We start from the raw sequence: 72,089 nt of genomic DNA, 5'->3' as shown, positions 1-72,089 counted from the left end.
CCACCGTACTCTTGACTAGTGGATGGTTGTTAGCCGAACAGGTAGGATAGGATGCAACCTTCCATTATAAGTATAATGAAGTACGAAGTAACTAAACACTTTTATAAATTCTCAAATCTTAGTTACTTTAGGAAAAATGTGGAGTTGGTGTTATTCCATGAAATTACAATTTAATTGGCCTCTAAGCAAAGGTGGAAAAGGGTGACTCAATGTTTGTCATAGATCGATGGAGCGTGTGTGGTTAACCGACACATCGATTAGGTGACTGTAACATTGGGGGAACCATGTATATTTGCATGGTTATCCACAACTTGTTTGTGATCCTCGGCATCCCAGTCACAAACAAAGGGCACACTCGAGATTTAAACATGCAATTGAAAAGTTGAATGAATCTTAAAATATCTAGGAGTTTCAATTCATTTAAATTTTACTTTTCAATTTTCGTTTTTCATGGTGGAAATTGGTAAATCGTAATTTACCTACCTTCAAATATTCTGCAATTTGGATTACGACATCCCTCTTCCAAATTGTAGAATATTGTGTTGGGTCCTAGCCTTGATATTTCATTTGGGTTTATATCAAGGATTCCAATCAACTAACTTGAATTTTCTCCCGTTTTGTAGATGTCAAAGTCTAACAAGTATGGTCTTCCTGAATCCATTGAACAAGTTTTCCTCATGAAGATGATATTCCATGATTCGATCGAGGAACTCGAGATCATTCTTCACTCCCCCACCTCCTTCTATTTTTCTCCCTGACCCACATGTTCGAAGACTTGAAAAGTTCAAGGTCACTCAAGCCCTATTGGCGAAAAGACACGAAGATGGAAATTTGGTATGCGCTCATGTCTTGGATATGAAGTTGCATATTGATAAATTGGGAATGTTGGGCATCGATGTCTTGGAGAATTTGGGTGTTGACTTGGTTGTTCACTTACTTCCCGACTCATATGGTAAGTTTGTTAGAGAGTACTATATGATGGAACACGACGTGACCCTCATTGATTTGACTTATTTGCTTGTTGTTGCTGAATCAGAAATGATCTAGCGCACTGGTCGAGAAAATTTGTCTTGTAAATCAATATCCCAACCTTCTATGGGCAATGACAACATTGGAAGTCTAGAAAAGTTTTCTCTACGTAAGAGAAAGGTTGAGTTTGAGATAGTCTCGTGTACCATTCTAGAAGAATCCATATGTTTCTACTGCCAAAAGATGGGGCATTGGTTACGAAGCTGCCCTGACTACCTGAGAGATCTAAGAGATGGGAGAGTCAAGATGTATGACTCTGCTTCAGGTATAAAATCCATTATCTAACTCTATTAAGTTCCTATTTTTAGATTCTTAATACATGATGTGATAAGATTACACTTGGTATTTTGTAGGATCGAAGAAAAGAGAGGAAGCTTAAAGGAAGAAGTGAGCTGAGTCTGATCGCGAAGAAATGGATTTCGATCGCATGATTCGACGACCGGATTTTTGGAGCTGCTACTTAGAGTTATGATAGATTGCTTAGGATTATGTAATAACATAGTTTTCATTTGAATTACATTGTAAGGACAAGTTTTCCGCACCTTTTATAAATAAAATAAATTTTGGTTTTTGTCTTATTTATATTTCCTTGCATTGGCATGAATGAAAATTGATGTTTGTGTATTTCTATTTCTAGCAATGTTGAAATGGATGTGATTCTTAGTTATGTTATTTGTGGTACTGTCGATAATTTACCAAATAAGGAAAGATTCTTGTCGCCCGAGTTTCAATTGGACAGAAACTTGGAATCATACAACTTGTATTGTATGATGAATGAGAGCCTTCATAGTTGGAAAATTAAGACTAATTCCTTAACAAAGAGTCAAGTGAAGGACTAGGAGAACTGGTACACAATGTTGTGCACTAATCAAGTCCACCAAAAAGAACAATAAGATTAGTTGTCATGATTTGCTAAAAGTCTAGTAAATGTGGTTATGCTTATAAGATTAAGTATAATTCAGAATCATTGAAAAGTTTCAATGAACGGCAGAATGAATAAGAAGAATCAAATAGGCAGAATTATAAAAGTTTCTCTAATCTGAAAAGATGGGAGAGTACCATAGTATCATGTTTTATGATCATCTTGTTGATTATGAAACAATATCACAATTGATCCTCTAAATGCATCTTAGTGCACTAGTATGGCTAAGAAGAGGAATCGGAAATTATTGAAATGGTTAAATCAATAAGTAAATGATACTTCATTCCAAAATCAAGTCTTAGAGTCATACTCCAAGATTGTGATTTAAATGACACATCTTAAGAAGTTTTAACACTCTCATAGAATGTAGAGTAGAAAATTGTTTTTCTTACTCTTGCACATTTGAAACTGGTAGGTTGTGATGTCTTGGATAAGACAAAGACCAACTAAGACCAATTGTATGTAGTGGTTTGCCTTGATAAGAATCTGCACTAACTCTTGAATATTTGTTTGTTAGGAAATGTTTCTTGACAAATCAAAAGTTCAATGGGAGTCTAAATGATCTTTAAAAGGTTCAAGAACCAATCAAGAGCAAACTTATTATTAAATACTAGCACACGACTTACGGTTTGCAACCTATCGTGTTGACAAATTTTTATTTCTATGTCATTCTAGTAAAGTTACTTATGCATATGAGTTCTACGAGTTCTCAATTGACTGCATAAGGGAAAGCACCTTGTTTAATGAAAGTATGTTGACTAGTATAGGTGAGCTGCTAAATAACTTGGAAGCAATGGTGGGACCCTTGATGGCAAGAAATTAAGAATGAAAATATTCTGTCCATAGGAGTTTGGATTTGTCGCAAACATTATCTTATGATTATGGTTATGACAAATTCACAAGGATAAGAGCACATACACCATAAAATCTAAGTGTCATAAGGTTTCTCTCCTTCATGAAAATGATTGTGAGGAAAACTTTCACTAGGAAGATTTTAAGGAGACAGCGATTGTGTAAATTGCATTCTCAAATTTGATTATGATTACGGCATCCCTCTTCAAATTTCGAATTGTGAGATTTGGCAATTAGTTTAAACATTTAAGACTTCTTGCTATAAGTGCTGAAATTGTTTAGACACACACATAAGCTATCTAAGGAAAGGTGTATGAGGTTGAGAAGCTTAAATACAGGCTTATCGAAGCATATCGTCTTAGAAATATGAACTTTGGAAGTCAATAAGTATTGCTTTCTAGAAGTCCAAATGTTTTCTAAATACGTGTCAAAGCTAGTGGGGGCATAAATGTTATGTTGGTATGGATATAATTATCATGTTAGTGGGAGCATGATTATTATTGTTTTAAGTGTTGCAAGTTTGCAATATTAATCATAGAAAACAAAAGTTTCACTTTGCAAAGTTGTAGGGGGTTGAAATGGTGGTTTGCTATAATTAAGGGAGAGAATATTATACTTCGTTTCGAAATCTAAAAGCTTGGATCGAGAAATTTTAATTAAATTTAGTCAAAAGACATATATGAATGTTATGAAGGTTTAACATAGGGGCATTCTATATATGGCGGTAGTATAGCAAGGAACTGGTAAAATATCATGTTTTTCATTATGAATCATGTCCCATACGCTTCGGGTATAGGATCGATTGCATATGCTGTAATATTCGACCGTTCTAAAATTTTCCAAATGCCTAGGGCATTAAGAGGGAAAAGGACTAGAACCGGTTTGACTGGAATAATTGAACAACTGTCAATGACAATCTAAGGTTCGCTAAGGATTGGTCGCTTGTGAGCATTTGGAAGTATAGTAACGAATGGACCACACTGACTGTAACATCCGAAAAACACAACCAATTTAAAATTTTCAAAACAACCCGATTTTCATTAAAATGTTTACAAAAAGGTTTTCAATACAAGTCATTTCAGTATTCCCAGAATCACGTTGTTACGAAATCATGAGGAGCGGTACGATCGCGCCTTCGCCTTGCCACAGTCTCCTGAAGAACCTGAAAAACATTAAACCACAACTGTAAGCCCGAAAACTTAGTGAGATACCCCCAAAATACCAACCACGTATACGCCCTTCCAGGCCGCGACCTTCCGGTCAAAACATATAAAACATACATAACATAACAGGACATAGAACAGCCATGCATATCGGGTCTACTGTGTGACTGGTCCGCCGTATCGGGCCTTCAGTCCATCGGATCCATCCTCCGGGTCTAGTCATGTCCTTCGAGTCTACAGTGGGGTTGGTCCGCCCGCATCGGGCCTTCAACCCACCTGGTCCACTCTCTGAGTCTACAGTGTGACTGGTCCGCCCGCATTGGGCCTACAGTCGGCCTGGTCCACTCTCCGAGCCTCGGCATGTCTGGTCCACCCACGTGGGGCCTACAGCCTATCCGGACCGCTCACTGGGCCTTCGGAACAACCGGTCCGCCCTGGGTATCTTGGCCTACAGCACAAAGCAGGACCCGCCTCAACCCATCTCTAGTCCAAACAACCATGTGCACAAAACATACATCCATATAACAGTCATAATCAACAACCCGAGTAAGCAGATCACATAGCATATCATTACCCTAACCGGGCTACCGTCCTAACCGGTCACTAGCATAGCATCACTCTGTATATCGAGAAACTGACCTTAACAAGGTCCCCTAGCATGTACCATCCTAACTACCATGATGCAGACACAACCAACAATAACATGATAGACATAACTGAATCTCAATACAATAAAGGGCCGACCTTGGTGCCTTAGACCCTGTTGATATAGTGAGGATAACTCACCTCGAAACTGACGGCTGAAAGGATAAGATCCCGCTGCTCCGAACTCTGACCCAAACTCCTCCACTGAACATCACACAATAACCCAATAAATACCCTTAATTACCAAAATACCCCTGGAAGACAACTGGTCAACCCTGGACAAGTCAAAGTCAACCCCTGACTGACCCTACTCGCCGAGTCAACCCGATGACTCGCCGAGTCCTTATGCTCAGAACTTCCCTCAATTAGCGACCCAACTCGCCGAGTCACCCCAAGACTCGTCGAGTGCAACAACTCTGAGTCCACTCGCACCCAACTCACCGAGTCATCCCTCGACTCACCGATTCATCGACTCAACCAGAAATATTGGGACTTCCTCGACAAGACTCGCCGAGTCCAAATGGACTCGTCGAGTCCAAGGCCATCTTCAACCTACTCACCGAGTCGTTCTTCCAACTCGTCGAGTTCCAGGCCATCTTCAAGCAAATCGTCGAGTCCACCCATGTGACTCGTCGAGTACCACCGGTCTGAATCCATACAGAAGCATCTCAGGCCATGCAATTGATCCAAAACATAGATCCAACCTCCTACAATCCATCCATCATGTAAAGTGGCAAACTTTACGTGAATCTAACGAGATCTAAGCCAATTTCACCTTAGAACCAAGGTTTGGGACATGGTAGCTTCATTAACAACACAAAGATAGGGGCTTTAATGCTCTTAAGGTCTTCTCCACTCCAGATCTGAGGTAGCAACCTCAGATCCATCCTCCAACATCAAAATGTCACACAACCAAGCACCCCACACAACCCAAAATGATGGAACTAGAAATGCACAGCCTAAGGACGAAGATATTACCTCCAAAAGATGCCTCAATAGCAGCCAAACTCGAGTCCAAGCAAAGCCCTTTGATCCAAACCACTTCTCCTTCAAGATCTCTTCAAACAACACCTCTCCAAGCTCTAATTTGCTCCACCAATGATCTCTCCACGAGTTTAGGGTTTCTGGAACTCAAGGGGGGAATAAGGGAGGCTGTGGGTATTATGCTCTATATATAGGGCTCAACCCCGAAAATTAGGGTTTCCTTCATACAACACCTACTCGCCGAGTCCATCCTAAGGACTCGCCGAGTAGGCCACTTGACACGCGACCATAGCTGCGACCTGACTCGCCGAGTCTACCCATGGACTCGTCGAGTCACCCTCCGAAACTTACACTTTAGCCCTTCAACTCTACTCCTGCGATTCCGGGATGTTACACTGACATTATTATGATTAGATATGATTTTATTAATAATGAGTTGTCGTATGGAAAATATGGAAATGTTTCCATATTGGGAGTTGGACGTTAAGAATTTATGTCTAGATTAAGAACTTTTATGCAAGAAGGATGTTCAAAGGAATGTACTTTGAATGTGAGACTTCATATCTATGGAATTGTCTTGTAACAATCTCCAATAAAGAAATTTGTAATTTCATTGGCAAAGTCTTGGTGACTTTGGCTCTATGACATTACAAAAGGATCATTGCGTAAGATGTTAGAATCTAATATATATTAATAGTGGCAAGAATTTTGTATTCTTACACTAACGATAAGGATTAGGGAATTGTGAAAATAGTATCATTGGAAATGTGTTTAATTGATATATTTCATAAAGTAAGGAACATAGGTAAACATAGTGTGCATGCTTAGAGCATGGGATTGTTGGATTAGTGTCTAAGTCCATAACTATTTTGGTATGTACTTGACCCGATGATGCATGGTCCTTTTGGGTTGCCTTTACCAAAGCAACTTGATAGGATGAATTATGGACAGAGATGATTGATATGTGCATAATTAGTTAATTATTTAGCACATATTCTTAATCATTTTTAATTAATTATGTGAATAATGTGGACAAAAGGTACTTAAAATGTTTTGAATTTTGTTTTCAGTCCAAAAGACATGCTTGGAAGTAAAAGGGAGCAAGGGAAAGCAATTGAAGACCAAAGAATGGAAAGAAGAGACAAAAGACCACTGTCACAACCGTCAAATTTCGATCAAGACAAAGTCAACCGAAGTCAACAAGTCAAACCGTTTGACTCAATTTGCCCATGGGTACTAGAATTTACATTATGAAACTTCTACATAACTCTCTATTCTAATGAGAAATCATAAAGCAAAAAGTGCGAACACCTAGATCTCCTTAACCTAAAAACTATGGTACGTGGCGAGCCAAACCGATAAAACAATGTTGCATACTCATCGGGAGTGTGTAAGATCCTTAAACAAGGCTTAACAGGGTTTACGAACCATGCATTGCGATGCCGGACACTCATAATTGTCACACATGGAACCTTTCTCAATCATTTTCACTCTATCTCTCTCTATGTCAAATCTCTCCTAAATCTCTCCAAGTATGTGAAATCTCTCTCAAATATCTCTCTGTATTAGAAATCTCTCCAAGAATGTCAAATCTCTCCCAAATCCCTCCAAGTATGTGAAATCTCTCTCAAATATCTCTCTGTATGAGAAATCTCTCCAAGAATGTCAAATCTCTCCCAAATCTCTCCAAGTATGTGAAATCTCTCTCAAATATCTCTCTGTATTAGAAATCTCTCCAAGAATGTCAAATCTCTCCCAAATCCCTCTAAGTATGTGAAATCTCTCTCAAATATCTCTCTGTATTAGAAATCTCTCCAAGAATGTCAAATCTCTCCCAAATCTCTCCAAGTATGTGAAATCTCTCTCAAATATCTCTCTGTATGAGAAATCTCTCCAAGAATGTCAAATCTCTCCCAAATCTCTCCAAGTATGTGAAAACTCTCGCAAATATCTCTGTGTATGAGAAATCTCTCCAAGAATGTCAAATCTCTCCCAAATCTCTCCAAGTGTGAGAAATCTCTCCCAAATCTCTCTCAAAAGTTTCCCGTAACTTTTTGGAATCATTTGGGTCATTCCGACCCTTAACCGGGTCAAAAACGGCTTAAAACGGGGTAAAAACGAGAAAACGGGACCTTAGGAACCGAAACCCTTCTTAAGGAGCCGAAGCTCCTTAAGGCCGTGACTAGGAACCGAAAAGGCCCCAGGACCGAACCGAACCCTGTAGCTGAGACCGAGTCTCGGTCTCTGTCGCCTTCTCTCGGTCGCTTCTCACTCTCTGTTCGCTTCTCGCACTCTCTGTCGCTTCTCGTACTCTCTGTTCTCCTTCCCTCCTCTCGGTCTCTGCTCCTTCTCTCCTCTCTGTCCCTTCGCGCCTCTCTGCTCCTTCTCTCCTCTCTGTCCCTTCGCGCCTCTCTGCTCCTTCTCTCCTCTCTGTCTCCTCGCGCCTCTCTGTTCCCTCTTCTCCCCTCTCGGTTCCTACTCTCCCCCTTCTTCCCTCTCGGTTTCTACCCTCCCTCCTCTCGGTTTCAGCATCAGAAGGCCGAACTTCGGCCATAATTCGGAATTTGGTCACTTTTAGCCCATTTTTGATATTTTTAACGTTTTAAGCCCGTTTTTCGTGATTTTAAAGCGTGATTTTCTCCAGAAATTACATTTTAACATAATAAACTCTAAATATTCATAATTTAAACATATTTTGATGAAAATCATTATTTAAATAATAAAAATCAAATGGGTGAATTATTAAAGGTGGAGTGTTGACTTTGCCTTATCCAATGTCACAAGCAACCACCCCACACCCACTCTATGACCAGCCATACCTCCCCACCTTACCTAGGTCACTTCAATGTCCCTTACACTCAATTTACACTCATTCCCACGTTTTTAGAGCTGGAACAAACATTCTCTCTCCTCATTTCTTTCATTTGCCCTCATTTCACTAAGTATCAAACACCACTTTTCTCTCAAACTTTTTCTCCACCAAACTCGAGACCCAAGGCTGATTATCAAGTGTTCTTCCATATTTGGTAAGCATAATCAATTCTCTTTATGATTATCTCACTTATTTCCACTCAAATCATGGATATCTTACACAAACTCCATTATATTTGTGTTAGAGTTTCGAATCTTCAAGTGATTCTTCAAGTGTTCTTGGGTTGAACACTTATCTACTGAAATCACTCAAGGTGAGTTCATACCCCTACATTTTCATGTTTTCTCAAGTTTTCAGGGGGGGAATACAAGTTAAAACACTAAGAACATAACTAAAATTTTCTAACAGCCTTCATCAGAAAAGTTCAACTCCATTCACGGACTGTTTTGGGCATCTTAAACATTTTTGTTTTCAAAACTGTACAAGTTGCAAATAGTTCAAGTTCTTAGCTTTAAAATGGCTACTTGCACATCTCCATACGATTTTTCTACAATTTATGGTGATTTTTACAAAACTGCCTATCATTTCAAACAACAATCCGGACCAGTCTGTGATTTTGGACTTATTCACCCAAGTTGGAGGTCCTTAAAAATCGTGATAAAAATTATGAGTAAACTAGACACATTGTTTTGAACTCTCAGAATTTACGGATCTAGTTTTCGACTTCGTATGAATTTTCTATCATTTTTCCAAAACAGTGCAGAATGGCTAAAGTTAGCCAACAGCATGTAGATATCATAACACTTTGTATTATGTTGAGCAAAGTGTATAATCATAAGTTCTAATTATTGAATGTGTTTCTTTGTTAGTTTATCATCATGAACTGAAACTAAGTCATTCATAATAAATATTATTCATTCATTTTAGAACACGTATATTAAACTATAAAAAGTATTGTTTGATAAATTCATAACACTAATACATTTCCATAAAAGAGTTCATACATATTACATACATTTTAGATAAACTATAATAGGTATAGTTTATGATACATCACTCAACACACTCGTACAGAAAGGGTACATTCATACAGAAAAGATTTATATTCACACACATTTCACGTAAACTTGTTAACCTATATTGTGAGACTCTCTCTCTCTCTCTCTCTCTCCCCGTACGTCCGAGTGCGGGATATAATTCCTGGTAGCTATAATCAGAATCTCCTTGAGGGAGAACGTGATACTTGTATATAGATCTATATTGGGTTTGACACCCCACACCTTGCTGCTAGCTACAGTGGGACCTGCTGTAACATCCCGAAATAGCAAGGGTTGAGTGGAAGGGCTAAAAGTGTAATTTGGGAAAGAGTGACTCGGCGAGTCCATGGATGGACTCGGCGAGTAGAGTCGCGACTTGGTCGCGTGTTAAATAGCCGACTCGGCGAGTCAATGAGATGGACTCGGCGAGTAGGTGCTGAGTGGAGAAAACCCTAATTCTCGGGGTTGAGCCCTATATAAAGAGCATTACGTTTCCTCCCTAGCCTCTTTATCACCCTTTGAGTCCCTGAAACCCTAAAATCGTGGAGAAGCACCATTATTGAGTGGATTGGGGCTTGGAGAAGTATTTCTTGAAGAAAGTTTGGAAGTTTGAAGGTGTGGAGCAAGGGGCTTTGCTTGGATTCGAGTTCCTTGCAGATTGGGGCGTTCTTTTGAGGTAATATCTCGTTCTTAGGCTGTTGTTATCTTGTTTATTCATTTTGGGGTTTGAGGGAAGCTTATCTTGGGTGATATCGGAATCTAGAGGTTAGATCTGAGGTTGCTACCTCAGATCTGGAATGGAGGAGAGTCGGAATGCAGGAAAGTCCCTGTGTTGAGTGTTGGATGAAGCTATCTTGTCCCAAACCTTAGCCCTAATGTGCAAAATGCATAGATCTCTTTGGATTCACGTAAAGATTACCACTTTATGTGATGGATGAGTTGTAGGAGGCTAGATCTATGTTTTGGATCAATTGCATGGTCTGGAACGCTTCTGTTTGGATGCAGACCGGTGGTACTCGGCGAGTTACATGGGTGGACTCGACGAGTTGCTTGAAGATGAGCTGGAACTCGACGAGTTGGATGAACAACTCGGCGAGTAGGTTGAAGATAGCCTGAGACTCGGCGAGTCTGTTCTTGGACTCAGCGAGTCTTGTCGAAGAGTCCAAATATTTTCTAGTTGAGTCGAGAACCGGCGAGTCAAGGGATGACTCGGTGAGTTGTGTGCGAGTGGACTCAGAGTTGTTGGACTCGGCGAGTCTCGGGGCGACTCGGCAAGTTAGGTCGCGGATTGAGTGAAGTTTTGAGTATGGGAACTCGGCGAGTCATAGGGTTGACTCGGCGAGTAGGGTCAGTCAGGGGTTGACTTTGACCTAGTAATTGACCAAGGGTTAACCAGTGGTTTCCAGGGGTATTTTGGTAATTATTGATTATGGTTTTGAGTTCAGTGCATTGGTGGCTGTCCAGTGGTGGAGATCGTATCAGGGATCGGAGCAGCTTGGGTTATCTGTTCAGTCGACAGTTTCGAGGTGAGTTATCCTCACTATATCTATAGGGTTTAAGGCACCAAGGCCGACCCTTTTATCGGATGGAAATCCGGGTAATTGTCTGTTGTATGATATTGCGGGATATGGGCCGGAAGGCGTTACGTTATGGGCCGGAAGGCATTACATGTTGTGGGCCGGAAGGCAATGCGATGTGGACCGGAAGGTCATGGCCTGGAAAGGCGTATGTGCATAGTTATTATGTTGGCTGAGTCGTAGGGTGATGTTATGCTAGTGATCGGCTAGGTTGGTATCTTGGTTAGGGTAATGATATGTTATGTGATTTGTTGATCGACTTGCTAACTGTGAACTGTTGTATGATTACATGTTATGTGTGTAGTTGTCTGGTCTGGAGTGTAACCCGGTATGCATGGTTGTTCTATGTTCTGTCATGATATATATATATATATATATATATATATATATATATATATATATATATATATATATGCTTTTACGTTGCGGGCCGGAAGGCGATATGTTATGGGCCGGAAGGCAATATGTTATGGGCCGGAAGGCAATGTGTTATGGGCCGGAAGGCGATATGTTTTGGACCAGAAGGTTGTGGCCTGGAAGGGTGTATATGTGGTTGGTATTTTGGGGGTATCTCACTAAGCTTTTGGGCTTATAGTTGTGGTTTTATGTTTTCAGGTTCTCAGGAGTCTGTGGCAAGGCAAGGGTGTGATCGTACCGTTCCTCGCGTTGGTGTTTTATGAAATGGACCTGGGAAAATACTCTGTTAAATAATGTATTGAAAACCTTTTTGTAACAACGTTATTAAAATGGGTTGTTTTGAAAAGTTTTAATTGTTTCGAAATTTTGGTCGTTACAAGTTGGTATCAGAGCCAGGTTTGAGTGAATTGGAGGAACACTTGTGTGACTCCAGTCTCAAATCGAGGAAGGTTTTAAAAAAGAAATTAAAATGGTTTTAAAATTAAGTAAAAGGAGGACGCGGAGGTACGATCAGCCGGAGCCAGTAAGTAACCCCGAATTACCATTCATGACATCTGTTTTATTGAGCTTTGATAGAACAGAATGCTAGAGTAGGCTAGGGATCTTCAGGAATTCATGTTAATGTTGCCTGATTGTGATGCATGTAGCCTAGGTTTCCTTATGGGAGATTCTCAGTGTTCCTCTAGTGGTGAGGGTTGAGCGTTGTTATGCATGTTTCTCTAGAGTGTTGTGGTAGTACTTCATACAAATATGGGTAGGTGTAGAAGGTAGTATGGGCCCGTACTACTAAAAGCACAGGACCCATACGCGTATCAGGGAAACCATGATCTCTAGGGTTGGGTTGAGAGTTGGTTCCCGGGATAGTGGGAAGAGTCTGAGGTTTTCTAGTATATTTTCAGTGTGGAGATTTTGAGGCATGCTGGAAGCGGATCCGGGCCAGGATCGGGTGCAGGATGAGGAGTTGCGGACGGGTCAGTACCGCCCGAGGTTATCGGTCAGATGAGTACGCACGAGTTGGATGCGAGGATTCACGAGATCCTGCATGATGAGGTTGCTGCATTGTTCCGGGCTAAGTTGCCGGAGTTGTTTGGGTCGATCAAGACCGCCATGGTTGAGTATTTTGATGAGCGCTATGCGGCTCTCGCGGAGATGGCTGCCGCGGTGGCTACAGTGGCTGTAGCAGCGGTAAGGGGAGGAGCTGATAGGGATTTTCAGTATCGGGACTTCGATAATACGGAGCCTCCCACCTTCGATGGGGTTCAGAACCCGATTGTTGCTATGAGATGGTTATCGGAAGTGGAGGGGTGTTTCTTCATGTGTTCATGCCCTGCTGATCTGAGGGTGAGGTGTGCTCTGAACTTGTTGAGGCTCGGGGCAAGGGATTGGTGGAGATTGATCACGAGGTCATACTCGGATGCGCAGAGGGTTGCAGTTTCATGGGATCAGTTCAGAGAGATGTTCAGTAGTCGTTATGTTCCGCAGGTAGAGAGGGAGAGGTTGGCTCAAGAGTTCCTTGAGCTGAAGTAGGATTCGGAGTCGGTGATTGAGATCACCAGGATGTTCACTGAGAGGGCGATGTTTTGCCCTGAGTTCGCTTCGGAGCAGCCTCAGATGTCCCGATATCTGAGTATGCTAAAGAGAGACATCAGACAGTTTGTGTCCGCACAGAGGTGCGGGACATTGTTGGAGTTGTAGGAGGCCGCCAGGCGGCGTGAGTTAGAGATTGAGTTGCAGTTGCGTGAGCTGAGGCAAGCTCCGGTTCAGTTGGAGCCGACAACGAAACGGTCTAAGACTGTTGATTCCAGGATGGGGGATCTGAGCAGCCACACTTGTGGGAGGAGTCACACCGGAGTTTGCAGGTCCGGTGGTGCATGACGCAAGTGTGGAAAGGAGGGGTACTATGCGAGGGATTGTCGGCGGTCAGCGCCGGTTCGGGATTTGAGGATTTGCTATCACTGTCATCAGGTTGGACATATGAGGGTCAACTGTCCACAGTTTTCCGCGGAACCGGTGCAGGCTCCAGCACCGGCCACTTTGAGGATTTCAGGAGAAGGTCAGGGTGGAGCGGAGCCCCCAAGGGCTCAGGGTCGTGCTTATTAGCTTGCGGCAGAGGAAGTCAGAGCAGTGTCGGATGCAGCTGCGGGTATGTTTCTTTCATGATGTCATGTTACCTTGCGATTATTGTGGTGTATTGTTTGTGCTGGTATCTTTGTGTGGTTTTTGATGCGGTATTTGTCGTTTTGCGGGTTGAGGTTTTGGTTATGGATTTGTGTTTTGGGTTTTCGTCTTGGTATCCGTTGTTCGTTGAGGGTTTGGCATGGTTATGGATTTGTGTTTCGGGTTTTCATCTTGGTATCCGTTGATCCTAGAGGGTTTGGCATGGTTATGGATTTGTGTTTCGGGTTTTTCGTCTTGGTAACCGTTGTTCCCTGAGGGTTTGGTATGGTTATAGTTTGGTGTTTTGTGCTTTCGTTGGTTATCATTCGTGAGGGTTATTAGTGGAGATGCGACATTGGGTTGAAGGTCGGGTAGCATCGGCTTTCCGAGGAGTGGTTAGATACAATTTGAGTTTCTTTCGAATGGGCTAATCAGTGTTGATGTGAAATCTCGTTAAGGTTGTTTATGCTTGTGGGAAGCAGTCCGCGTGTAAGTGTTTTCTTTGTGCAGGGTTGTTCTGGAAGGTCGCTGATGGTGACCGGTGGTTGTTAATCAGTGCTATAAGTGGGGGAGAATTGGAGAACTCTCTGGGAGATCGATGAGTATTTTAGAGTGCTTAGCTGTTGGGATTCAACAGTGTTCTGTCAGCCCAGAGTATAGGCTGATAGGAGCGAGTGTTGGGTATGCGGGGCGGGATACAGACCTAGGGCATTTGATTGTGGAAGCCGGGGAGCAGGCCGGGATCGAGTATGTATGATGGAATTAGAGTTCGGAACCCCCCTAGAGGGCTAGAACGGTATGCATGGGAGGATTTCCGGGGGTGATAGCCCGGAATGATGAATGCTAGTTGAGCGGTCCAGAATGGGCTGAAAGGCCTGGTAAGACGGTCCAGTCATGTTGAAGACTCTGCAGGTGTTGGATCTGTTTAAGGATATGGATTGTGTAGGTTGCAGTGTGATTACATTGGGAGGTCTGACCCCGGGTAGTGATCTTGTTTAGTTGAGGTAGTGCATGGGCTTAAGAGTCCCTGCGAGGAGAGTCAGAGTGAGTGTGTTGGATGGATAGCGGACATGCTAAAGGGTGGTGTAGCGTGGGCGAGCACCGTGGCACTTTTCGGAGTGACAATGTGGTCGAGTGGTTTCCTTGGTAAAGGAAGAGAGAGTGAGGTGTAACTCCGAGAGGGAGTGCAAGTTCACGGAAGTGAAAGCGGTAGAGCAGAGTTATGATTAGAGTGATTCGAGTATGGTTTTTGAGCCGCATGTTTGCGGCAGTGGAATAGGAGCTCATACGGTTTGGGATGCCTGCTGAGGTTACGAATGGAATTCCGCAGGTGTAGAGCCATGAGGCTCGGAAAGGATGCAGGGAGAGAGTCTTGAACTCTTAGTGTGATTTTGATCAGGGTATGGGGTATGTTTTAGTGGCTTATCCTGGGGAGTGTTTGAGGACATTACCAGTGTATCAGGTTTTCCCAACCTGAGGGTGTTAGAGCTAGTCCAACATGTGTATGCGATTGCAAGGGGAGAACTCGTGAGAGTTGCTCTGAGATTGAGAATGGGTCTCTCAGTCGTCCCGGAATGGATAGAGTGGGATTCGGATCGGGGATCCGATGGTCCATGGTTTTCTAACCCTTATGGGTCGAGTGATTATTGAGATTTGGGGCAGTAATGCATCCTGGGTAATTCTCGGTTATTGAGTGTGATTATTTGAGGGTACAGCCGGTGCCCGGTTAGAGACGGTGGTCAGGACACCGTAAGGGAATGGAAAGTGTGTTCGAGTTTCGACGGGTATGCCTTGTGGGACCTGGTCCGGTTAAGGCCAGATGGCGCGTTGTGGGAACATCTTTGGAGTTGTATTGTTGTAGGCTTCGGGGGCAAAGCCTAATTTAAGTGGGGGAGAATTGTAACATCCCGAAATAGCAAGGGTTGAGTGGAAGGGCTAAAAGTGTAATTTGGGAAAGAGTGACTCGGCGATTCCATGGATGGACTCGGCGAGTAGAGTCGCGACTTGGTCGCGTGTTAAATAGCCGACTCGGCGAGTCAATGAGATGGACTCGGCGAGTAGGTGCTGAGTGGAGAAAACCCTAATTCTCGGGGTTGAGCCCTATATAAAGAGCATTACGTTTCCTCCCCAGCCTCTTTATCACCCTTTGAGTCCCTGAAACCCTAAAATCGTGGAGAAGCACCATTATTGAGTGGATTGGGGCTTGGAGAAGTATTTCTTGAAGAAAGTTTGGAAGTTTGAAGGTGTGGAGCAAGGGGCTTTGCTTGGATTCGAGTTCCTTGCAGATTGGGGCGTTCTTTTGAGGTAATATCTCGTTCTTAGGCTGTTGTTATCTTGTTTATTCATTTTGGGGTTTGAGGGAAGCTTATCTTGGGTGATATCGGAATCTAGAGGTTAGATCTGAGGTTGCTACCTCAGATCTGGAATGGAGGAGAGTCGGAATGCAGGAAAGTCCCTGTGTTGAGTGTTGGATGAAGCTATCTTGTCCCAAACCTTAGCCCTAATGTGCAAAATGCATAGATCTCTTTGGATTCACGTAAAGATTGCCACTTTATGTGATGGATGAGTTGTAGGAGGCTAGATCTATGTTTTGGATCAATTGCATGGTCTGGAACGCTTCTGTTTGGATGCAGACCGGTGGTACTCGGCGAGTTACATGGGTGGACTCGACGAGTTGCTTGAAGATGAGCTGGAACTCGACGAGTTGGATAAACAACTCAGCGAGTAGGTTGAAGATAGCCTGAGACTCGGCGAGTCTGTTCTTGGACTCAGCGAGTCTTGTCGAAGAGTCCAAATATTTTCTAGTTGAGTCGAGAACCGGCGAGTCAAGGGATGACTCGGTGAGTTGTGTGCGAGTGGACTCAGAGTTGTTGGACTCGGCGAGTCTCGGGGCGACTCGGCAAGTTAGGTCGCGGATTGAGTGAAGTTTTGAGTATGGGAACTCGGCGAGTCATAGGGTTGACTCGGCGAGTAGGGTCAGTCAGGGGTTGACTTTGACCTAGTAATTGACCAAGGGTTAACCAGTGGTTTCCAGGGGTATTTTGGTAATTATTGATTATGGTTTTGAGTTCAGTGCATTGGTGGCTGTCCAGTGGTGGAGATCGTATCAGGGATCGGAGCAGCTTGGGTTATCTGTTCAGTCGACAGTTTCGAGGTGAGTTATCCTCACTATATCTATAGGGTTTAAGGCACCAAGGCCGACCCTTTTATCGGATGGAAATTCGGGTAATTGTCTGTTGTATGATATTGCGGGATATGGGCCGGAAGGCATTACATGTTGTGGGCCGGAAGGCAATGCGATGTGGACCGGAAGGTCATGGCCTGGAAAGGCGTATGTGCATAGTTATTATGTTGGCTGAGTCGTAGGGTGATGTTATGCTAGTGATTGGCTAGGTTGGTATCTTGGTTAGGGTAATGATATGTTATGTGATCTGTTGATCGAATTGCTAACTGTGAACTGTTGTATGATTACATGTTATGTGTGTAGTTGTCTGGTCTGGAGTGTAACCTGGTATGCATGGTTGTTCTATGTTCTGTCATGATATATATATATATATATATATATATATATATATATATATATATATATGCTTTTACGTTGTGGGCCGGAAGGCGATATGTTATGGGCCGGAAGGCAATATGTTATGGGCCGGAAGGCAATGTGTTATGGGTCGGAAGGCGATATGTTTTGGACCAGAAGGTTGTGGCCTGGAAGGGTGTATATGTGGTTGGTATTTTGGGGGTATCTCACTAAGCTTTTGGGCTTATAGTTGTGGTTTTATGTTTTCAGGTTCTCAGGAGTCTGTGGCAAGGCAAGGGTGTGATCGTACCGTTCCTTGCGTTGGTGTTTTATGAAATGGACCTGGGAAAATACTCTGTTAAATAATGTATTGAAAACCTTTTTGTAACAACGTTATTAAAATGGGTTGTTTTGAAAAGTTTTAATTGTTTCGAAATTTTGGTCGTTACACCTGCAGGTCTACGGGTGACAAATGTCATTTCAGTTTTCGCGACGCCTGAGAACGTCGTGGCAGGTTCACATAGTCATAGTATGATTATAGCGACTCACATAGGGATATAACAATCCATAAGTTACGGGATTTTATTTTTAAAACCTAAATGAGTTTTATGTCGATTTAAAATCACTTTTTACCTCTATGAGTACAGATATTACTGTACACTTTTGGTTTTGGTAGTTACGACTACACATCATTTGAAACCACATTCATACCTTTAAGTATGGTCAATACTTGTTATTACTCGGTCCTCTAATTTAAGACTACATATATATAAAGTATTAACAAACATGAGAACATACAGAAATTTCATTTAACTCAAACGCGTCCATGTGCATTTAAGTACATAACATTTTCTATTAATAAGAAAGGTTACTTATACATTTTGGTCTTCAGTCATAAGACTACACTACACAGATTTTAAAGAAAATATCGGATTTTCTGGATACATATTTTAACGCTTTTACAAGGAAAACGATTTACTTTTCTAACGAAATCTCTTATGAACTCACCAACCTTTGTGTTGACACTTTTCAAAACTACTTGTATTCTCAGGAATTCAGTGAAAACAGGAAATCAACAACGTTTTGAGGATGGGACGATAATTCGTCAAACAGTTCATTTTGTATCATAATGTAATTGATGTGAATCATGTAAACATGTGCTTTGATGTAACGTTTTCAATTATATTTGTTTTGGTTGTATTTACTTTGAGCACTATTATACTCATTGTTGTGATACTCTACATGAAGTCCTCCACCCCCGGACGTTTCCGCCATCCTTGGTTTGGGGGTGTGACAACCACTTACTCGGCGAGTAGACGACTCTACTCGGCGAGTACACGAGGATGTTCCAGAAGATAGCTACGATTCCTGATTCAAGACGGATAACTATGCACCTACTCGGCGAGTTGGTCCTGCTACTCGCCGAGTACACCCTGTTTTGAGATATCTATAAAAAACGAATCTTTATCCAATGGGACAACACCCCTGGCGATTTTTAAAGCTCAAGCTGCGACTAAGAGCCCTAGAAGATGCTGAGGAACCCTAAGCTTCAATCTTTTGAAGAATTCAAGCAACTAGGTTAATCCTACCACTTAGATTTAGGAATTGAATATGTTTGATCTAGTAAAACTTGTTTGTATGTTTGTTTCTACTGCAACTATGAACTAAATTCGTTTTTGTTTCTGCTTGGGGAATACCAAGGAACTCCTATGGTTTAATTATTAGTTTTTGTTTGATTGTTTATTGGTGATTATTTAAATTAAGTTTGTTAAAGAACCTTATGCATTAATCACTACTATTTTCTGTTAATTGGAAGACAATTAGGCTGCATGAACATCTCTTAGTTGTTAACCTCATATGTCTATGTGAACACTAAACCATATGCTTAGAAGTAATGATTATGAAACTAAGATTAATAAGACAATAGGAAGATTAATGTGTGAGCTTGTTTGAGAAACCATCAAACAAGAGGTTAATTGAATTAATAACTTAATTGACCATTACAAATCTTATTTAATCCAAATCATTAATCTTGGGAATTAATTAGTTTAAACACTTGATCACTGCTTAAATTAGTTAATTGTCTAAGGGTTAGGAGTAATGAACATGAACCTAACCATTATAATTGGTAACCAATAGCATTTAATCTATCATAAATACAAATAACCATAGGAGTGAATTGGTTGAACCTAAATAGAAACATCTTTATCAAATTTGGTGAATAGTTGTTGCTTTAGTTATTTAGTTAATTTAGTGTGCCTAAGTTTCTAGTCTTGCAAAACTAGAAGAAACCCCTTTTACTTTTATTAGTTGTTTTAGTTAAAATTAGTTATTAGTTTAATTTTTCGTTCCCTGAGTTCGACACCTTACTTACTAATCTATACCACTAAAAGACAGGTTCACTGCCTTTGTGTGTTAAATTTATTAATTAAAAGTAGGGATAAAACAAGTGCATTTTACACACATCAATGATTAATTATGATTTATTAATATATTATGAGAATAATATATTAAAGGAGAAATCATATTGTTTAATTAATATTAGTCAATAGTTAATTAAGAATTAATTTTGTAGCTAAAAGATATTATTTAAATAAAGGGGACTGAAACTGTCAATTGTGTGATAGTTGAATATTGGGCTAATGGACTCAATATTAGAGGAGTGGACGAATTCTATGGGGAAACCCATTAGAAATCGTCCAAGGCCTCTAAGGAGGGAGTCCATGGGCTACTTAGGGCCTAAGCAGTCAAATTAGGGTTTCCTTGTTGAAAACCCTAATAGCCTACCTATATAAGGAACCCCTAAGGCCCCAAAAACGTGGTGAAGTAATCCCTAAGGGTTCTTGGCGTTTTTAGTGCTCCTCCTCATCCTCCTAGGTCATCTTGTTGCTCATGGTGTTTGCGACTCGATTAGAGGTGCAACATTTGAGGCACTAAGCTTTCAAAGGTCAATATCAAGAGGAATTGAGATTGTTATTGCTACATAACAATCAATGTAAGATCTAAACCCTAATTCACATTTTAATTCGATTATTGTATATTTGTATGCTAGATCTATGGTTTATGAGCTTTGGATGATTATTGCATGTATATTAGATAAACTAGATCCAAAGCTTTATGGTTTGCATGTACACCATAAGTCTGATGTAGTGCTCAAAACCCATCAAATATAATATAGTAAAAGTACACACCTCTCCAAATATTATCAAAAAGTTCTCATAAACACCATTACACCAATATACAAAAACATGCAGAGAGTTAGAATGGTAATTCAAACTTTATTGATATAGATAAGTATAACATTACAATATATGTGAATCCGATATAAAATATAAACAAATTCAAATGTTTCTTCTATAAATCATGATATCCAAAATGTAATCAATCCATTTATAGTATAATGATAAAAAAAACAGATCAAAACTTTGCCAAAAGAGGTTGAATCCCTTTTCAATTTCTTGAAGTCAGGAAACTTATATGAAGATTTCATGATATAAAATATCCAATTCAAAAATCCTACCTTGAAAATATTTGTTAATAAAAAGGTTATAAGAGTACCTGAGCTGATAAAGCAGATATTGTGACGCTTGAGAAGTGTTGTAATACCCGAAATTGTGAGCATCTAACGTTGGAGTAAAAAGAGATGGTAGAATTTACATGATATAAGAAATGAAAACTTTCAAGAAATTTTATCTTAAATTAAGTTCCGTGAACTCATAGAGGGGAAGAGCTTACTTACAAATGATTCAACCATTTTGTGGGCAACCGCTAACATTGGTGACTGGACTTGGATTTGTGAATTTAGTTACCCCATTTTAAATAACCGATTCTATTGGACTTTGGTCAATCATGTAACCTGGTTCATGTTAGCCTATTTTTCCATCACCACCTACACTAATTTCTTCTAATCCTTTTGAATCTATTGTTCGTGAAATAGATTCCTCTTGCTTCTTGATCAATTTCTCAATACACATCCATTAGATATTTATGCCTGGAGATAACAACAGAGAAGGTCCAAGGCATCCATGACCAAAACCCTAAATCAATGATTAAGAAAGAGATAAAATCAGAGAAATTTAAGGATTAAACTTTAAGGTTCAGAAGGGAGAGTACTGGGAGAAGGGAACAGGTGGTGGTTGTTCGATGGTGGTGGTCATCGTGACCAGTGTTAGTGGCTTCGGCCCTCAAGGTCAAATGATAAGAGAACATGAGCATGTCATTGGCTGTTGGAGAAAGATGGAGGTGGTGAAAATCTGACTGAGGAAGAAAATCTGTTTCATAGATAGAGAATCAGGGAATAGAGAAGGAGAAGATAGCCTAGTATAAGGGGATGGCTTGCTAGAAATTGAAAGATTTTTTGCCAAGATCTCGTGCTTCAAGAAAACTTCTTCAAAGATTAAAGGACTAAGTCAAAGCCTTCTCGAGAGATAATGAGATTTAATTGATGTTTGACCATATAAAATTTAATGCATAAAGTCATTGTACATGATGCTTTAAGGATTATACCTTATAAAATTTAGCATTTGAAGCTAAATGCTTATTAAGGTGTGTGTGTGTGTGTGTGTGTGTGTATATATATATATATATATATATATATATATATGTGTGTGTGTGTGGAGACGTTCAATCGAAAGCATTTCTTACTGCGAGAATATTTGAGAACAAATTTGGACCACATAATTTTTTTTAAATTAAAATCATCAAATAATATTAATATAAATAAAAAATAAGTACAAATTAAAAAAACCCACTAACCAACACTACTCACCACTCAAACAACACCCACCACCCGTCACAACCACCCACCTCCACCACCACCCCAACCCACCACCTACGAAAACTAGCAACCACCATCATCACCAACACATGCGACCGCCAACCACGACTACCATCCACCACCATCACCCATCACCATCGACCACCACCACCAACCCACCACCCGCAACTACCACCACCCATCACCACTACCGCCACCATCACTAATCACCACCACTTGCCTCCACCAACCATCACCACCACCCGCCATCACCACCCCACCCATCACCCGCTAAAACCACCATACACCACCACCACCACCCGTCACCACTACCCTCACCACCCACCACCATTACCCGTCTCCACCACCCATCACCACCACCCACTACCCCACATGTCACCCCCATCATCACCACCACCTACCACCACCAAACATCACCACACACCACTACTACCCGCCATTACTATCCCATCAACACCACCATCACCTACTAACCCACCTATCATCCTCACCACCACTACTACCCACCACCCACAACTAACACAAACCAACTATCACACATAACCACCATCACCCACCACCACCTACCAACGATAACCATCACCACCCGTAACCACCACCCACCACCCTTCCCCACCTTCACCATCATGACCACCTATCACCACCCCACATGCCACCTACCACTACCACAACCCATCACCACCACCCTACCACCCTCCACCACCTCCAAACAACATCACAAGCCACACATCACCTCCACTCGCTACCACCTACCCATCACCACCCCTCGCCTCAACCACCACCCATCACCATTACTCATCATCATCACCCCACTCACCACCTACCATCATCTCTACCACTAACCAACAACCACCACCACCACCACCAACATCATCCCCGCATACCACAATCACCAACGACCACCACCACCACCATCCACCACCACCACCCGCCATCACATAATTACATGCGGTTATATGTTTTAATCACCACACACCACCACTACCCGCCATTACTAACCCATCAACACCACCACCACCTACTAACCCACCTATCATCCTCACCACCACTACTACCTACCACCACAACTAACACAAACCAACTATCACACATAACCACCATCACCCACCACAACCCATCACCACCACCAAACATCACCACATACCATCACTACCTACCATTACTAACCCATAAACAGCACCACCACCTACTAACCCACCTATCATCCTCACCACCACTACTACCCACCACCCACAACTAACACAAACCAACTATCACCCATAACCACCATCACCCACCACCACCTACCAACCATAACCATCACCACCCGTAACCACCACCCACCACCCTTCCCCACCTTCACCATCATGACCACCTATCACCACCCCACCTGCCACCTACCACTACCACAACCCATCACCACCACCCTACCACCATCCACCACCTCCAAACAACATCACAAGCCACACATCACCTCCACTCGTTACCACCTACCCATCACCACCACTCGCCTCAACCATCACCCATCACCATTACTCATCATCATCACCCCACTCACCACCTACCACCATCTCTACCACTAACCAACAGCCACCACCACCACCACCAACATCATCCCCGCATACCACAATCATCAACGACCACCATCACCACCAAACATCACCACCACCCGCCATCACATAATTACATGCGGTTATATGTTTTAATCACACATGATTTATGTGGACAAAATATTTGCTTATGTAATTTTGATTCAATGGTTATTTTCTTGTATATAATCACATATGAGTATATGTATCTAATCACTTATAATCTATATAGATAAGATTCTTTTTTTTCTATATAAATCATATGTGATTAAATACATATAATCACATGTGATTAGATGCATTTAATCACATATGATTAAAGTTGACAAAGAACAATTATTGAATCGACAACATGTGATTAATGTACTTGATCACATATGATTAAAGTGGATAAAGAAATCATATATGATTAGACACGTATAATCACATGTGATTATATATATATATATATATATATATATATATATATATATATATATATATATATATATACAATCACATATGATTTATGTGAGCAATATTGATTTTTTTCTTTTTCGATTTAGTAGTTGGTGTCATGTTTTTAATAACATGTCATTATATATATATATATATATATATATATATATATATATATATATATATATATATATATATGATGTATGTAGAAAGTTTTCACGGTCTTGATTCAATAGTTGTCCTCATATATTTAATAATATACGATTAAATACGTATAATCACATGTGATTAAATACATGATAAAAGTTATTGAATCACATATGATTTATGTGGACATGATTTATTTCCGTGTTTCCGATTCTTCCCAAAATATATGGTTGTCCTTATTCGATTTAGATTGGTTTAATAATTAACTATATTGTATCTATTAAATATTCTAACATTGTTAGCCATATTACAACTTATCATTCATTTCCTAAATTAACATCTAGTAAAATTAAATGTAATCTCACTTCTATAGAAACCACCCTAGACATTTTGTTTAAAACAATGTTAATAACTAAATATTTGATTGTTTGAATTCCCATAATATATCTATTCAATTATAAGTATCTATAAATCAAGGGAATATTCGTAATAATCTGTCATTTTTCAACTTTTAATAAATGTAAAGCCCCTTCACAACGTAATACTTCAAATAATGATGGAACTCTCATAAAGATTATTAAAGCCAACAAACACAAAAGTTTGTAGATGCTATTGTCCAAGAACCCTAACTTTAAACTAGCTATAAAACCTAACAACTACCACTAAGAACTAACATTCTAAAAAAGAACTATTTCTTATCTTACTTTTAGAAAATAACACAAATTTAACATATCTTAACAAAAGAACATCAAAATAACACTAAGCTTATGGCATCTACCATTGAAGCAAATAAGTCAATCTAACACGTAAAACAGTTGAATATAAGAACATGTATACACTTAACGAAATGAATTATTAACAATATGTCTGTTGCAAGATAAACATATTAAATGGCCTATAATCATTCACCTTGGCATACTTAAATGTATTAGACGTTAACATGTATAATGGTTGTTTTAAAATCAAAAATCAAAATACAAGTGTAATGGTCCAATTGGTAGTAAATAAGAAAATCTAGAATGTGAAATGCACATTAACCTAGCAATGAAGAGTTCATATGTGGATTTTGATGTGAACGAGGACACCCAATAGGATGCCACTTGTAATTCACCATTAAAATAAAATTATTATCTCAATAGGTTAGTAGAAGAACATAAAATTAACAAGAAAATAACCTTAACCAACATACCATAGCCAATATTCATGGAACATGGCATCGAACCAGTTAGAGGAGCAGAATCAGGCATTACAGTTGGTACATGGGGCTCACCTCCTTTTCCCCTTCTTCCCATCCGTAGCCATTTTATAATTAACTTGGTATCTAATCGATGTTCTTCATTGGATAAATGATTGAATTCATGGCACATTCTCTTGATTTATACATAAAAAATGAAAACGGATTTTATTTCCTAGACTGTATATCAAACCCTAATGCCCTTCTTCAATCTCTCCATACGATGAAAACTGAATCAACAATCTCTCCGATGAATGTTCAAAAGGAACATCGTACCATCTATATCCTTACAAGTTACACATCATAACCTTTTAATTTTCAGGAAGCCAAGAGTGGCCACTAAGCATGACATATGAGAACCATAGAAGTTGTGTCGATCGACCGCTGTTGTTGTTGGTGGCTGTGAGCGGCGACCTGCTGGCAAATTCCGCGATCTTCGCAAAGCCTTTCCTAGTTCATGCACTCCTTTCTTTTACTCTTCGCTTAAACAAAGGGAGGCGGAAGGAGATGGTGATAAGGTGAAGATGCATATGAGGTGGTTAAGGCAGCAACATTGGCAAATCCGATGGTGGTGGCGATGGCCGATGAAACCAAATTTAGCAGTTGGGAAGCTAGACTGGGAAGAAGACAGATAAAAGGAGGTGTTTTCGACGGTATGAGAAGTAGATGCGGAAGGAAGAGGCAATGGTGCGGTGGTTCCGGTGACAACAATACAGTGGTTCAATGGTCTCTATGGTGTAACTCCAAATGACATGAGTATTGGTAGAGTTGGGGGGGGGGGGGTAGGTGACTAGTTGACTAGGTGGGAAGTGATTTTCAATTATATTTTTATTTATGATTTAAATTGAAAAAAATCAAGTGGTCCAAATTTGTTCTCATTTGTTCTCGATTTAAGAATTATTTTCATTTGAATATATATATATATATATATATATATATATATATATATATATATATATATGAGTTTTTGACACTGTAGCATAATAAAGTTTGATGCATTTATACATTTAATCACTCAAGTTTTTTTTTGTGCACAAAAGACCATTAAAGTTAAGTTTTACCTATTAAATACATCATTATATAATCTGATAAAGAAGAAGCCGGTTACTTTTATGACGTGACATTTTAAATTATATTTTTTATATCTTTTTTATGATGTGACATTTCTTTATACCAGTTTTGTTATAGTACACATCAATTGCGAAACATTCACTATTCACACTCTCATCTTCTTCACCATCTATTACATCCTTATCCTTGTTGTTCATGTCCACATCTTCTTCACCTCCTCCATATAAATCAGGTTCTAATCGATGTTTAAAACCAAGAAATTTATACTATAATCATTTTATTCTACTAGTAATTTACCATCAAAAACTCCCCAATCCGCCTACTGGAGGTGTTCATGATTCTTAGATCCCTTAGAAGAAAAATATCCCACCGACAAGTACATTGAGAAAAAATCATCTATCAAAGCCAAGAAACACACCTTTAACAAATCTGGAAAACACACCATCGTTCATGTTTGGTTATGTTCTTCACCCTATCGTACCTGTCACTATCGTTGACCTTCAAAATTGGACCTTTAACAACTAACTGGAATCAATTTCAAAAATTGATGCCTCTTATCCTCCCTCAAACTAGTTCAGAATATGAACAAGGTGTGTTTATGTGTTTCAAGAAAAACCGAAATTGATTTCTTCCAAAAATCGAGCCTGGTTTGTAGATTTCTTCCAAATTGATTTCATATACTAGAAAACAGCCATGGAAGCCACAACAGTCACCTGAAATTGATCGATTTAATTTAGGGTATTCCATGGATTTGAAGTATTTCTCACTAAAACCATAACAACCGTCTTGATGGAAATAGTAGCAATGGTCTTCGTGAAGATCGAGTGTGATGGAGGGGGACTATCGTTGAATTTTTTTCAGAGAGATACAAGAGTGAGCAGTCATAAATATGAAACTGGAGATGAATAAGGTTATGGTCTTGATTGGTTGCTCGTGTTTTTGTGTTTTGATTCCTCTTTCTTCAATCGATTGTAGGTTTAAATCAATGGGTCTAAAAAGAACTCAAACCCTTCCTTGTTATGATTCATGCATTGTTAGAGCCCTAGAAGTTTGAGAGGAAAATACGTACAAGGGGAGAGATTATTTTGAAGGGTGAAGATGACCAGGAGAAATGACGAAAATGAATACCGGAAAAGATAATGCTGATGGATCCCTGAGAGAGAGAGCTCAAACATAAAACATGAAATGGAAAAATAAAAGCTAGGTGGATGAAGTTTTGATTTCTAATTTTTATAAAAAACAACCACGTGTACTATGTTTTACTGGTGAAACCAGAATTATATTGGATGGTTACTCTATTTAACAGGTAAAACTTAACTTTAATGGTCTATTGTGCACAAAGAAAATTGAGTAACTAAATGTGTAAATGCATCAAACTTTGTTGTGCTACATTGCCAAAAACCCTATATATATATATATATATATATATATATATATATATATATATATATATATATATATATATATATATATATATATTCAAATATTCTAACTAATTATTGTGCGGATATCGTATGCTATTAGAATTACTAAGAGAATAAGTTGTTTAGCAATGCGAATACGTTCATGAAGCATCCCAAAAACACAGTCTGAAAATTTCGTTTTAATTTAATAATAAAAACCATAGTCGATAAACCTCATATACAAATCATAAGCAATGTATCTCAAAATATCATAACAACTGTCAAGTATATCAGAGTACAAACATCCCAGGCTGAACAAATGGTGTGTGCACTGCAATCTTCCCGAGCTCCTCTTTTGAAAATTGAGTACCTGAAACCAAAACTGAAACTGTAATCACGAAACTTAGTGAGCTCCCCCAAACTACCACATACCATACAATCACATAAAAACACATACTGGGCCCTGCCCACTGCATCAGACCGAAGTCCGGAAATTGCATCGGACCGAAGTCCGGAACTAACCAGGGCCTTGCCCTCTGCATCAGACCGAAGTCCGGAAACTGGCTGGGACCTTGTCCCCTGCATCGGACCGAAGTCCGGAACTAACTGCATCAGACCGAAATCTGGAATCAGACTGAGCATAACATAGCATAAACACACATCAACTAGTATGAACACATATACTGCATACTGCATCGGATTGAAGTCCGGAACATATAACACATAAGCATGCTTGAATCACAGAGACATCAAGCACCCTAATTACTGCATCGGACCGAGGTCCAGAACTATTTGAACATAGCATAACATAATCATAGCATATAACATGAACACATATACTGACCATAATCCGAAACCCATAACTCATACCATGCTTGTATCACAAAGACTCCAAACATACCGAACTACTGCCTCGGACTGAAGTCCGAAACTACTGCTAACTAAACGGGCTGCCATTGTGGCCTTAGACCCGTTCCTACTGGAAGGAAACTCACCTGGTACTGCTGAACTTGCTGATAACCCCCTGACTGCTAACCGACAACCTTCTGAGTCGCTACTCCTCTAACTCTCTGAGCTACCAATATCAAAATGATACTTAGTCTAACAGTCCTTCAAAAGTCAACTAAGTCAACTCTGGTCAAAATTCAAAGTCCTGGTCACAGTCAACCTTCCAGGTTGACCCTACTCGCCGAGTCAGCCTACTGACTCGCCAAGTTCATAAGCTCTGAAATCCCTTTCATTTGCGACCCGACTTGCCGAGTCAGACCATTGACTCACCGAGTCTACTGATTTCCTAGTCCTGACCTATCCACTCACTGGGTCCCCACTCAACTCACTGATCCGAGTCTTAACTTGAAGGGTTTGGGGTTTCGCGACCTGACTCACCGAGTCCAAGAACAGACTCTCCGAGTCCAAGGCAATCTTCAACAGACTCGCTGAGTTGTTCATCCAACTCGTCGAGTTCATCCCATCTTCATACAACTCGTCGAGTCCACTCGAAGGACTCGTCGAGTCTATTTAGTCCTTCACATAATAAGAGGCTTTTAAGTCATGCATGGACTCCAAACTGTAGATCCACTCTTCTAAAGCCTATTCCTTATGTAAAGTGGCAAACTTTACGTGTGGCTAAGGAGATCTAGGCTCAAAACATTATAAACAAGGGTTTAAGACAAAGGGGATTAACAATCAACCCATAGACTGATGCTTTATGATTCTCTAGACCAAGATACACTTAGATGCGAAGTAGCAATTTCAGATCTGGGCTTCTAACTCGAAATGGTTTGCAAACTTGCCCTAAAATCCCCAAATCTCATGATAAAGGTTGATCTATATGCAAAGGAGTGAAGGTAGTGACTCATTACCTTCAAATGCTCTGGAAATTCCCACAAACTCTGAATCTACTGCCAATCCTTGAATCCCCAATGGTTGCCTTCTTCCTTCTTCCTTCAAATCACCCACAATGGCAAGAAAGCTTGAATGAGCAACAATGGAGGCTTAGGGTTTCGGGTTCTGGACTATAGGGGCCGTAAATGAGCCCTAGGGAAGAGAATAAGATGCTTAAAAAGGGTACCAAGTACCAGAATTAGGGTTTCCCAACCTAGACCAGACTCGTCAAGTCCACTTTCTGACTCGCCTAATCGGTCAGTTACTTTACACCCGGATCCCGCTCCGACTCGCCAAGTTCATCCCTGGACTCGAAGAGTCACCCCTCTTTAACTTAGGGTTTTTCCTTTCATTTCTTGACCTTTTCTGATTTCGGGTGCTACAACTCTCCTCCACTTAAACTAAACTTCGTCCTCGAAGTTCTCTATGGTCAACTGGCCTGCAACCCGCCTCAACACCCTGACTGGTGACTTTAACCCCTTTTGTCCATCACTCCAGCCACTCACAATGCTGGTCACTACTGTCGGTGCATACTGAATTCTTTTTTTTCCATAATTTCCTTAATGTTACTTCCTCCGACTGAAAATTCTGTTGCCCCTCATCCGCCTACCGGATGCACTGAAACCACCCTGGTCCAACTAATCTGCCAATATCTTAGTTATCAGACTCCCATCGGTCACTACACCCCATCGAAACCTACTAGTTGCTTCCAGCGACTTCTAAAGATACTTCAATTATCTATAACTGTTCTATCCACTCTGCCACTCATACTGAATCGATGCAGCCGGAACCAACCTGCTTATCTCTCATCTGACTACTCAACTTCCAATAACTTGAGCCTTCCATCTAGAAGGAAAGGCTACCTGCCTAATTATCCTTGTAGATCACTTATACTTGGCAGAAAACTCAACTGATCCAGCTGAGAGGGACTTGCCATTTCAAATTGACTAATTATATCGTCAGCACTTGCATTCCACCACAAATACTAATACTGGCCATCACCCTGAAACTATCCAAAACATTGAACTGCATGCAATACTGAACTGCCTGAAGCACTGGACTGGCTAAAACACTTAACCGGCTGAAACACTGAACTGACTAAAACACTGAACTGGCTGAAGCACTGAACTGGCTGAAACACTTAACTAATTAAAACACTGAACTGGTTGAAGCACTGAACTGGATGAAACACTGAACTGACTAAAACACTGAACTGGCTGAAGCACTGAACTGGCTGAAACACTGAACTGATTAAAACACTGAACTGGCTGAAGCACTGAATTGGCTGAAACACTGAACTGACTAAAACACTGAACTGACTGAAGCACTGAACTGGTTATATGGCTGCTTCCCACAACATCTCAAGACCTTCCTGGTTTCCAATCATTCATCAGTTATCTGCAACACTGAGTTCCAACTCAACTGTGGAGCCCAAGGACTCCTTACTTAGTCGCCCCCACAACTTCTGAACGAAATCCTTCTCTGGAACTAGTTTCCACTAGTCTTCCTGACACTGCGACTCTAACAACCTCCCGATCCAACCGACCGGGTCCATACGTTGAATCCTAACATCATCAAATCCAAGGCTAAAAATGGTGGCTCCCAGACTAACGGTAGCCCTTAACATACACGAACCCAAGCGGTCCACTGCTTCCCTGATCTCATAACTGAGGTGATGATCTATTGCCAATCGCCGACTTAACCATAACTGAAACATTTAGGAAATTCGAAATCTAACCCGTGGATTCCCATATCCTCACTGCTGCACCCGAACTGGTGGGTACTACTGCTTTCCACGCGTCCAAACAATACGCTCATGCTGCCTACCAACCTGGTAAATGCTACAGCTACACCCGCAGACTTACAACTCTCTAATAATATCTTGCTGCTACTGAATGCTACGGCTACCCTCGCAGACTTACAATACTCTACTACTATCTGACTGCTAGGGAATGCTACGGCTACCCCCACAGACTTACAACACTCTACTACTATCTGACTGCTAGTAAATGCTACGGCTACCCCCGCATACTTACAACACTACTACTATCTGACTGCTAGTGAATGCTACGGCTACCCCCGCAGACTTACAACACTCTACTATCCCGAGGACATCCTGACTATCCCTAGATCTGCTAGTGATTCCTCATCCTGATTTCTCGAAACCAGCCCTCATTCATCGAATGCTGCATCAACCTCGACATCTTATATCCTTGATACACTTAGCGGTCCTTCGAGGAATTCTTCGGCTTGGTTCCCAAACCAACCGTCTACTAATCCGGATACATGAAACTATCGTTGAGAAGTTTCTAAAACCCCCCAACTCCTGAATCCACACAACCCTGCATGTCGTCTCTGCCACTAACTACTAACACGAAAGCCTCTCTCGCTAACCGTTCTCAAGATCCTTATTCCGACTCACTAGAGTCCTACAGGTGGTCCTCCAACCCTGAATTCCCAACCAGCTACTAATCATCTCGATCACATGAACTCATCGTTGGGAAGTTCCTCAAACTCCCAACTCTAAACTCCTCAATCCCACAATCGTTGCACTACTATCTTCTCTTCTCGGAGGTCGCATACTCGTTCTGGAACTACGTGCTCTTACCCTTGTATACTCGGAGGGTTCTCCCCCACTTGTATCCGGCTGACTCCTTACTATTCACTGGTCGAAAGGATTCCCCAACCTTCCTTCCATTAAAAGGGGCATCTGGTGTCCGCCAACGTTTACCTCTGTCGGCGCTGCAACTAACTTTTACCAGATCTGAACCATTATTGCTATCTAACTGAGCACTATTCAATCCTTAACTATATTTGCTTTAGGGACTGCATCCTGAGAACCTGTGTTTGGGGTGCACATCCCCAACCCACTTTCGTACTGTCCGCTGGCTACCTCACTAGAAGCTCTATATTGTCACTACTAAGGATTTAACTGATCTATTCCAAATGATACCTTTCGAAAGTAGTGAGGCATTACTGATTCTTACACATACATGCTACAGTCACCGCATCTGAAGTAACCTGATCCAGAGGGGATGACCTCCAATTTACCATTCTAATTCCAAGGTATGCAGATGACATAAAACTCGATCACAAGCAGGTAATATAATAGCCCAACACTTATGCTTATTGACAACAATGCAACAACATAACAATAATATCATGAACAATAATTGACAGGAAGGTAAAAGATACATACCCAAATCATTCAGTGCTGCTCGAATCCTGGTTGAAATCAACTGGAAAACTCAGCTCCAAGCCGTGGGCGCCCTTGCCCGACCCTGATGTCTGCTGGTGGTTCTCGAAGTCCCAGGGGCAGGAGCTGGCACCTGCCCTGCTGTTTACAAACTCGGACAGTGGGCCTTCTTGCCCTCTGACTACAACGAAAACATATCAGATCAAGCCCCTGAGCGATGGAAACAATACAATCTCTGCTAAAATGGCCAATCCGGCCGCACTTGAAATATCCAACATCACCACCACTTCTACGCCTGCACGCACCCTCGTGTGTCCTACCACACTTCCCACATCGACTGCGGCTCTGATAGTCCCTCGATTTCGAATCTGACCCCTTAGGCCTCTTGCCCGAACCTGCAGCTACCTGAGTCTCATCCGTTTTCCTCTTCCTTTCCGACTCCCTGCCCGACTCTCGCTCATGTGTTACCTTGTCGACCCCATCCATCGACTGAACAACTGTTGTCTGATCCTGGAGCTTTGCGGTCAACCTACCAGTGACCCATCCAACAATGTTGGGCAGCTCCTCGCGAATGGCTCGCACAACCTCCTTGACTATCCAATCATGCAGAGGTCTCTCCTGGAGACAGGGTGCCCCGCTGACTCCCGTCCCCTGATGGCAAGAGCTAAAATTGGGATCTCCCTCCCTGATGGATCCCTGAACTCCATAAGAATCGGGCTCTAGAAGAGCCCCAAACTGCCCTGAGACTATCCCGGCCCTAAAGGCCTCAAGACGTCTATCCAAAAGCTCCATAATGGCCTCCCTAACTGAACCAAATATCACGAGATTCTGATCGATGATGTTGTGCATAATCTCTGCAGAAATAACATCTCTCATCTGATCATCAAACTGTCCGGCTCTAGAGCCTGAGACAGATTCTTCCCCGGCACCTGAATTGCCAACTGATATCTCACGCAACATCACCATGCTGGAAACATATCATAAATCTGATCAATATACATACCGCTGCTGAGGGATCTTTCACACACTTTACTAGTTCCTTGGTTTTGCCTCGGCCCCTCTTGAATCGAGTACGGATCCTCTGCTTTCAGTAGTACGGGCCCATACTACCTTCCACATCTATCCGTACTTTCCTCAAAAGTTACCTCAACTCCACGAAGTCCCTTTTCTCTACTGTAATCTTTGCTACTCTCATCCTAGGCTTGCCCTAGGGAACCTCTGACTCCACCCAAACCAGTCCTCAGCTGGTGAAGGCCTCCTTGCAACGCCAATTAGCCACCACTTGAATACTATCACATGCAATGAGGCTCGGATAATCCTTCGAGTACAAGACTCATCCCTATAATGGTTAGACTCAAACGAGGGCTGCGCAATAGGGTCAAATCCGGTACTCTGAGTTTATCCAATCTTGACCACATGTGACATGATGTATTCACCTAATGGCTAACTCCCATCACTCAGAGTCCCACTAAGCACAAAGCAAGCAACATTCGGATAAAGGAAACATACTCATGCAAACTATTCTCAAGAAACTGTACTAGCATACAATGTTGAACTCTTACTATCAGGCATAACCTAAACATTCTATCCTATTGCTATCTACTCAATACTAGTATGCAATTCTCATAAGGCTGAAACACATAAGCAGGCACATAAGGCATCCTCCTAGATCCTTAGTCCTATACTAGCATGTTGTTCTACTGAAACTGATAATCATAAACTTGTATGGGTAATTTGGGAGTACTTACTTGAGCTCGGTTGATTGCATGCACCACACCATTTTCTCTCTTTCAAAACTCTGTTCGTTTTTTCTCAAACTCTTTTCTTTATACTTTTTCTAAAATTGTTTTCTTTTCTCAAAAATTCTTTTGTAATCATGGTTTTTCTCTTGAAAACTTTATACAACTTCCTTAGTTTGAGTTCAGACACACTCGGGAGTGCGCCTGAAACATCCCAAACCGAAGCTCCGATACCAACTTGAAACATCCCAAAAACACATTTCGTTTTAATTTAATAATAAAAAGCATAGTCGATAAACCTCATATAAAAATCATAAGCAATGTATCTCAAAATATCATAACTGTCAAGTATATCAGAGTATAAACATCCCACGCTGAACAAATGGTGTGTGCACTGCAATCTTCCCGAGCTCCTCTTTTGAAAACTGAGTACCTGAAACCAAAACTGAAACTATAAGCACGAAGCTTAGTGAGCTCCCCCAAACTACCACATACCATACAATCACATAAAAACACATACTGGGCCCTGCCCACTGCATCAGACCGAAGTTCGAAAACTGCATCGGACTGAAGTCCGGAACTAACCAGGGCCTTGCCCTCTGCATCAGACCGCAGTCCGGAAACTGCATCGGACCGAAGTCCGGAATTGGCTGGGACCTTGTCCCCTGCATCGGACCGAAGTCCGGAACTAACTGCATCAGACCGAAATCCGGAATCAGACTGCGCATAACATAGCATAAACACACATCAACTAGTATGAACACATATACTGCATACTGCATTGGATTGAAGTCTGGAACATATAACACATAAGCATGCTTGAATCACAAAGACATCAAGCAACCTAATTACTGCATCGGACCGAGGTCCGGAACTATCTGAACATAGCATAACATAATCATAGCATATAACATGAACACATATACTGCATACTGCATCGGACCATAATCTGAAACACATAACTCATACCATGCCGGTATCACAAAGACTCCAAACATACCGAACTACTGCCTCGGACTGAAGTCCGAAACTACTACTAACTAAACGGGCCGACATTGTGGCCTTAGACCCGTTCCTACTTGAAGAAAACTCACCTGGTACTGCTGAACTTGCTGATAACCCCCCTGGCTGCTAACCGACAACCTTCTGAGCCCCTGCTCCTCTAACTCTCTGAGCTACCAATATCAAAACGATACGTAGTCTGACAGTCCTTCAAAAGTCAACTAAGTCAACTCTGGTCAAAAGTCAAAGTCATGGACACAGTAAACCTTCCACGTTGACCCGACTCGCCGAGTCAGCCTACAGACTCACCGAGTTCATAAGCACTGAAATCCCTTTCATTCGCTACTCGACTCACCGAGTCAGACTATGACTCGCCGAGTATACTGATTTTCGAGTCCATACCTATCCACTCACTGGGTCCCCACTCAACTCACTGATCCGAGTCTTAACTCGAAGGGTTTGGGGTTTCGCGACCTGACTCGCCGATTCCAAGAACAGACTCTCCGAGTCCAAGGCAATCTTCAACAGACTCGCCGAGTTGTTCATCCAACTCGTCGAGTTCATCTCCATCTTCATACAACTCGTCGAGTCCACTCGAAGGACTCACCGAGTCTATTCAGTCCTTCACATAATAAGAGGCTTTTAAGTCATGCATGGACACCAAACTGTAGATCCACTATTCCAAAGCCTATTCCTTATGTAAAGTGGCAAACTTTACGTGTGGCTAAGGAGATCTAGGCTCAAAACACTATAAACTAGGGTTTAAGACAAAGGGGCTTATCAATCAACCCATAGACTGATGCTTTATGATTTTCTAGACCAAGATACACTTAGATCTGAAGTAGCAATTTCAGATCTGGACTTCTAACTCGAAATGGTTTGCAAACTTACCCTAAAAGCCGCAAATCTCATGATAAAGGTTGATCTATATGCAAAGGAGTGAAGGTAGCGACTCATTACCTTCAAATTCTCTAGAAATTCCCACAAACTCTGAATCTACTGCCAATCCTTGAATCCCCAATGGTTGCCTTCTTCCTTCTTCCTTCAAATCACCCACAATGGCAAGAAAGCTTGAATGAGCAACAATGGAGGCTTAGGGTTTCGGGTTCTGGACTATAGGGGCCGTAAATGAGCCCTAGGGAAGAGAATAAGATGCTTAAAAAGGGTACCAAGTACCGGAATTAGGGTTTCCCAACCTAGACCAGACTCGTCGAGTCCACTTTCCGACTCGCCTAATCGGTCAGTTACTTTACACCCGGATCCCGCTCCGACTCGCCGAGTTCATCCTTGGACTCGACGAGTCACCCCTCTTTAACTTAGGGTTTTTCCTTTCCTTCCTTGACCTTTCTGATTTCGGGTGTTACAGTTCAACCTTACAAAAATATCATCATTTTCATATATTGTCGCTAATTATTCTTTATTTTTGTTCCCACACATCATTTTTCACTCATTTTCATTCTGACACAATACGACCTAACAAACACTCTGACAAAGATGTTGACAAAAATGAAAATAATAATAATAAGTGTATAATAACCTTATAGACGATTTAATTAGTGAGAATGTGTGTTAATGACAATAATTATGTAAGATTAAACGTATTCACATTGGTAAACAACTTATTCTTTTAGTAATTCGCATAACATACGATATACACACAATAATTAGTTAGAATAGAATAACCTAAGCCTATATATATATATATATATATATATATATATATATATATATATATATATATATATATATATATATATATATATATATATATATATAATTCTAAAAAATATATTTATATTTCTAGAAACATTAAAATTCATATGTATACTTCAAACAAAGGTATTTATGTGATGCTTAGTCAAACTTTTTTTCATGTATAAATATATTTTTCTGCGTAGATACATATAATATAAAAAAAACATACTTATAATAAAAACATAAAAGATTTGTAAACTTAAAGTAGTTTTTTTACAAATTTGTTTTCATGATAACTTGAAATCCTATTATACAGAATAACAATGACAAAGATGAAAAAAAAAAAAAAACACTTAGCAAATTTTAGATATAAACTAACAAGAAATCATCACATAAATAAAACCAACAAAGTTTGTCAAATTTAAAGACTTTCATATCCAAAACCCTAATAAAAAAACGAAAAAGAAAATAAAAATACATGAACATGTTCATTTGAGACCATTCTAATTTTGTGAGACCGTGAGACCAAATCTAAAAATAATTTTAAAATGCAAAATAAATGGAAAAATCCAAAAGTTATTTTTTTAAATATTATTTTCGGAACTTGAATTAACTAAAAAAAATAAAAAAATAAAAAATAAATAAAAATAAATCCCGTTTTTTTTTTTTTTTTTTTTTTTTTTTTGAAAAATACGGAAAATATTCTAATAGAATATTATACTAACATATTCTAAAAAATAATTTTAAAATGCAAAATAAATGGAAAAATCTAAAAATTCTTTTTTTTTAAATATTATTTTCGGAACTTGAATTAACTAAAAAAAATTCCATTTTTTTTTTAAAAATACGTGAAATATTCTAATAGAACAGACACATTTTTTTATATTTTATATATATATTTTTTATTTTTTTAGTTAATTCAAGTTCCGAAAAAATATTTAAAAAAAGAATTTTTGGATTTTTACATTTATTTTTCATTTTAAAATTATTTTTTAGAATGTGTACAGTGTAATATTCTATTAGAATATTTCACGTATTTTAAATAAAACGGATTTTTAAAATTTTTTTTTTATTTTTTTAGTTAATTCAAGTTCCGAAAATAATATTTAATTAACAAAAGAATTTTTAGATTTTTCCATTTATTTTGCAATTTAAAATTATTTTTTAGAATATATTAGTGTAATATTCTATTAGAATATTTCACGTATTTAAAAAAAACGAGATTTTTTAAAATTTTTTTAGTTAATTCAAATTCCGAAAATAATATTTAATTTTTTTTGGATTTTTCCATTTATTTTGCATTTTAAAAGTATTTTTAGATTTGGTATTACGGTCTCACAAAATTAGAATGGTTTCAAATGAACCTGAACATATATATATATATATATATATATATATATATATATATATATATATATATATATATATATATATATATATATATATATAGGGTTAGGTTAATGTGAGACGGTCTAATTTTGTGAGACCGTGAGACGCATTTTTTTATTTTTTATTTTATTTTATTTTTTATTTTTTTTAGTTAATTCAAGTTCCGAAAATAATATTTAAGAAAAGAATTTTTTGATTTTTCCATTTATTTTGCATTTTAAAATTATTTTTAGAATATGTACAATGTAATATTCTATTTAGAATATTTCACGTATTTTTAAAAAAAAATAGGATTTTTTTAAAAATTTTTTTAGTTAATTCAAGTTCCGAAAATAATATTTAAAAAAAGAATTTTTAGATTTTTCCATTTATTTTGCATTTTAAAATTATTTGTTAGAATATGTCACTGTAATATTCTATTTAGAATATTTCACGCATTTAAAAAAAAACGGGATTTTTTTTATTTTTTTTAGTTAATTCAAATTCCGAAAATAATATTGAATTTTTTTTTTGGATTTTTTCATTTATTTTGCATTTTAAAATTATTTTTAGATTTGGTCTCACGGTCTCACAAAATTAGAATGGTCTCAAATGAACCTAAACCTATATATCTTATAATACAAATCCGACTATTTTTAAAAATAGATTGAATAAAATAATAATATTTTTTTAAAACGTCGAAATCATTAAGCTAATTGTACAAGTAATCACTAATAAAATAATATTAAAATTTAAACAAACTCTTATAAATTTGCTCTTCCAAGGTTTTGACCAGATCTTTTTTCATCAATATAAATACTCAACACTCTATAATTTGATCATATCATGAATTTTCTTTATTTTTAATATGATATGTTTCCTAAAACAAACTAATGATTGAATTCTCCATCGAAAAGAAATTAATTGTCGAAACAAACTATTTGTCGTCCGCCGCTTTGCGCGGGTAAACGGCTAGTGTATATATATATATATATATATATATATATATATATATATATATATATATATATATATATATATATATATATATATATAGTTAGGTTCATGTGAGACGACCTAATTTTTTGAGACCGTGAGACACATTTTTTTATTTTTTTATTTTTTTTAGTTAATTCAAGTTCCGAAAATAATATTTAAAAAAATAATTTTTTGATTTTCCATTTATTTTGTATTTTAAAATTATTTTTAGAATATGTATAGTGTAATATTTTATTTAGAATATTTCACATATTTTTAAAAAAAATCTTAGTTAATTCAAGTTCCGAAAATAATATTTAAAAAAAGAATTTTTAGATTTTTCTATTTATTTTGCATTTTAAAACTATTTTTTAGAGTATATCAGTGTAATATTATATTTAGAATATTTCACGTATTTAAAAAAAATGGATTTTTTTTTATTTTTTTTAGTTAATTCAAGTTCCGAAAATAATACTTAAAAAAAGTATTTTTGGATTTTTTTTCATTTATTTTGCATTTTAAAATTATTTTTAGATTTGATCTTACGGTCTCACAAAATTAAAATGATTTTTAAATGAACCTGAACATATATATATATATATATATATATATATATATATATATATATATATATATATATATATATATATATATATATATATATATATATATATATATATATATACTAGCCGTAGACCCGCGCAAAGCGACGGCGAAAAATAGTTTCTCATTCAGCAATAAGTTCTATACGGAAACATGTTAGACTTCAAGTAACACAAAACATATGCATATTGTTATCGATCGGTTTTACGGCAACAAATAAATGTAACCCTCGCAATACAAAAGAAACAAAATATTTTGGTGTGTAGTGTACGTTTATAGTCCTTCATTTTAGAAATCAGGACACATCCATACGAAGTGACTTGCTTATACCTTTATTAGTATTGATAAAGTTAATAAAAGGGAGAATCAAAGTTAATCTTAATAACCCGGTTTGCTTGATACAGATTAGTCTAAACGGATATATCCTATTATCCACTTTAATATCTAAAGTTTTAAACCGAAAAATAATAAACTTAATACAACCATATTTCATGGAACATGAATAACAAATGGAATACTAATTTTCTATTAGTTATAAATCATACATAGATATTTTTTCTTAATATTAAACAAAGTATTTGATTTTACAACTAATTGGTCAATTTCGATTAGAGGGCATAAACAATAAATAAAGCTTAAAAAAATTACAAATAAAATGGCCTATATAATGGATTATTTGTTTTATTTTAATTGGATAAGAGATCGGGTCAAATTTTTGGAAGAGATAAGATTTGAAAGGTAATCAGATTAAAATTTAATATTATTTTATTCATGATTAGTTGTACTTTATGTTTAGAGAGTTGAACGTCTTAAAAAAATAATATTATTTTATTGCATCTATTTATAGAAATAGTAGGATTTCTTTTATAAATTAGTAAAGATATATATATATATATATATATATATATATATATATATATATATATATATATATATATATATATATATATATATATATATATATAACATTTATTTTAAGTTTTCAACGACATAATTGAAAAATAATGTATACAGCCGCTTTAATGTATTTACATGCCTATTATTACTCTCAATTACTTCTCTCCAAAGAAAATCTTGAATATCATAAGACAGTGGTGTGACGCCCACCTTTCAAGAAGTCCAAGAACACAAATTAAGAGGGGATTTATACTTGTCTGAGATCGCACGCTGTTTGCTTCTTCTTTCTTCTTTCAAAAAACGAAGATCAAATCCCAGCTCTAACTCTTCTCCATGGGTAAGCTGTTCATTTGATGTAGAATACTATCTCTAATTTTGAATTCTAATGATTTTCTTCTTCAGTTTTCAAGTCAGAACCCTAGTATTTAGTATTCAAATGATTGATTCAATCGATGCAGTTAAATCGCTTCTTAGTGATACTATTTTAGTCCTGTAACGCTTGAAATTTCAAATCCTTTGTGATTGTGCTTCAATTTTGATGTTAGTTAGTGGTTCGGTGCTATTGATTGCTATTGTTTTGAATTCGGTTTGACTCAAATTTGATTATTAACTTAAGCTTGTAGTGTTCTCTGACAGAAGCATAACCATGTCGGATCTTTCATCGACTTAATTGATTTCGCTTATCTCTTTTTTCATTATCATGCAAAACACGAGAGTTTGCAAATCAGTCATTGACTAAAAACCGTGTTCATGATTGGATCTGGAAAAATTATCGATGAAACAAGGTGAAGTGAACCTAAATCAATAACCTGCCTAGCTAATTTAAGCTTTCCCTCCTTGAAAACATAGATAAGAATGAGCAATACCTGCCATTAGCAATAGTAACCAGTAACAATTAGGTTATGAATACTCAAGGGTTTGTAATAAAACTATCTTCTTCTTACTATCAATCAAAATCTTAAACTTTAGATCATGTGAACTTATGCTTCTGAATTGAAACTAGTTTGAAAGTTCATAAGTTTATATAAAGTTCCCAACTCATTTGTAACCATGGAAGTGATCTGTTTTTCAGATAGAGAAGCTGAATGTTGCTCCACACACCTGATAGATGGGGATGGTACTTTCAATGCAGCTGGACTTGATAATTTTATCAAACAAGTCAAACTGGCAGAATGTGGACTTTCTTATGCTGTTGTAGCTATCATGGGCCCACAGAGCAGCGGTATGAATTCAAAGACTAGGTCTTTTTTTTTTTTTTTTTTTTATTGAAAATTATTAGCAGTTTTGTAGGGGTATTCAACTTTTTACTAATATATCCATTGACATTGTTGTATATATGCAATTTGACAGGGAAGAGCACACTTCTAAATAATCTTTTTTATACCAACTTCAGGGAAATGGATGCTTATAGGGGAAGGCATGTTTTCTTTTTCTTTCTTTTTATTTTATTTTCTTGGCATACAATTTGCTGATTTCTCTTTTAACAGGTCTCAGACCACTAAAGGTATTTGGATAGCAAGATGTCCTGCTATTGAACCTTGCACCATTGTAATGGATCTTGAGGGCACTGATGGAAGAGAGAGAGGAGAGGTGATTGTGAACTTTTATTTTCTTTCTTATTTCTATTTTCTTGCTTTATTTTATTAACATTATTCTGCTTCTTCAGGATGATACTGCATTTGAAAAACAGAGTGCACTTTTTGCACTTGCTGTTTCAGATATAGTGCTTATAAACATGTAAGTTTACTGCTTGCTTATATAAATTGGAAAAATCATAACTTTTTGTGGATATAAATTATTAATTTTTTGATCAATTTGTGTTATATAGGTGGTGTCATGATATTGGGCGTGAGCAGGCTGCAAATAAACCTCTTCTGAAAACTGTTTTCCAGGTATGTTTTTTGCACCTATATATTTATAGTTATACTATTACTTATATACATATTTTATGAACTGTTTATTGATCAGGTTATGTTGAGGTTGTTTAGTCCACGTAAAACAACTTTAATGTTTGTTATTCGCGATAAAACAAGGGTAAGTTTTTTTTTTTTTTTGTCTCTTTTATCTTACTGCTGTATACATATATTTTATATAATCTGATGCAAGTATTCTTTTTTATTTCTCTACAGACACCTCTTGAAAACCTAGAGCCTGTCTTGAGGGAAGATATCCAGAAGGTATCTTTTTTTGTCTTTTTCGTATATATTTTATTATTTCATAAACGTATAACTTTTAATGATATGTTATTTTTCTGTAGATATGGGATTCTGTTCCTAAGCCAGAAGCCCACAAACACACCCCACTGAGTGAATTTTTCAATGTAAGATGCCAAAATATAACATTTCAAATTTTCGATCTTTTTTTTTTTTTTTTTTTGTATATTTACTCTTTCCTTATATAAATAATTTCATATCTACCAGGTTCAAGTTGTTGCACTGTCTAGTTATGAAGAGAAGGAAGAACAATTTAAAGAGCAGGTATGTCCCTTTTCAAATATTTACAATCATACCCTTTTGAGATATTTATATTTATATTACTTATTTACTTTCCTGTCTTTGAAGGTGGCTGATTTGAGGCAAAAGTTTTTCCATTCCATTGCCCCTGGTGGTTTAGCAGGTGATAGGCGAGGGGTAGTTCCTGCTTCAGGTTTTTCCTTCAGTGCACAACAAATTTGGAAAGTCATCAAGGAGAACAAAGACCTTGATCTTCCAGCTCACAAGGTAATAATAATTTTACACTTTTTTTTTAATAAAATTTGACATATTGTAAAAAGATATTAAATTTTTTTGTCAAATTTTCAGGTGATGGTGGCAACTGTACGATGTGAAGAAATTGCTAATGAGAAATATGCTTCGTTTGTTACAAACGAGGTACATATTTAATATTTTGGTAACAAATTATTTTAAAATGTTAATTTTTTTAAAATACTTGAATTAAATAAATTTTGCAGAATTGGCTTGAATTAGAAGAGGCTGTACAATCTAGTTATGTGTCAGGCTTCGGAAAGAAGCTTAGTTCATTACTTAACAAATCTTTATCCAGGTAATAATAATAAAAAATTCCCTTTTTAACCTCGTTTGAAAGCATTAATATGGAAGTTTTATTTATTTATTTATAAATATTTCGTTTCAGTTATGATGAAGAGGCAACTTACTTTGAAGATAGTGTTAGATCTGCAAAGAGAAAGCAATTGGAAGAGAAATTGTTGCAAGTAATGTTTTTTCTTATTGGTTGTTGATATGATTCTTGTTCATTTTTATTTATTTATATTATTATTTTTTTAAAATTATATTCAGCTTGTTCAACCAGCCTACCAATTAATGTTGGAACATATAAGATCCGGGACATTGGAAAACTTCAAAAAAGCTCTTATTGATGCATTGAATGGTGGACAAGGGTTTGCAGTTGCTGTACGTGACAACACTGCAAAATTCTCAAGACTATTTGAAGAACAATGTGAAGGTATATTTCCAAATTTACCCTTTTATGTATATTAGATATTTGACTAATGTTCATTCAAACGCAGATGCAATTATCAAACAAGCGAAGTGGGATTCGTCTAAAATAAGAGATAAATTTTCACGTGATTTAGATTCACATATTCTTGAAGTTAGAACAGCTAAACTATCTGAACTTAATGCACTATATGAGGTAAATAATATTAATTTGTAAATTATACAAGTGTTATAAAATCTTGTTGGTGAATTTATGCATTTTTTTTTGTAGACGAAATTGAAAGAGGGATTATATGGTCCAGTTGAAGCTCTTCTAGAAGGTGGTAGTGATGATACATGGGCTGCAATAAGGAAACTTCTTCATCAAGTAACTGAAAAAGCTGTTTCCGAATTCTCTTTTGCACTTTCTGGTTTTGAAATGGATGAAGAAGAAAAAGAGGATATGATTTTGAAATTGAAAAATTACGCAAGAGGGGTAGTTGAAGGGAAGACAAAAGAAGAATCTGCTAAAGTTTTGTATCGTATGAAAGAAAGGTACTGTATGCATGTTTTATTCAGCGGAATTGGAATTCGGGATTCCATTCCATTCTGTTGGAATCCTTCAAATTCCATGTTTGATGGATTTCACCATACCTTTGTGATTCCTTTATATTCCAATTCCTTTAACAAATTCCTTTCCTTCCAAAAACATTCTACAGATTTACATCGATTTTCAACCATGATAATGATTCAATGCCACGAGTCTGGACTGGAAAGGAAGATATTCGAGCAATAACTAAAATGGCTCGCTCTTCTGTAAGAATCATTTCATTAAACTAAATTTCATGTTAAATCTATTATTATTTTTTTGTTAATTTATTTATATTTATGTTTCATTCAGTCTTTAAAGTTGCTCTCTGTGTTGGCTGCAATTCGTTTGGATGAAGAAAATGATACAATTGGGGACACTTTAGTCCTTGCATTAGTGGATCCTAAAAAAGCCACTAATAATAAGACTACCCTTTCAGACCCATTGGCCTCAAGCACATGGGAAGAGGTACAATTTCATTAGTTTCTTTATTATATATTCTTTCATTTTTAATTTTCCTATTATAATAATAATATTCTACTTATATAAATCTACCCATAAGAAAAAAATTTTGCTTACTATTTTCTTTTGCGCATTTTATTTATATTCGCTTGCTTGTGTCCAGGTTCCAGCTACAAAAACACTCATAACTCCTGTTCAATGCAAATCCTTGTGGAGCCAATTTCAAAAAGAAACCGAATATACAATCACTCAAGCTATAGCTTCCCAGGTAATTTTTTTTTTTTTTTAAAAATCTTTGATATTTATTTAGATTGAATTGTGAGGGTAGATTCGTAATTTTATCTGCAATTGTTTCTTCAGGAAGCTAATAAACGCAATAACAACTGGTTACCACCTCCATGGGCTATCGCTGCCATGGTGGTGCTTGGATTCAACGAGTTCATGACTCTTTTGAGGTTATTTTCGTCTTTTTACATTAAATAAAACCAGTCTTCTATTCTCACTTCCACTGATATTAAATTCCTTTTTTTTTTTTTTTTTTGGGTTAGGAATCCTTTATGGCTGCTTGTTATATTCGTAAGCTACCTTCTTGCAAAAGCTTTATGGGTCCAACTAGACATATCTGGTGAATTCCGAAACGGCGCTGTGAGTTTTCATTTCAACTTTCAAAAAACAAAAACTCACACCATTTAAATTATATAAAAATCGTATTTCCTAAAATACCCTTTTGGTTTGGTTACAGCTTCCAGGGATTTTGTCACTATCAACAAAATTCATTCCAACAGTGACGAATCTTCTTAGAAAATTAGCAGAACAAGGGGAAAGGCCTGTGAACCCAACACCACAAAGTATTCAAGGGAGTACAAGTGGTTTTTCATCAACTGCTTCATCTGAGGTGACTAATGAAATTGAAATGGAGTACAGTAGCCCTACATCAAGATCACACAACAAAGATTTATGAATAACATCGTTTTCTCACCCAAACCCAATAACCCGCTCTCTGTATCTATGAAAAACTTGTTTATTTTGGCGGATAAAAAAACGTGTCATGGGCTTTTTTTTCAAAAGATACGACATGTGAGAAGGTAATAGAGTTTTAATAGGATATGCGTATATTTTTGTATTTGCGTGTTCTTTTTGTCATCATAGATTTGGCCGATTTTGGTTGTATCAAGGGGGGGAAAAACTTGTGATTTTGGATTTGTAAGTGACTTGTATACGTTGGGTATAATGTGGCTGTGTTCTTCTAGTTTGTGTTGGATTTGGTCGTTTAATATATGGTTTGGAATCGTTTATTTTTATTTATTTATTTATTTTTTAAATTGCTTTGTTAGTTTTTTCAAACTTGAACAACTTGGTGTTTTTTGTTGGTATTATTCTAATAAAAATTTGAAGTTAATGATTTAGGATGGCTTGTGTTTTGATTTTGCTAATGATTTTTTATTGTTCTGGTTTTGATTCGGACATAACATTAGGGGATGTTTTACAAAACTAGCTTTAAGCTTAAAGCTGTAAGCTGTTTAATTTTTATTTATGTAGTGTTCGGTGAAAGTATTTGTAAATTTTTACGGATGTAAAATGATGTGCAATATAAAGTAAAAAGACTAAACTGCAAAATTGGTCCCTGTGGTTAGCGAAAAAGTGTGGATGGAGTTCAAAAAGTTTTCAACTTGCACCATTAGTCCAAAATAAAATAATTCTTGTGGTTTTGGTCTCTGAAAAAGTTGAAAAGATTATTTTACTCTTTTAATTCTTTTTCGTATTTTTGATATTTATTTTAATATCTTTTTAATATAAAAAAAGTAAAAAGAAAATAACTCATATCTTATCCCATCCCCTACCAACCGTTACCTCTCTCTCTCTCTCTCTCTCTCTCTCTCTCTCTCTCTCTCTCTCTCTCTAATCCCCCACCATGTTTTTCCTTCGATCTCAAACCACTATTGCAGTAGTACAGATCCTCCACCACCAACACCGACCCACACCTTCCATCATCGATAAACAAAAAAAAAAAATCAAGAACCTACAACATCTATTTGATCTATTCTTTTCTTCATGTAAACACTCACCCACACACAAACTCTCACATACGCTCTCCCTCTAATAACCTCTTTTTGTCTTCTCACCTTGAGCTACCCATAAATACTTTTAACTAGATGAAATTGCCACGTTGTAGTAGCAGTTCCGGATCAATAATAAATGAAGATGGAGGGTTATACATATGCATACACCAGATAATGGAGGAGGGGGGTTCCAGATCTGCATCATTTGCTACCACTCTTGCTTTTATTCTTAAAAACATTCTCAATGGCAGTGAGAATAATTTCTCAGCTCTTCTAGAAATCTCACCATTTTCACATAAAACATATCAAAATAATAAATAAATATACAATTAGGTTTGATTTTCTTACTTCTTTCTTGGTTTTAATATCGATTTCACAACTATGTCTTGTTTGAAAGCTTAGGTTCTTGAGCATCAGAAAAAATCGAGAGGTACAATGACCCTCTAAGAGATAGATATGGATTGAAATTAAGAGGAATGATAATTGGACGCAGGCTAGTAGATTAGACACCTCATTCTTTCTCTTTGACTTTCTTTCTATCTCCCTTCTTCTCCTGTTGAGCAACACCAAATCATTATCTCACTATCCAGTCCCATCCACTAAATAATCCATGCAATTGGGGAATTTTAGGCAAACGAGTCTAACTCGTTTGATTTGGGAGAAATATTTGGATATGGGTCTTCTTCGAAATCATCGCCATCATCTTTAAAATTTGGAGATGACAGGTAATAGCAAGAGTTTTGAGCAGACTAGAAAGAATTTGGTGGGTGGGTTTGATTATGAAAGAAGATGAAGGATTTAGTTATTGGTGTGTGAGTGTAAGTGTGTGTGAGAAAGAGCTAGTAGAGAGGGGGGATACCGGTGGAATGATTGGGTGAGTGGAGTAGAATTTTATTTTATTTTATTTCTAAATATTTAAATTAATAAAGAAAATTGAAAATACAAATGGAAAAGGTAAAAGAGTCATTTCAAGTTGTTCAAGGATCAAATCCATAAAAAGTTTATGATTTTGGATCAGTGGTGCAAGTTGGAAAATTTTTGGACTCCATCCATACTCTTTTGCTAACCACAGGGACCAAAATTGCAGTTTAGTTAAGTAAAAACGTCAATTTTTTTTTTACTGATGTAAAATGATGTGAAATAAAATTAAAATGCTTGAAGTAGTTTTTGAATTACTTTTTTTTTGTTTAAAATAATAGCTTTAAGTTTATATTTTGTAATTTTTTTTTAAAAATTTGATTTAAAAGAAAAAAAAAAGTACATGTTGAAGCAATATGTCGGTGGCATTAATGTCAACTGTAGTAGTTAGATCATTGAAAGCAACAAACGTGATCTTTGACCCGACAAAAAGAGATCGGAAAGAGTACTAAATTACTTTACCAGAAAGGTTGCATCTATTTTCGGATCGACTACCCAAAAAAGTTTTACATTTGTATTCACATATAAGTGATAAATTTTACTCTTTTTGAATAAATAAATCAAAAAAATGTCTAAAAAAGAATGTGATGGTATGATTGTTTGGGGTTTGACATTTGAAAACCTGGTTTGATTTTAGGGTTATTGATGAGAAAGATGAAGACATAAGAGCAAATGTATAATAGTCATTTTTATAAATTTAACAGTTTGATCCAAAAACAAAAAGGGTCCTACAACATATGGATATAAAAGTGTACAAAAACTGTTGTTAAAATAATAGCGCAATGACTAATAACAAAACAATATGACAAAACTTGGTACATTTTTTGGTTAATTGTTCTTGACCTTTTTAACTAATTTTTTTACACTATCCAAATCAAACCTGTTAACAATAAAACATCGCTCAAATTGAGTTATTTTAATTATAAGGTTGAAGTTGAGCTGATAAAATAGAGGAAGGTATTTGGATGTACTTATGCAACTAATTATTAGAATATTAGAATAATACTTGCTGTAATAAGTTTATAATTTTTGAATAAATTGAATATCTTTTTGATAATTTATCTAACTGGTTAAATAATCAACATTTATCAAATACTTAAACAACTTATCACCAATCCAAACAGAATGTTTACAGTAGGTTTTATTACATTTAATTATCTGATTCTGATTCTGATTATTCTATATATCTCCAAAATCCACATCCAAACATCCCTGAATCAAACCTATATCTTTGAATCTTTACAAATTAGAAGAAAACCCATGATCACGTTCATGTTCATGTTCATGTTCACTCATGCTTCCTCTAGACAAACCTCTTAATCGTCTCCAGAACTTCTTCTTCCTCTCCATTTTCAAAGGAGCAGAATTAAACTGACGTCTAAATGATTCAGACTCCAACCCCTCCACATTCTGAATCCTCCCACCCCTCAAATCCATACCCTGAAATCCAATCTCCATATCATATTCATACCCACCACTTGTCATCTCTCTTCCAGTCTCTTCTGAATAATCCATCATTTCAAAATCACCCTCTTCACCATGGCTCCTACTTCTTGGAGTCATTTCTCTTATTTCATCAAACTCATTGCATACAAGTTTCAAGGCTTGAACCACTTCACCCATGAACGGGCGGTGAGATACTTCTGGTTGAACACACATTGAAGCTATGGCTGCTACTTTGAGTATACTATCGAATGGGGTGTTTGAGTTTATGATGTCATGGTCAATGATTGACTCAAGCGACTCCTTATTTGTGAGAAGTGGTCGAGCCCATGCGACTAGGTTTTCTTGACCGGGTGGCTGCAATAGGTCCACTGGCTTTCGCCCTGTTAGAAGCTCGAGAAGGACTACTCCATAGCTGTAAACATCACTCTTTACAAGAAGATGGCCCGTCATTGCGTATTCCGGTGCCAAGTAGCTGTATAAAGTTAGCAGTTAAAAAGAGAGGTGAGGCTCCAACATATATATAAAAAGACCCAAGCTCTCATACCATATTAGATATGTAGAGCAAAACGAGAGAGGTGAGACTCCAATATATATATATATATATATATATATATATATATATATATATATATATATATATATATATATATATATATATATATATATAAAGAGATGGAAAACACTTGCTCTGATACCATGTTAGATATGGGAAGGAGGGGAGACTGCAACATATATAAAAGCCAGATGAGATGGGATAGCCGAGAGGTGACGTACCCAAAAGTTCCCATGACATGTGTTGATATGTGCTTATGTCCGTCCAATGCTGTTCTAGCCAAACCGAAATCCGAAACTTTAGGGGTGAAATCGTTTTCGAGCAAAATGTTGCTTGATTTGAAGTCTCGATGAATGACACGTGGACTTGAATCTTCGTGTAAGTATGCTAAACCACGAGCTGCTCCTAGGGCAATCTTCATTCTAGCACACCAATTTAGCGGGGGGATCTTGTCCGCACCTAAGGAAACATTTTAAAAAAAAAAAAAAAAATTATGGTCATTTTCTTTCAACAAATCTGAGCAACGCAGGACTGAATCTCAGTGGATCGTATTGGTTACTCTGTCACTCACCATGTAAATGAGATTCTACACTTCCATTTGGAACAAGCTCGTAAACGAGACACCGAAAATGGTCGTCTGTACAAATACCCAACAGTTTAACCAAGTTTCTATGGTGAAGACGACTCAGCATCTCCACTTCGGCTAAAAATTCACGACTTCCTTGCCTGTCATCTCTCTTAAGAACCTTCACTGCAACTTTCCGCCCATCTTCAAGAACACCGCTATAAACAATTCCAAAACCACCTTCTCCAAGTATTCTACTCGAATCAAAGGTATCAGTAGCCCTCTCCATCTCGCTCAAACTATAAATCTTCGCTGTTCCTGTGTATGCTGCTAAACTTGAGCTAAATGACATTGATGTCGAGCTTTTCCTGCTTCCAACTATCAACGATTCTCCTGTACCTAATCAAGTGTCAATTGCTTCGTATAGCTAGTGTTTGATGGAATGAAATCACTAAAGAATGGAACATAGGGTTACCTGATGGTTTCGTATGTCCACGAGGGTCTTTCTCTGTTCGGGGATTGGAAGAACAGCATCCGCATTTCAACAAGACAAGCCACAAGGCTCCGATGAGAACAACAAAAGCTGTAACAGACGATAAAATCACCACCGCGATGATGCTTCCATTTGGCTTGCTCTTATCCTCCTTCCCGTTTCTGGGTATGTCAACTCCGATAGGCTTCAACGGTCTTCCTCTATCACTGTTTACAGAATCTGATTGACCGATTGTCACATCGGAATTGGAAGGCAACGACGGCGGCGAAGGTGGAAGCCCTATTTTCAGATCAAAATAATACAAAATCAAGTTTCTGAAGCTCTTCATTTAGACGATGAGATAGTAAGTGCGTAAAACCTGGATAGCTAATGGATACGACTTCATAAACTCCAAATCGAGCTCTGTTTATCGAAACTTGTTTCTTCCAGAACTTTTGGTAGATCGAAAACGCGGTGTCGGGATCGAAATTTTGATTCAGAGGTACCAAATTGACGAGAACGATGGTTCTGTCAAGCTGCTCTCCGGCGACATTGGCTCCCATGATTCGGGCTTGACTTACATTGAGTGAAAGACTGGTGGAGATTTCTTTAGCGAGTTCTGCAACTAATGGAAAGAATGTATATGGAGAAATAAGGAGGCGTAGTCGAACTTCTATCGGCCACACACAAGCACACGGCGACCCCGCCGGCGTGTATGTCAGCGGCTGCACGCAGGTCACTGTTGTACAATCTACACGTAAAATTTAACCGTGTTCATAATTTTGACCTTTAAGAAGATGAACATAAATAACAAAATGATAAATGTATGTGAGACGTAGTTGATTATTCATATATGTTTTTAATCTAATTTTTTATTCCAACAAAAAAAGGGGTTAATATCGAGTAATGAATTATGTAAGATATTGAAAAATACTACTAGTTTTCAAAAAAATACAAAGCAAGTAAACGTTTTGTTAAATTCCTTTATTTTAGGGTATTTTGTGAACAAAACTTTCTGGTGGTTTACCTTCATTGGGAGGTGGTGGAGGTAGCGTGAAAACCGGAGTTGGGGGAGGAGCTGTATTCTTAGTCAACGAGTAGCTTGATGGAGATATCATTGGCCCTTTGAACATAATAATAATACCAACGTAACAACATTAATTTATTGCTCATTATGATGGAAACGAATTACAAATGAAAGGAATGAACACAACATTGTAATGGTAGACTACTAGACTTGAAGGAAAAATTGAAATGACACATTCAAAAAGTTTTGTTATGTACAAATAGAAACCAAAACGAAATTAAATTGTAAGTTGTTTTTATAAGAATAAACATTTGTTGACATGATAAAAAGATTAAAGCTATATAAATTTACCAAATCGGTTAGTTGGATCAACGGGTGATGGTGAAGGAGCAAATGGAACTGTTCAAGATGATCATAAAGTCAATGAGAAATCTTAACATAATGACTAGTTTTCGGGATATTCTGTAATGACAAAACTAACCTTGTGGGGCGTAAGTTGGTGGTTGAAGTTGGTACAAGGGTGTAGGGGCAATATGGTTAATTTTCGATCTTTCATGATGATATCTCTGGAAAGATGTGCTAGAAAAAGGCCTAAAACCTCGTTTCATCCATTTCGTTGCATGAATTTTAGTGGGGCTTGATGCAGGTGGAACACCATGATCTGCACACCGAATGTTTAGGTTTTGACTTTTCAAATCAAATGAGATATTTTTAGGTTTTGAAATTGATATGAATGTATTTCAAATAAGCGAAAGTATATGTAATATGTGGAAAATGTAAATTAATCATATTAAATAACAATAAGATAGAAATAAATAATTAGAAACCATGGCAAATTTCAAATTAGAGTTATGAATGTTTTGACCAAAACGTCAAATTAGTGATGCATCTCTAATCATGTGATATTGACTTCACGGAGCACTACAATACCTAACTCAGCACCACCGTCCCAAAAAAGAAAAAGTACAGTTTTCGATTTTAATAATTGAAAACTAAAATTTTCCGATAAAATTTGCAAGAAAGATTATAATTTTTTCACAAAACAAGCCCCATTATTGTCAAATTTTGTGGTCAAAATAACTCATTACTCGATTAAAAAAGTCAAAATTGTATTTTGTACGATTATACTATATCACTACAAGACTAGAAAACATTAAATACCAATCAAAAGGTTACGATCTGTGTATCTTTATGGAGGTACTATAAAATTAAAATGTAGACTAGAATGCATTGAATAGATGGAATAATAATAATGTAAAGCAGAAAGTAATATGTAAATAAGGGGATCATTTTTCCTCGAATCAAGAATAAGAATATCAAGAACTTTGGTTAAATGAACAGCATGAATTTCAGTATAAATTTCACCAAAGAAGATGAAAATCTATAAGAATTTTAGCATTCTCCATCAAATTTGACCCTAAAATCACAATTTCAAGAAAACCCATGTGAGGAAAATCAAGAACATAGAATTATGATCATGGATCCCCATGGCTAACATATAAAACAGTTAAAGAATCAAAATATTTTCAAGAAATTTGAAGTTACCTGCAGATCTAAGAGCCAAAGAATTACCACCGACAAATAAAATCAAGAATGTGATCAACCGGAGAATCACTTGAAACCCCATTAACAAGCAAAACGAACATGACATTCATAACAAGGGCTTCAAACTTGGATCATCCCCACAATCAAGAATTGGAATAAACACTTTTAATCTACCACCCATAGCTTCTTCTTGCAAGATGTAGGGGTGGAAAGACCAGATTTGTTTACTGGAAGAAGAAAAGCTCCAAATTTGCCAAGTTTATAATTAGTTTTTGCTATTAATGGAATGGTGATGTCTTTGGACATCTATAATCAAAAGGGTGTTTGCTCTGATAAACAGGGGAAATCAATAACATTCTCACCCTCATTCCCGAAAAGCAATAATGGATTCATGAGTTTAGTAGTGGAATAGGACTCGTACCATGAGTGATGAATTGATGAGAAAGAAAGTAAGAGAGAGAGAAAGTGGGGGCATTCGATGTTGATTTTCTTTTTTATCATTATTTGAATGCTCTCAATAAAGGATCAGTCTTGTTCCTAGTGAGATGTTAGTTGAAGTCTAGCAAGAAAAATTGGATTTTTAAATTTGATTAGTCTGTTATTTGGTTTAATTTGACTTTTGTTGTCTAATATTCCATTTAAGTAGTTATCTATTTGAAGATTCACATCATCCAATCTTTGAAAAAAGCAAGTTTCTTTAGCTTTTTTCTCTTTATTTCCTTTTTCTTTATATATATATATATATATATATATATATATATATATATATATATATATATATATATATATATGGAAAGGTTATTTGGAAAACAAAAAAACCCTAAAAATCATAAAAAATGCATAAAAAAAATACTGAGATCACAAAACTTTTTTTTGACATTTTTTAAGAAAAAATCGTTGAAAAAAATTTGAAAAAAAAAACTTTTTTTTTTTACAATATATATATATATATATATATATATATATATATATATATATATATATATATATATATATATATATATATTTTTTTCAGCGAATTTTTATAAAAAGCTGCGATTTTTATAAAAAAATTCAAAAAAAAGTTTTGTGATCTCTAAGTATTTTTTTTTTATGCATTTTTAGGGGTTTTTTGTTTTCCATAGAACCTAAACCTACACACACATATACAAAACTGCAAAATGGTCCATGTTGTATGTATTTTTCCAAGAAAAAGTCCAAACCCCACTGTGATGATATTCCCCAACTTCACTCTTCTTCGCCTTATTACTTTAGATCTTACATACGAAATGGTGGTTTGTTTTTGTGGAAAGCTTGTAATGGTGAATTATATGGACGTCATTGAATCCTAGCAGACAATTTTATGTTTGCCTTATGAAGGAATTTGTTTGTGGGTTATCGGGTGGGTTACCTACCCATGTATGCTAAAGCCATCATACCTGGACTATTAAGAAGTATGACTACATTCGAGGCACGATGCAATGGACCGGTAAGAAGTATCAACATGCTGGAGGCACGGTGCAAGGGGTGCAATAGACTAGTAAAAAGTATCAATGTTAGAGGCACAATGCTATTCATTGAAGGATGAAGCTTTCAAGATGAAAATCTATCTATTTGCAAGTTGGTTCATGTTCATGATTGTTTTATATGGTCTACGTAGAGGTTATAATTAGAAATGGTTTTATTATTATTATTATTATTATTATTATTATTATTATTATTATTATTATTATTATTATTATTATTATTATAACACATGTATTGGCTGAAAAATGAAGGGTTTTGTTGTAAGTTGGGTATTACTAGAAAATGGGGGTTTTGTTGTAAGTTCAGATGACATGAGTAATGAACTTATGTTGTTAATGAAGTCTAAATTACTTTGGCATCCATTATGTCTTGTAATTGTTACTGAAGTACAAAATATGAATGTATGGTATCAAAATATAATAAACATAGTTAACAAAGACTATGTGTAACCATAAAAGTGACATTGTACCATACATTAACCACATTCGTAGAACCATAAAACATCACAAAAATGACCAAACGAAACCATACCTGATGGTTTCTGGACTTATGTGTGTTACTTGTAGAGTTTGTCTTAGCCTCATTATGTTGCGGATTTATAGTATCAAATATACTATCTAAAGGTAGCAGAAAAACCAAAAATTGATATACCTAAGTGTACATACATCCTAGAAACTATGTTTTACTATTATAGCTACATACTTTAAAAAACAACAAAAGTAAAGATTAACTGGCTCTAGGGCTTACCAATAATTTATTTATAGGTAGACTTGGCAAACGTGTCGTGTCAAAACAGTAAACAGGTTGAGACAACTTGAGCCTAACCCGACCCTTTTAATTAACATGTTGTGTCATGTCAACCCGTTTATTTTCGCATCGAGTCTGTGTCGGGTTTCGGGTTAGGGGTATACCTTAAAATGTGTCGTGGCATGTGAGGGTGAAATATTAAACATGTTGAAAGAATATGATTTGGATAGGTGAATAGAGGGATCATGAGGAGGAGGGAATGGTTGAGGGGACTGTGTAATTTGGGTGATAACAAAAAAACTGAAAATGAAATTCTTGACTAAGATGGCTAAGTGTATTCCACATTACAAAACGAGTCAACCAAAAGGTTTTCTTTTACGTATTGTTTTGGTTTTTGGTCTTTCGAGTTTGTTTAAAATATTTAGGAAACTTACATATAAACATGTTATTTTCAAGTCATATTCGAGTTGAAATTCTCAACCATAACCTTACCTATTTATTTTTCGTGTCATCTCGTGTCAACCCGTTTAATTAAACGGGTTGAAATATCTTACCTAAACTCGTTTATTTCGTGTCGTGTCAGTTTTTGCCACCTCTAATCATAGGTAGTTGTTAGAATCTCATATTATGGATACAAACTCTAGGGTTTATCCTTATCTGATTCAAACCGACCATACCCATATCCAACATGAAAACCATCCACCCTATGCTCTTCGGAGGCTTCTAGAATATTCCAATGAATCCTTATGACTAAGTAATATTCAAGACTTTTAATTAATTTAATCACTTTTAATTAATTACCAAAATAATTTATAATTTATTTATTAATTCCATAATAAATTAACACATTATTAATCTTTGTTTTTTTAATTAAAAATACTCTATTTTTAGTGACAAAATTGACGTAATTAACAACGAAAGCTTTTTATAATTGAATGAATTAAAATCATGTTAACCCACCAATGAGCATTTTTCAAGACTTAGAAATATTAAAACATAACCAAAGGAAAGATGAAGTTTACAAGCTTTAAAGACTTTGGTTCCTTTTGGTAATTAGGAAGTTGATGAAGATGATATCATAACTCTAAGAAGAAGTCATCTATAATGTATTCACTCAAGCAGGAAAATACCACCAAAGATGTTAGTATTCACTTGTATATATGTTGCTCTTAAGCCTTAAGGTTCATACCAAATAAACCTCAAAGAGAAGAGCAACTCATAAAGCCTTTAATCTTGCATCAAATTACAAGAAGAATGAAGGGAAGGAGCAAGCCAAAAGCTATGGTTTTGGCAGCTCTAACTAAGGGAAGAAAGCAAGGAAAAAACTAAGTTAATTCACTAGAAAGTCCTCTTTATATATCATCCAATGTATACAAAGTCAAGACCATAAAGTGAAGGAGTAAGGCTTTTCTTACAAGTATGGCGTAAAGTATTGAACAAATCAAAAGCAATCCCACACCATGCCTATGGATTTTCGGCCATAATGCAAGGGAGACAAAAATTGAAGTTTCTTTTACTTTACCAACAACTAGCTAGCCGAAAACAAACCAAGTATTTACTCAAAGTGTCCAAAAGGTTTGTCCACAACATTAAAATCATGCCATATGATATTTCACTAGTTTTGTTCTCTTTAATATTATTTCATAGAAACAATAATTCTCAATATGTTAGAAAATATTATTTTCATAAAATAATATTTTTCCAGTTAAATACAAGTGTTGATAATGTTTATTAATAATCAAATCATACTAATAAATATAGAATTAGTAGTAACATGCTATAAGGTGTGACCCTATAGGATCATATGTCACTAGCACTATCATTTTATAATGACTCTTGGCATACAAGATTTTTCATAATATCCCTTTCTTTATGCTATTTGGGTCATAAGGCCAACCCCAAAGGACCCAACTATTATTAGAAATATTACCAAAACCGTTAATAACCTTGGACATTATGTCCATCAGTCTCCTACTTGTAAAGGTCGTCAACTTTTTGCAATCAAAATATTTCGCTAATGATTAACAAAGAGTAGTCATCTATGCTTCTGCCAAACTCTGATTAGAATTCGGTCCTTAGACAAGTGATCAATTTATTCATTTGTTCTAGATATCTTTATGAACATGAGTCATGTATATGAGTCAATCTCATTGCTCAACATTCTATTTCCCGATTAACTTCTCTAAAATTACATTTGACAACTAAATCAAAAACATCAATTTAGTAAGGGATCGACTAAACACATCAGATGTCAAAACTAAATCATCGAGGGGCCCATAGGTATTGCTTCCCAGTAATTAGAAGGAACAAATAAACTTCAACTAAGTTTTTTTTGCACTCATAAAATCATGCATGGAAACACCCTTTATGATTACCAGCTACCGATAGCATTGGAACACACCATTGCACAACAAATTTTGTAAACAAAATCTATATGTTTATAGGTTTGAAAAATAAAATATATTGTCATCTTAGAAATTACTCATGACTTGATCCATGAAGTAATATCTAAGTGCGCATTGTTCCAATACTTAAAATCTCAATTTTTAAGTACTCATGTAGTATTACCGCAATCTCAATTGCAATGCCCAAAAGAACTATCGTAAATCAACCAATACTCGTGACAATATTTAATTACAACATTCACTACCAAGAATGCGACCAATTATGGGCTTTTTAACATAATTAAATATTCAGGAAGTTGGTTCAAAACATGTAAAAGTGAAACACATTATTTGAATTAACAAGAATTTTATAGAAAACTAAAAAACTTTTCTATGATGTACGACTTCCTTTCTAATGAATGTATAAGATTCAACACAAGATACCAAATCAACTTTATTAACAACTAAAATCTTTATAGTTATATTTTACATGTTAAAACATAATTTTGAAACATTTGTTGAAGTTTTCAAATATAAAGTTGAGATACAAACTAGTAGAAGTGTTAAAGCCTTTATGATAATAAAGGATGATCTAAACATTACTAGATATGGTTTACTTTCTAACCGGTGGATTAAGATTTTGAATACAAACACCAACTAATAAGTAGATAAAACATTTTATAAGATTTTGTACGGAATGGCTCGATCCTTATCTTACTTAATGTTTTGTGGATTTGAAGCCTATGTTGGCCCAAAGCTTCTAAACCTAAAATCTATTGATTACATATTTCTAGAATACTCTAAAAGGCTGCTTAGATTATTTATACAAACCCACCAAGAATAAGTTTCTCTTATTCCTATGAAAGCTAAGTTATTAGAAATCAAGCTTTTAATGTCAAAGAAAGTGAGAGGAACATGGAACTTGAAGCAAATTAAGAACATAGCCTGATGTAGCAATAGTTTGCACTAGTTTCAACAAGGAGTTGTTAAACATGAATAAAATCTATTAATAATGACAAACTATTCACATATCTGGAGAAAATGATCGATAACATGAGAAATGTGGAATCTCTCATTGATGGTTTCTGAAAAATCCATCAACAACTAAAATGCTATGTCAAATCTTGAATTTGATAAATAACCTTGATTCATGAACACTAAGATGTAATCCATGTATTATAATCAAGTATGATCTTGATTAATCTTCCTCCCTATAGTAAGGCTAGAAAGAGTAAGTAATTCTTTTCAAAAGAATACATACATGAATACCTATACACATTTAGCAAAGACTTGTTATAAAAGGATTTTCTCATACTCAAGTCCTTGGCTATGGTATTTATGATACTCATGTCATTGACCGTGATCAAATATTTTCATAAGTGGATGTGATTAGATCACCAAGGATATTATTTACCATAACTACATATTATTATTATGAGATATGACAAATAGATTTCAAGAAAAAACACTTTTCTTAATAGACATATACTTGAAGATATCTATATAGTTTAGATTGGAGGTTTTCTTAGTCCATGTCATCATAACAAAATGTGTAGGACTTAAGATCCTTTTTATGGATATATAAATCAAACATCTCAAGGTTGGAATTGTCATTTTAATATGAAACAAAAGGTATGCTTTTATATCAAAATGAAGATAACATTTGTGTTTACTAAGAACTTGTGGGAGCTATAATGATATTCCTGATATTGTATAAATGAGGCATACATAATCATGGGAAACTATATTCTCAAGATAAAAGATTCATTTGGAGGAATCTTGGTATTGCCACATGGTACCATTTTGAGCCTACCTCAAAATAACCTAGCCCACATGTTTGAGCTACATAAAATGATTTACATTCTATTTGCTTGGAAAATGAATCCATCATTTATTCCATATTATGCATAAGACAAGGTATATGATCGTGCTATGAACATATCATTAGATACCAATAAGATACATGGGTAAGTCACCAGATTACTATAAGGACATTCTAAGAATACTTAATAGGAACTAATAGAATGTACATGTGATAATAAATTCAGAAGAAGATCTTCATGTAAGAAGCTACATAAGATGTTAACTTCAAAACACACACACACACATACATACATACACACACACACACACATATATATATATATCATTTACCTATACTGCAAAATTACACTGTCTACGTAGCAGCTTCCTACCGACCACTCCTCACGCCTCCATCATATTGTTGTAAGTTGGATTATTGTTTGCTCTGTCATCTGGAAGTAAGATACTTGCTTGGATGCTTAAAATCCCATTAACTCTACATACGCTTGACGTGACACTAGGTTTTCAAAATGGCGCTGTTTGGCTTCCGATGAAAGTTGGCTACCTGCTTGCTTCTGGTCAGCCTGACCGAGGCAGAAGATTTGGCGGTGGGTTTTCCTTATTGGTGGTGGCGTTTCCCCCAAAGTTGTTTGCCACTCTTGGAGTCCAATTTACCGCCACATCCCCTTAATTGTGGTTGAGTTACCCTCTTAACTTCCTTTTCACGCCGACTCCATCTTTATTATGTATTTAAGGTCCTTTATAATTTCATATCTTTGTTGTTAATTTATATTTCTAGGATTTTAGTCAGCAGGTAGATTTTGATTAACTTTATGCAATTTTTTCTCTGTTCTTTAAATTACGACCACTTCCCCTTGACTTCTCACACTCTCAACATCTTTGTTTATTTTATTAGTTTATCGTTATGCCTATTAGCTTCAATTTAATCGTTTCCTTACTTCTTAAGGATTTATTCTTTCTTCATGGGGTGAAAGCAAAAGGGGAGATATTGCCTCGTATGTTCCTAAAAGGTAAATTTAAACTACAAGTTACAACTCTATTATTTGCTGTTTATCTACATGCTAATATGGAATCGATCCAACTTGAACCCTATTTTTTTTAATTTATAAATTTGACGTTGTCGCTGTTAGTTAATCTATTCTATCCAGCAGACGATCTGGGTTATGATAATTAGCACTACATTATTTATGTTTTTCACTTTCAGTTCTATTGGTTATGTCTATTTTAATTTAAAATATTAATTTTATTGTTTTATGTTGGAAAGTGGTTTTGACGAGTCACCTAGATTGAGATAAGCAGGTCATAATTAGGTTCAATGAGAAGGTTGACTTGGCTGATAAAAAATATGTGTGTTGCCTTCACTCTTAGCTCACTTTGTTATTTTCTACTTTTCTCGTTATTTAATTGCTTAAACATGTAATATTCAACATCCCAAAATTCATAGCTAAAAATTCCATTTTAGTTCAATAAGATATAAAAACAGTAGTTTGAAAACATCATCAGTGTCATTCAAATCATAATCAAACCCAAGTGTCAAAAATCAGACAATAACATGTCATAATAAAACAACATCAAAGTACAATTCCGAAAGATCTCATGTGTGGAAAAACATAGTGTGATGCGCTGCGATCATGCCGACTCCTTTCCTTTTGAAGAAGAAGTACCTAAAACCAAAATTGAAAACCATAAGCATGAAGCTTAGGGATTTCCCCTATTATACCACATAATCTCATACTGCCAGGCATATCTGGGTGCCCGGCCTACCCTGTCAGGCATATCTGGGTGCCCGACCTACCCTGTCGATCATATTTGGGTGCTCGACCTACCCTGCCAGGCATATCTGGGTGCCCGACCTACCCTACAGTTTATTTCAACCAGTTACGAGGACTATTTCATGCCTACCACTACCACATAATAACATATCATAATCCTATTGTCAGGCATATCTGGGTGCCCGACCTACCTTACCAAGTATATCTAGGTGCTCGACCTACCCTGTCATGCATATTTGGGTGCTCTACCTACCCTCCAGTTTATTTCAACTAGTTACAGAGACTATTTCACCCCTACCATTACCATATAATACATAGCATAAACATACTGCCAGGCATATCTGGGTGCCCGACCAACCCTATCGGGCCTTACAATCGATAACGGGGTCTATCTCACCCTTCCTACCACTATCACATAATCTCATAGCATACTAACACATAGCACATAATAGATAGTGGCATACCCAACAATTATCACAAAGACAATCATCTCAACTATAATCAACTACTAGTGGGCCGACCTTGGTGCCTTCGACCCACTTCTACTGAAAGGTAACTCACCTCAAATGCTAAAGCCCACTGTGAAAATCCTTAGCTGCTGCCCTGATAACTCCCTAAGATATCAATATCCAAAATATCACCCATTTAACAATCGGGTCTCAACCATGGTCCTTAATCCTTACTTAGGGTGAAATGATCGTTTTACCCCCGACCCATCAAGGTCCATATTATAAAATTCATGAAAACCCATCAATGGCCCAATTTTCCAGTTTGGGCTCAAACCATTACGTGGGACTACCTTTTAGGACCTATTCTGCACTTCATAACTCTCCAAGGGTCAACTTTGGTCAAAGTCAAATTCAAAGTCAACATTCAACATTCTGGGTTGACTCAACTCGCCGAGTTCCATAAATCATAAAACTCTGAAATCTCGATCCAAATCGTCGAGTTCTTTCACGAACTCGTCGAGTTCCTCCTATCAACTGAATCGATAGTTTCCCAGTCGACTTGTTAAGTCACCCTTGAACTCGCTGAGTTCTTCCTTTTACAGAATTGATACTTTTTAAAAAAACTCATCGTGTCTATCCTTGAACTCGTCGAATCCATTCAGTCTTCAGAAACTTGAGAAAACCCCAGCCAACTCGCCGAGTCATCTCTACAACTCGCCGGGTTTTCTCCGTGATCAGAAAGGTAGGGGGACCACGACTCAACTCATAGAGTTGAACAAGCAACTCGTCGAGTTTTCCTAGTCTCAACTCATTCAGTCCCTTCCAAGCAAGTGTAATGCCTCCAAACCATAGATTTGGACTCTAGGGACGAAAACATCACATAAAGCTTCAAGCTTTATCCACATGCATGGCCATTCGGAACTAGAACGACCTGTTGGATTAATGTCTAAGTCCATAACTATAATTGGTAAGACTTGACCCGACCCGGCATGGTCCATTTGGGTTGCATACCATCATGCACTTGGATAGACTAAATGAGAGAAATAAGACACTTATGGTTATTAATATATTATAAGTTCTAGTATATTAATAATAAGAATAATGAGATTATTTAATTAGTATTGATCAAGAATTAATCTAGCATTAATTGAGTGATCAAAAGAAGACTAATTAAATATATGGGTTGATTGTGTAAATCATCCATACTTGTATAGTGGGCTAATGCTCCATGGATTATCTAGTTGGGCCAAAACCCATATGATGCTCCATGGATGCTCCATGGTGTATTTGAACCCATGGATCCAAGGAAATGGAAAGTCATGACAATTAGGGTTTACCCTAATTGTATAATTATATAAGCATCTTATTCTTGAGGAAAAATCGGCCACTAGTGAGAGTAAGAAAGGGCTAGCTGATTTTCATGAAGTGTAGAACTCTCTCAAGTTATTCTAAGTGTTTTGATGATTGTGAACCATTTGAGGTGTCACACTTGGGGCACTAGGCACTCAAGCTTCATGAAGACATTCTACATCAAAGAGGTATGTATTCTATCTTGTTATATTGATAGTTTTGTATGCTAGATTAGGATAATACCTTGGATGTTCATATTTGCATGTATAATAGAGAAAAACATAGATCCAAGGTATTTAGGGTTGCATGTACACTTAGGAGTGTTAGAATGCTCATAACCCAATAGTGGTATCAGAGCCTAGGCTTGTTTTCTTGTTATACCTGCAATAGAAGCTGAAAAATCAAAATTGGTGCTGTCAGCCCAGCAGACTCGCCGAGTCCATGAAGGGACTCGACGAGTCCAAGGCAAAATGCATCCAACTCGCCGAGTTGTGTTCATGCACTCGACGAGTTGGACCCCAGACAACATATTTTCGAGTTTTTTTGGCTAGAAATGGACTAGGAACATTACCCTAAGTTGTTTTTGAACTTATAAACTTGTTTTTGTTGTGGTAATGTTCTTGCTAATCCAATTTCAAAGATACTTGTCAATAGATTCATGTTTTGTATTAGTTTAAAGGTTAGGCTAATTACATGAAAAAGTTTGATTTGAATTATCTTGTTCTTATGAGTTTCTTAGATTAATAGAAAAGTTGAATGAAATAGTTGTTTTCAATCCATTTTAATCTAAGAGTTGAGTATAAAATGTGTTTGTGTAACTTGTCCTCAAGTTACATGAAGAGTCACATTAAAGACTCATAAAACTCATAAAATTGGCAAAGGTTACAAAAAAATGAAGAGTCTAGTTCTAATTAATTGGAGTTATGACTCCATAATTTGTCCTCAAGTTATGGAGGACCAAGAGTCTCTTCATTAAATAAATATAAAAAAAAATAATGTAACCTTAATTAATTCCATAAGTTATAAAATAAAGAAAAAGTTAATTCTTTATTAGTTTAAAGTCTTCCATAATTTGTCCTCAAGTTATGGAACTTGAAGAGTTTTTGGATTAAAACTACTTTAAATACATAAGTTATGGAATTAATTAGTTTTGAATAGTTTCAAAACTTTCCCTCAAGTTTTGGAATTTGTAAAGTTTTCTCTTATGAATACTTTAATTCCAAGTTAGCCCTTAGAATTTTAAAAGTTAAAATTCAACCCTTATACTTTATAATATTATAAGTTAATAATATATACATGTATAAGAGTAAAGTCGGTCTTACCGCTAGTACGCCTCATTCACGAAGCCAGTCTATAAGGTGGGTATAAGGTTGTTGCCTATAAAATGGCAACTTAATGGGTGTCCACTCTCACCCACCGCTTGCTTGACTGGTGGAGGGTCGTTAGCCGAACGGGTTTGATAGGACTATAATTCTCCCTTCATTAAAAGTATTAATGATAAATACTAAGTAACTAAACTCTTATAAATACCCAATCTTAGTTACTTAGGAAAATGTGAAGAAGGTGCTAATCCATGAAATTACACTTTGCACTTTGTTTAAGTCGGTTAGTGGAGCGTGTGTGGTTAACCGGCACACTAACTCGTATTTAACAAGGTAGGCAAAGGGTAACTTAATGTTTATCATAGTATCGATGGAGCGTGTGTGGTTAACCGGCACATCGATTGAGGGATAAACACTTAAGGGTACCATGTAATTTGCATGGTTACTTCACACCTTGTTTTGTGATCCTCGGCATCCCAGTCACAAAACCTGAAGGGCACACTCGAGATTGAAACATGCCATTGAACAGTTCAATGAATCTCAAAAGATCTAGGAATTTCAAATCCAATTAAAACCTAATAATACATTTCGTTTATCTTGGTGGAAATTGGTGAATCGTCATTCACCTACCTTCAAATTGTTTTATAGCTTGGATTACAACATACCTCTTCTAAGTTATAAAATAGTTTGTTGGGTCCTAGCCTTAATATTTCATATTGGGGACTTTAAGATCAACTATCTTGAATATCTCCCAAAACATGTCTGTTTTAGACATTTATGATCTTCCCAAATCTCTTGAAACAAGCTTTCCTAAATGAAGATGATGTCCCATGGAAATCATACTTCTGTCACCTCCTCCAATTATTCTCCCTACCCCACAAGGTCTTTAAAAGTTTAAAGTCACTCGAGCCCTATTGGCAAGTAAAGGTCTTGGTGTGGTCACATCTTGGAGATGTAGTCACATATTAACAAGCCGGGAGAGTTGGGTGTCAAAGTCTTGAGAAAGTTGGTGGTTCAATCACTTTCTAAGTCACATAGTGAGTTCCTTTGGGACACCTATGAAATATACTATGACAAGACCCTTAATGATCTTATCTATTGTTAAGATCAACTTCCTGAAACTTTATGGACATTGACAATGGTGACACTGGAAATACAGAAAAATCATTCTCTTCCCAATGGAAAGGGATCGGCCATAGTCAACTCGGTTGAACAAATGGTAAAGAGAAAAGCTAAGTCTGTGATAGTCCCGTGTACCATTATCAAAGGGTCCATATGTTTATATTGCCAAAGAAAGGGTCATTATTTGCGAAGCTGCCAAATTTACCTAAGGATGTTAAAGTCAATAAGGTTGACTCTACTTCAGGTAAAGTCCACTACTCTAACTCTGTTAAGTTTCTATTATGAGATTCCTGATACATGATGTGACTAGGTCACATGGTGATGTTTTAAGAATCAAAGAAAAGTGAAGAAACTTAAAGAAAGAATATGTTGAATCAGATCGCGTAGATGGATTTCTATCGCATAGTTTGAAGATTTGATTCTTGAGCTACTTCTTAGGAGTTATGAGATCTTGCTTAGGAATAGATAACAACAAGTTTTCATATGGATTGTAAGGATAAGTTTTTCCGCATAGTTTTAAAATAAAAGAAAAATTTTGGTTTTATTTATTTTAAAATATCCTTACAATGGCATTTGAGGAAAAAATGTTGCTTATATGATTCCATTAATAGCAAGAGTGGAAATATGAAATTGATTCCTTCATTTGTGGTAATGTCTAAATTTACCAAATAAGGAAAGACTCTCATCATCCAAAGTCTCAATTGGACCAGGACTTGGAATCATGCAGGTTCTATAGCATGATGAATGAGAACTTTCAAGTATTGGAAAATTAAGACTGATTACTTGTTCACGTGAAAGTAATGGACTAAGGGATCGAGTACATAGTCTTGTGCACTGATTAAGTCCACCACAAAAGATATAAGGCTATTCGTCATAGTTTACTAAAGCTTAGTAAATATGATTATACTTACAAGCGTAAGTGTAACTCTGAGACATTGGAAAAGGTTCCAATGCATAGCAGAGCGAATAAGAAGAATCAAATTAGGCAGAAGGATAAAAGTTTCTCAAATCTGAAAAGATGGGAGAGTACTTTAGTATCAGTTTTGTGATCATCTTAATGATTAACAAACCATATCAAAATTAGTTCTCTAAGGAAGTCTTAGTGCATTCTTATGACTAAGAAGAAGGGATCTTGAATTGTTGAAATGGTTAAATCAAGAAGATGAGTCATACTTCGTTCCAATACAAGTCTTAGAGTCATACTCCAAGATTATAATTTGAGTGACACGTCTTTAAGAAGGTTTAAAAACACTTATCAAATGTAAGAGTAAAAGTTTTCTACTCTTGTACATTTGAAATTGGTAAGTTGTGATGTTTTGGATAAAACAAAGACCAACTAAGGCCAATTGTGTGAAGTGTTTGTCTTGATTAGAATCCACACGATCTCTTGGATGTTTGACAAGGGAGTCTTATAGGTCAAGAGGACAGTGGGAGTCTTAAAGGTCTTGAAGGTCTCAAGAACTAATCAAGAATGAAACCTGAAGTTCCTCACTAGCACACAACTTGAGGTTTATAACCTATCGTGTTGACATATTCTGTGCTCATTCCAATCAAAGTTGGCTTTGCATATGTGTTCTTAGAATTCTCAATTGGTTTCACAACAACTTGGAAGCAATGGCAGGCCCTTGAGCTGCCAGGTGGCATGAAGTTAAGATTGAGTTCAATCCATATGAGTTTGGATTTGTCATAATTCTTGTCTTGTGACTATGGTTATGACAATTCACATGGATAAGAACTCATACACCATTAAATCTAAGTGTCATAAGGTTTCTCTCCGATTCATGAAAATGATGGTGAGGAAACACTTCCACTAAGTAGATTTTAGCTAGATAGCAATTGTGATATTTGCATTCTCAAAGTCGTTAGTGGAGCGTGTGTGGTTTACCGGCACACTAACCTGGACTTGTGAGAAGTGGCAAAAAGGTCTAACCATTATGATTACGACATCCCTCTTCATAATTGTTTAGACACACAAGTGTGCTATCTAAGGGAAGGTGTATGATTTTGATAAAGTTCTATCAAAACAATCCAGTATCAGAAATCTGAACTTTGGTCAATAAAGTATTGATTTCTAGAAGTCCAGCTGATTTCTGAGTACATGTCAAAGCTAGTGGGAGCATAAGTGTTATGCTAATAATCATCATGCTAGTGGGAGCATGATAATTATGATAAGTATTGCAAGTTAGCAATGTTAATTATAGAAAAACAAAAGTTTCAACTGGGAAAGAGTTGTTTTGCTATAATTAAGGGAGAGGAAATTATACTTCATCTCAAATCTATAAGCTTAGATCGTGAGGTTTTAATCATTTAGTCAAGGATATATATGAATTTCATGTTGGAATGGCTCAACATAAGGAAATTCTGTATATGGGTCCATTATTTGCGTTCTAAAATTCGATTATGATTACTGCATCCCTTTTTATAATCTGAATTATGAGAACTTGGCAAATAGAAATGAAAACGTTATAGCAAAAGACTGGTTTAGTCTTTATGCGAGACATCATGAATCGTGTCCCATATGCTTCGGATATAGGTTCGATTACATGTGATATATTTATCCTTTCTAAAAGTTTCCAAATGCCTGGGGCATTAAGAAGGGAAAAAGGTTTAGAACTGGATATGACTAAAAGGATTAAACAATTGTCGAGGATAATCTAAGGTTTACCAAAGATTGGTTTCTCAAGGACAATTGGAAGTATAGTGATAATTCTGGAAGGACCATATTGACATAATCTGTAAGGAGGCAACTCTTGTTCAGAAGTTATAGTCAAAATGAATCTGGAAATGTTTCAAAGTCAGAAATTTCAATCTGTGTAAGATCAAGGAAACTTAATGCAAGAAGGATGTTTCCAAGGAATTGATCTCCTTTGGAATACTCTGTAATGATTGTTGCCAAGTCTTTCTGACTTTGTGCATAATCATTACAAGAGGATCAATGCATATAAGTTTAGAGTCTAACAGATTTTAGTAAATGACATGAATTTGGAATTCTTGTATTTACAGTAAGGATTTGGGAGTGTGAAGTTATGATCAATGGATCTAGTTCACAAAGTAAAGATCATAGACAAACATAGTGTGCATACTTGGTGTATGGCATGACTAGTGTTTAGAAAAACATAGTGTACATGCTTGGAGCATGGGACAACTATTGTTTTAAATTCAAGAATAAAGTTGATAGCTGAAACAGTATACAATGAATAATGTGTAATCATATGGTGATAAATAAAAGGTGTTTTATTTATGTTCATAGGTTTTGATACCATATTGGATTCAATTATTCTTGTGTTTCATTTTGCATGTTTTGACTTCCCGAATAAACTAGGTTATTCTTCAGGAATGACTAAGTTATTCAAACCATCCACAGTCGGTCATATGTTGGAAGTAGATATGAATTAAGACTGTCATGGGTTGGCTTGTAGAGGTCTAAGGTGTTGGACAAATGGCTACAACACTCATGAGTGCTCATAAGTTCTGAGTATTGGATTCAACCCGCGCTCATTGGAATCACTTCATGGATTTTATCACGAGTGATCATGAGACGATAATATCTTATATTCTTCAAACCTAGAGATATGAGTTGTTACTATGAGTTGGTTGTACATTGATTGCACGAAACTGCATTTGGTAACTCGATGCTATAAAACGTGCCTTTGTGTATGATTCAACAAGTAGTAGAACAAGCCATATGAGTCGAAGTTTATCCATTCCTTTTACCTTCGGGATAAAAGCGATATCTGTGGGCCCCTCGATGATTTGATGATGACAAATGGAAGTGCTCGGCCGGGCCAGGACTGATTTGATTTGTTCAATTAGTCAGTCGTCATAAATCGGAAATCGGGAAACAACAAATGGACAGAGAGAATGATTATAATCCATGTCTCAGTCCATATGATATCTAGAATGGAGGAATATATGATCTCTTATCTAATGGACAAGTCATTGACAAGATCAGAGTTCATCTACAAGGTCAGAGTTCGACAGAAGCTTTTGAGAGCTACGATTCCCAGTTGGTTCCTGAAGTCATACGCAATAATAGTTTTAGACTTATCCAAGTGGGAGACTGTTGGATTAATGTCTAAGTCCATAACTATAATTGGTAAGACTTGACCCGACCCGACATGGTCCATTTGGGTTGCATACCATCATGCACTTGGATAGACTAAATGAGAGAAATAAGACACTTATGGTTATTAATATATTATAAGTTCTAGTATATTAATAATAAGAATAATGAGATTATTTAATTAGTATTGATCAAGAATTAATCTAGCATTAATTGAGTGATCAAAAGAAGACTAATTAAATATATGGGTTGATTGTGTAAATCATCCATACTTGTATAGTGGGATAATGCTCCATGGATTATCTAGTTGGGCCAAAACCCATATGATGCTCCATGGATGCTCCATGGTGTATTTGAACCCATAGATCCAAGGAAATGGAAAGTCATGACAATTAGGGTTTACCCTAATTGTATAACTATATAAGCATCTTATTCTTGAGGAAAAATCGGCCACTAGTGAGAGTAAGAAAGGGCTAGCCGATTTTCATGAAGTGTAGAACTCTCTCAAGTTATTCTAAGTGTTTTGATGATTGTGAACCATTTGAGGTGTCACACTTGGGGCACTAGGCACTCAAGCTTCATGAAGACATTCTACATCAAAGAGGTATGTATTCTATCTTGTTATATTGATAGTTTTGTATGCTAGATTAGGATAATACCTTGGATGTTCATATTTGCATGTATAATAGAGAAAAACATAGATCCAAGGTATTTAGGGTTGCATGTACACTTAGGAGTGTTAGAATGCTCATAACCCAACACGACCAAAATAGGAGCTTAGAGGTTGCTTGGACTTCCATGGCCATAAAGTTGGCACCTTTATCCCATGAGAGCCCCTCTAGACACTAGATCAGAAGTTTTATTCACTTGGGACATCCAAATCCCAATAATCTTATCATTTGGGACCAAAAACCACATAAAAGTGCCAAGAAGGAGATCTAAGGATAGTATAGCCAACATAGGAGATTTATACCTCTTATGGACCAGAAATGAAGCTAGACTTCTAGATCTATTCTTCTATAACACATCCTTGCTCCTTCTTCAAGTATCATTTTCTTCAAAACCACAAAGCATGCACCAAGAATGGCTCAAAACTCTCAAAAGTGAATTATGGTTTCGTGTCTAAGGTTTGGGACACTGGAGGCTGTAAATGAGGCCAAACCGTAGAGTTTAAGTTGTTTAAATAGGGTGCGAAACCCTGAATTTTGGGTTTCCCAAACCCAGTGCAACTCGTCGAGGTTGTTTTCCAAAGCCTGCGGCCTTGCTTTCATACACTTCGAGTTATTCCCCATGGACTCGACATG

General features: G+C 36.8%; 2 protein-coding genes across 3 annotated transcripts; one reads left to right on the top strand and one right to left on the bottom strand.

Annotated features, from left to right (window-relative positions):
* The first annotated feature begins 41,323 nt into the window (after positions 1–41,323).
* On the top strand, positions 41,324–46,961 carry LOC145042846 (protein ROOT HAIR DEFECTIVE 3-like). The gene is made up of 23 exons (XM_078991347.1): positions 41,324–41,512; positions 42,248–42,397; positions 42,526–42,592; positions 42,663–42,765; positions 42,842–42,912; positions 43,004–43,067; positions 43,144–43,209; positions 43,305–43,352; positions 43,433–43,495; positions 43,596–43,652; positions 43,737–43,895; positions 43,977–44,045; positions 44,126–44,217; positions 44,308–44,386; positions 44,472–44,637; positions 44,702–44,826; positions 44,902–45,164; positions 45,329–45,425; positions 45,511–45,666; positions 45,824–45,928; positions 46,021–46,115; positions 46,209–46,305; positions 46,403–46,961. The coding sequence occupies exons 1-23, from the start codon at positions 41,509–41,511 to the stop codon at positions 46,619–46,621; spliced, it is 2,415 nt and encodes an 804-aa protein (XP_078847473.1). The 5' UTR covers positions 41,324–41,508; the 3' UTR covers positions 46,622–46,961.
* Positions 46,962–49,731: 2,770 nt separating this feature from the next.
* On the bottom strand, positions 49,732–54,733 carry LOC145042845 (receptor-like serine/threonine-protein kinase ALE2). 2 transcript variants are annotated; one of them, XM_078991345.1, is made up of 9 exons: positions 54,247–54,733; positions 53,183–53,362; positions 53,053–53,100; positions 52,702–52,797; positions 52,054–52,425; positions 51,678–51,974; positions 51,209–51,601; positions 50,859–51,096; positions 49,732–50,556 (listed from the first exon to the last, which is right to left on the bottom strand). In XM_078991345.1, the coding sequence occupies exons 1-9, from the start codon at positions 54,350–54,352 to the stop codon at positions 49,878–49,880; spliced, it is 2,409 nt and encodes an 802-aa protein (XP_078847471.1). In that variant the 5' UTR covers positions 54,353–54,733; the 3' UTR covers positions 49,732–49,877. The 2 variants fall into 2 exon arrangements, with proteins under 2 accessions (XP_078847471.1, XP_078847472.1); XM_078991346.1 differs by having other exon boundaries at positions 51,209–51,595.
* Between the last annotated feature and the right edge of the window lie 17,356 nt (positions 54,734–72,089).

This window comes from Lactuca saligna, chromosome 4 (genome assembly GCF_052625555.1).
Source record: "Lactuca saligna cultivar CGN05327 chromosome 4, ASM5262555v1, whole genome shotgun sequence".
Classification (NCBI taxonomy): Eukaryota; Viridiplantae; Streptophyta; class Magnoliopsida; order Asterales; family Asteraceae; genus Lactuca; species Lactuca saligna.
Note: the sequence above shows the minus strand (reverse complement) of the source record. Positions and strands in the feature narration are given on the sequence as shown.

Coding starts and splice junctions, on each gene's coding strand:
- LOC145042846 (XM_078991347.1), top strand. Junction 42,593..42,662: donor ATGGATGCTTATAGGGGAAG/GCATGTTTTCTT, acceptor CTCTTTTAACAG/GTCTCAGACCACTAAAGGTA. Junction 43,068..43,143: donor TTCTGAAAACTGTTTTCCAG/GTATGTTTTTTG, acceptor TTTATTGATCAG/GTTATGTTGAGGTTGTTTAG.
- LOC145042845 (XM_078991345.1), bottom strand. CDS start 54,352: ATGTCATGTTCGTTTTGCTTGTTAATGGGGTTTCAAGTGATTCTCCGG. Junction 53,363..54,246: donor TTTGGCTCTTAGATCTGCAG/GTAACTTCAAAT, acceptor TTCGGTGTGCAG/ATCATGGTGTTCCACCTGCA. Junction 52,426..52,701: donor TCCACCACCTCCCAATGAAG/GTAAACCACCAG, acceptor TTTTACGTGTAG/ATTGTACAACAGTGACCTGC.